The sequence below is a fragment of the Varanus komodoensis genome, unplaced genomic scaffold (genome assembly GCF_004798865.1).
Source record: "Varanus komodoensis strain SLA01 unplaced genomic scaffold, ASM479886v1 scaffold18_3, whole genome shotgun sequence".
NCBI classification, from domain to species: domain Eukaryota; kingdom Metazoa; phylum Chordata; class Lepidosauria; order Squamata; family Varanidae; genus Varanus; species Varanus komodoensis.
Window position 1 is genome coordinate 5514328 of NW_025335549.1, and position 72089 is coordinate 5586416.

Consider the following 72089-nt stretch of genomic DNA (forward strand, 5'->3'; position numbering starts at 1 on the left):
CTCCTCCTCTCAAGCTCTTCCTTCATGGGGGATCCTTCCACAGGCAAAGGGTCACCTTTGAGAAGGTCCTTCTCCCTATTGCCACCTTCCATGCCTTCCTTCGATATTGATTGTAATATACAGGTAAGCTTGGAGGTCACAACTAAGGAATACATACGTATAAATGAAAGGAGTGGACATAATAGTATATTAAGGAATACAGCATAGAAAGTGGGTGCACATTAGGGGACAAATGAGAAGAAAAATGGTTGTAGTTGTGCTCATGTTAGAAACCATGTGCAAAAATATATTCCTTAGGAGACATTTATACAGATTTTACTGCAGACTTCTCAATTCCCCTTTTTCTCTAAACCACAAAGGAATAGAAAACAAACCAAAAGCAGGAAAGTTGAGGAGCAACAGGAAGAGGAAGAGGAGTCTCTATTTTTAACTCTTCTGCAAAGTCCCTCTCTTTCTCAGCCACCATCCCTTTCTTTCAAATTCCACACTCTAATTACTCCAGGGAAAGGGATCTCATGGAAAGGATATATCCTGCTATTTGTATGCATTCCTATCGAGTCTAGATACAGAAAATATCTTTTTCCTTCTCTTGCCAGCCTTTCTTTATGAATGCAAATTATTCAGCAGAAGTTCTACAGTAATCTTGCCAAAGGAGACACAGAACAAAACTTATCCCCAGGATCATGGCTTATCCCCGCACAAAAGCAGGCTGCCTGAGCTCCATGTCAGAGATGATATGTTCATCCTTCCTGACATTGAACATGGTAACTGTTATATGGAAAATTAAGTTGCTTGGTTAATTCAGAATGCTGGAATCCAGGTTGGTCCCTGTGGATCAGCTTTGTGAAATGAAGCCACTGCAATCTTGTAAATGCAGATTTGCTAAATGGTGGGAAAGGCAGGCCTGTAGCTTCGGTGTTTCTGTGTGTGAGACACAGGAAGGAGGTTTCTTTTCTTTCATCTCAGGCATCCAGTCAGGGCTGGTGCCAAGGGTAGGTGTGCTTGGACAAAGAGCAAGGGCCCACTTGAGCAAAAATGGTTCAATGAGCACAAGTGGGGCACATAATATGGACCTTCTTCAATGCTGTGTTGCATTGTGGAGTGCTCTGTTTTGGGGTCGCTTCCAGCCTCAATATCCCAATCTTCCTCCCAAACAGCCAATCAATATTCCATCACCACTGAGTATGCTCAGTCTTCATTGGTCTGTGGTTGTGTGTGTGTGTGTGTGCGCGTCTGTATGTATGGGAGGGAAAGGATAGAATGATGGCCTCTAGGATTTTTCCAAGCCCCCTTTCTCTTTCTGCAGTCCCCACAGTAGGTTTCCCTGAGTTGGCTGATGCTTTCTTCTTGTTTCTCAGAAACCCCTTTTGATCCCAAACTCTCACCAGAGAGGTTTGCACTTAGAAGTAGGGACAACATTGTGAACAAAAGCAGAGTGGCACATTTCTCCTCCCTCCTTCATATTGCAAGGTTTTTTGAGCAACAGGGTGCTAAAAGCAGAACTTATGTGGGAAACAGCAAGGGTGAGAAGTTTCTACAATGATCCCCACTGTTAAGCTCCAATCTTGGCCCCTAAGGAATGAACAGCAGCAAGCCACAAAGCCTAGCTCCTTGCCCTTTGGTTCTAAAGCTGTATTGTGTTGCCCCTGTGCAGCCAGCAGCAAGGGCTGTGTGTTAGGTGCAGAAATGACCTCAAAAATTCACCTGCAATGTTTACTCTGTGGAAAATCAGATCAATATCATGAAACAAGATGAAGGAGATAGAATTCATGCAGCTGTTTGTGTCACCTTACCCTGGAGCCCCCAGAAATATTATGTGCATATCTGTGTGAACCGATTGTGTAGCACTTTCTCTGCTAAAATTTGGATTGACCGAATATTTTATCACTCTGTCTTGCTCAATTAAAATTTAATATTTACCTTTGTATTGATGAATTATACATACCACAAGGTCATGATCTTCAGGAAAGGAAGGAAAAATCATTTTTCCAAGCTACAATAAAGTCATGCATGTGTTATAGAAAGTTTTTTTCTCTTTCTCCCTGCTCCTATAGCAGAAAAAGCAGATACAGCAATAGACAACCTTCCCAGAGGATTTGTTATGAAGACATTATCTTGCTTTCAGCACTAAGTTAAGACTTTTTTTATCTAGTATCTGCTTTTAGATTGGATTATTGTTTTGATGCTGGTTTATTATTTTATTGGTTGTTGTTATTGGTTATATTGCATTTATTTTCCTCCTGTTGCTATTTATATGGTTGTATTTATATTGCCTTTTAATTCTACATTTTTGGGTTTGTTTGTCTTCCCCTCACCTCCACTAGAATATTCCAAGTCACCATTTGACCTCAGAGAAGAGGTTGATACAGATATTCCAGTTCCTGCTGCCACTGTCTATGTGTGTGCTCTGAGCATGGAGTCATAGCCCTGAGTTGGGTCTCCAAATAATCTGAAGGTCCTCTAGACATGGCACTGGACCGATAAGCTGATGCAGTATATGCCATCTTCCTATGTGGCTCCTATCCCAGGCCCCCAATGAACATGTGCAAACACCCTAAGAGAGGTCTGCTCTATGTCTTGCCATCAGAACTATCCCATTCGGTCATGAGAGGTGGGATCTTTTCTGCACTGACCCTGAGATGGTGGAAGCCCTTGTCAAAGACAGTGCATCTGGTTGACTGCTGCTTGCATTTTTCACCAAGAGGGGATTTTGCATGTTTTCTGCTGTGGTCATGAATGATGTTTCAATATACAGCAACAGGCGATGTTCACTGAAAGCTGTAAGTGAATGTTTAATCTAACCTCATATTAAATGTAATTCAATAATATTAAATGTTAATGTCATTTTCTAATGCTTCTGTGGAAGCTTTTGTGCTTTGGACACATCATGAGAAGACAAGGCTCAATGGAGAAGACAATCATGCTAGGAAAAGGCAGAAGAAAAGGAAGACCAACTGTGAGATGGATTGATTGAGATATTGTTGTTTTGAGAAGCCTGTGGGACCTCATTGTTCAATAGGACCAGGTGCTATGGAAGTTTATAAACCCTTCTTCCGCCTTCACTTTTCCTGTCTACCAGGAAGGGAGCTTGTGCATAACTACAGCCCCTGAAACAGAGGGGAAGTGGAAGCATATGAAATTCATGGCATGGAATGTCCTTCTTTGGTCTTTCACCTGGAACTAGGAAGGTGCAAAGTATCCAAATAATGTTTGAGGGTAAAGGAAGAATTCAGTGAGAGGTGTGGGAGAAGCCAGGAGGAACCAGGAGATGTTTTAACCTGCAGCCTCTCCAGTATCTTTTCCTCCCCATATGAAATGCTCCAGCTGGATCAGAAAAAGCCCATCAAGTGAAATATGAAGAGCATGAGCATGAGGAGTAAAGATCACCTCTGCCATTCCACCTGCACTGCATAAGATGACCATAAACGCCTGGATTTGGAGGCTTATGGACATTGCAATAGGACTGCTTTCTAAAAAGAAAAGCAGAGAAAATCTCCACGTCTATATCTAGCATCTACCTAGAAAGATAAGGAGAACAAGACAGATAGAAGTTAGGTAGACAGGAAATAAATGTGGCTTACAATTTCATTCGGTTTAAATTTTAATGCAAAGTCACGCAATATTGTAACTCTTGGGTCTGCACAGAAACTGAAAAGTGTTGATCTGGAAATATTGCTGGATTTTGCGATGTAGTTCATTTTTAAAAAATGTGCACAAATTGTATAGAACAGGGCAAATACACTAAATCTGTGCATTTAGATAACTGTACATGGAACTACATATATGCGGACTGTGGTTTAATGAATGTGTCTTTATCTGCAAGGTGATGATGATTCTCAAAGTGATGCATAAAAGGGACAGAATAGCTCCAGTGCAGGAAAAATGGCATACTTAGCAGAAATGTACTGAGGAAATATATTCATCCCTTTTCAGACCCAATAAATGTAAATACTTACGAATGCTGGAGAAAGAGAATGAGAAAGGTCATCTATATCCAGAAGGATCTGGACAGGCTGTGGAAGTAGACAGGGCCAACAGGATGGCAGTCAATGTGGATAAGTGCAAGGTCTTCCACTTGGGACACAGGAATAGGGTTAGGTACAGGATGGGGGACAAGTGACTGGAGAGCAGCACTTGTGAAAGGAATCTCGGGGTACTGGTTGACAGCAGGCTGAACATGAGCTGGCAGTGTGAAGCGGTGGTTAAGAAGGCAAATGCCACCCTTGAATGTATAGCCAGAAGTATGACTTCCAGATCTAGGGAGGTATTGATACCACTCTACATGACACTGGTGAGCCCACAGCTGGAGTGCTGCATCCAGTTCTGGGTTCCACATTATACGAGAGAAATAGCTAGGTTAGAATTGGTTCAGCACAGGGTCACAAGAGTGGTAGCCAGGTTGGGAGGGTTGATTGAGGAAGATTGAAGGAACTGGGTCTTTTCAACCTGGAGGAGACACTGACGGGATCTTTTAGCAACTTATAATTATGTGAGGCATGTCATGTGGAGGGGGAGTGTGACCTATTCTTCCCTGCAGTGGAGGGCAGATGTGTTCCAATGCATTCCAATGTGAAAAAGTTCAAGGAAGCAGGCTTCAGGTTGGATGTCAGGAAGTACTTCCTGATGGTTAGCCCCCTAGGATATGGAATAGACTTCCAAGGGAGATGGTTGAAGCCCCATTAGTGAGGTATTCAAGGAAAGATTGGACAACCACATTGCATGGATGGAGCTGACTGGAACCAGGGGTCAGACTAGATGGCCCTGGAGGACCCTTCTGACTCACTTTTCCCCCCTATGTTTCTATGAAAGATCAGACTACATGTGGAAAAAGAAGAAAATGGCTTCCATCAGCCTCAACAATTATGAAAGATCCTTACAAACCATCAAATGAAAGAAATATAAACCTTCACATGGATTGGCTTGTGCCAAAGGGTCTTTATACTTGCTGAAACTGAAGTTTCTCCAGTGTTGGAAGGTTTATTTCTCAAGCAGAACTCCCCACAACGATACTTATCTTTTTTGCTGAAAAGAAATCCAGGGAGAACTCACACTAGCCAACACAGAAAGTATCTGGCAGCCAAACCCATTTGGTGTCTCAATTAATTGAGGTCATTAGAGCACTGTTATGCTACATACTTTGGCTTTGTTTGTTCAACATGCTCCAGTACTCATTCTAGTCTCCGTATAATTTCTGCTATCGGAGTTTCTGGATCCGGAAGCCAGCCCAATAACCTTTCCCAGTATTTGATGAAGAGGCTGCAGGTGTCATTGACTTGCATTCCCTTTATGCTGAAATTGGAAACCAGAGCACCTTTTTGCACACCTGCTTGACAGCATTAAGCACTGCTCTTCTTTCACCTCTCGCTCAGGTAAAGGAATGGAATTGCTGACACATTCTGGAAGTTTTGGTGCTTTATTATGGATGGCACTGAAGGGCTTGTTAGAGTCTTTGGCCTTAGCTTGGAACTGGATAAATGGTGCCTTTCTGCATCATTACCATTCTCACTTCCAGAGCATAGTTACCAGAGCATGGGTAGCTATCTTCAGGTTGGTACAATTCTTTAGGGTTCAGAAAAAAATTCAGCTGCCTCACTGAATTCTTAGTGAAGTGTCAGAATTCAGCCCATAATTTCCTGCACTCCCAATAACGCTGATAACTCTTGGGAGCTAGGCATGATGGCAACAGGACCATAGAAACAGAGGAGATAGTGTACCAGGTGGGGTTGCCCACAGCATGCCAGATAGTTACACTCTTCGGTCAAAATCAATTTGCACATCTCTAGACAAGACATTCAGAAGTAAAAATGACAAAATTGAAGCTGTCATGCTTCAGGCACATCATAAGAAGGAAAGACTCACTGGATAAGACAGTAATGCTAGGGAAAATTTGGTTTACAATAACTGAGTAGGACTGCCAAAGAGGACCATTGTGGGGGACGTTCATTCATATGGTCACCATAAGTTGGAGGTGGCTTTGCAGCATTTAACAACAGACATGTCAGGTCCTCTGAAGTTGCTTGTGTCTTGATCCATGGCAGCTAACAATACAACCGTCTACCAGAGAGGACCAACACCCTCACAGATTAAGTTCTGATTGAGAATCTCTGCCTCCCATTTTAACTTTCAGTATGAAATTCACCACTGTTGAAGCTGCATTTCCATGTTTCAATGCAAGTCATCCTGAATTAGGGAAAGTGACATAAAGTTGGTCCTACAGATCTCTCAAAAACTAGAGGAAAAGGAAAGGAAATTTTCATGGAACTTCTAGGTTGCTCTACACTTCCACTAGTAGTTTGAAAATGGCTTCTTACCTAATTCTGTAGACATGAGCTGATTATTTTATCTAGCTCATTGGCTGGGGAATACTGTTCGTGAGACACACCTTCAGTATGATTGATATGCTTTTCTTAGCTCCTTCATTCAGAACATGGGAAGTTCATTACTTATTTACAGAGAGGTTTATTTCTCAGTTGTCCTAAATGGTCTCTCTGTGAGTGCTGGGCCATAGGTGACAGCAAGGAGGAGCAGAACATCAGGTCCAGGGCACAAGCTCGAGCTGAGTCTGGAGCTCACTAAAGGGCAGAGGCTTGCGGCAAGTCAGCAGGTCTGGGTCAAAGGCATGGATGGAAGCAGTCCAAGTCTGCCACACACACACACACAGTCAGTGCACAAATGCTTCCTGATGTCTAGCTGGAATTTGACTTTCTGTAACTTGAGCCTGTTATTGTGTGTCCTGCACTACGGGGTGATCAAGGAGAGTTCCTATTGTTCTTTGTGACAGCCTTTCAAGTCCTTGTAGAGTGCCCTCTTATCTCTCATAGTCTTCTCGATGCTAAGCTTGCTCAGTTGTTTCCATCTCTCCTCATAGGGCTTCGTTTCCAGTCACTGGATCCAACTCCTTTCCCTTCTTGGAACCTTTCCAGCTTGCCTGCTCGTGGGCATCCCTGACATCTCATGTCAAAACACTAAGACAGAGAAGGAAAAAAAAGTGTGGGGGATATATAGTGCTAAGGAACAGCACATTGAAACAGCTTGCATGTTTGCAACTCTGTATGGCTGGGTCAGATTATCCCATAGCAGTTTGTTCAGACATAGGCTGATTCCATCCATTTTCCACAGCAATCTGAGAAAAATGCAGGAAAACTAACCTTACTTATAGTGTATATTTTCCTCCAAAATATGCATTTTAGTACACATTTGATCCTTAAATATGCATTGATTTATACATTTGGACATTAGATATGTATTTCATGTGCATTTTGATACTATTTTTAATCTAAGAACTTCAGAAAAGTGTGTACTGGGACAGATAGCTGTTCTCATGCAGCTATTAGTCTGGGACATCCGGCAAATCAAGTCTGATCTCTTACTTCACATTATGATCAAAAGGAATCCTAACTTGCACATTCTTTCTGCCTCTGTCCTTCTCCTAATTTCTCACAATTTGATAGTTCAGTCTGAGTCCTGATTATTCCCATGTCATGACAAAGTTAAGAAATAAGGACGAAAGATATTCTTTGTCCTCTTTAGGATCATGAAAAATCAATAACAACTGATTGTCACACTCTGTTGTGCCACCACTAAGCTGTGTGTCTTTATCTTTGTGTAGATTTTATCAGACTTATGTATTCATTATTGGAATTACAGGTCAAGATGCAGCAGTGATTTTATTTTTTAAAGTGCAGATATTTTCCATTTGAAAGAGACATTTTCAAGGTTATATGTTCTTATATTTTTGCTACTGTTACCATCAAATCTTCATCTGTACAATTCATACAAATGGTCCTCTTTAATCTGTTTAAAAACAACAATCCAAAGCTCAAGTGCCTATATAAGGTCCACTTCAAATTCTTTGTACAAACTAGTAAACAAATCCATATTATAATGCTTACCACACTTATTCTTACTGAAGTTGTAAAACTTTAATCCAAGGGCTGGTGTGTGGTATGGTAATAGTTTTAGTTGTATATAATCCTTCTATCCAAAGTGCATTTACACCACAATACTATCTATGCCTAGTCATATGGAGTGGAAAGGAAAAACTGGACTAGATAGACTATTAGGTGGATCCAAAATTTGCTGCTAAATCTGACACAAAGCATGCTCATGAATAACACCTTCTCAAACTGAATGGTGGTAACTAGAGGGGTGTCTGGCGTATCAGGTGGACTCGGAGTCCAGAAGTACCTTTTTCCAGCTATGATGGATTTTCCATCTCCGCCCTTACCTAGACAAGAAGAACCTGAAGATAGCTACCCATGTTCTGGTAACTTCCAAAATAGATTATTATAATGTGCTGTATGTGAGACTGCCCTTGAAAACAGTCTGGCCATTGCAACTGGTACAAAACTGGGCTCCTCAGTTGGTGACTGGCATTCCTAGAGTGGCCCATATAACACAAGTTCTGACATTGGTCACCACTTCTGACCTGGGCCCAATTCCGGGTGCTTGTATTGACATATAAAACCCTAAAGGACTTGGGACCCAGCTATCTGAAGGACCATCTACTCGCATAAATACCTACCTGCCCCCTAAGATCATTGCAGGAGACCCTTCTGTGTAAGCCACCCTGCAGGGAAGTGAGAAGTGTGTAAATAGGCAAAGGGCCTTTTCTACTGCTTCTCCCCATCTTTGGAACTCCCTCCCTAGGAAAATTCGTCTAGTACCATCTTTATTTTTTTCTGGTGGAAGGCAAAGGCATACCTTAAAAAAATACTTACCCCTGTGAATGCTGGTGCCCTTTTTATATTATTGTTATATTGACGTTTAAATCTTTTAATTATTTTAATAGGTTTTAACATGTCATATATATATGTGTGTGTGTGTGTGTGTGTGTGTGTGTTTAATATGTGGTTGTAAGCTGCCTAGGAAGGCCTTTTGGCAGTTATAGGTGGCATATAAATATGTGCATAAATAAATAAACCACCCAACCAAACCTGTAAAATTACAACATAAATAGTGAACATTTCCTGGTAACCGATTCTTCTCTCATTTGAGAATGCTGCATTGGCTGTGTTCCCATGATTTGCAAACAGGAATGAGATCCTCATTCAGGTGATTTCACAGAAATATTGCCATGAAAGACTAACCCTGGCCAATGGTCCCCTTCTCTCCATCCATCCCTTTCAAGCCCAGGTTGCAGCCACGCTCTGCATGCAGGAAGAGGCATCGATGATTCCATTTCTATGGGCAACAATGTAGCAAACGAGCTGGTCGGATTACTTATTTATTTTTTCAAAAGTTCTGGCAAAACAGATAAAAGTAAATAATTTCCCCCCCGCCCCAAACTGTGTTATTCTTGCAACACTTCCAAGTGTTTGATCTGCACAATTTTGTCATACTGAAGTAATGAGGGTGTCTGCAAATCAGCCATTTTGCTACATGAGACAGGTGTAAAAATGAGCTCTTGGATTTTGTCACTTTTCCATCTATAATGTATGCTACAGTCTTTCCCCTTACATCTAAGAGCAGATTAATTTTAAAAGTGTTCCTTCGAATACAGCATTCAGTACACATGCGGATGATATTGGTCTCTAACTTCCCCTGTCTCTAAGCAGTTTTCAGGAAGGCAAACACCAGCTTCCTTCACCTGGACTGATCTGGAAACTGCCCCCAGGAACCTGAGTCACTTACTTAAACTGATGTCTCTTTCAGCTGAACCTGAGACAAAGCTGAAATGGCTGGTGCAGCAATTAAAAGGGAAGAAGGTTCTCTGGTCACCTAAAGCTGCCACTGCATCAGGTAAAAGACAGCCAAGAAGTCCGGAAAAGCTGCTTGCCACAGTCCAGTTGCTTGTCCCTTGTCTGTGATCTTCTTGTGTCCTACTTCTTCATATACTTCCATTACTAGTGCAGAGGCTATGGATCCAAAAACATACATTATTTTAAATTTAATTCTAGCAGATGAATCTCCCCTCTTCTCTCTGTTTACTCTCAGGTAGGTCCATACTTGATTCAGATTTGAACTTTAGTATGAGGAGTGGGATTTTGAGAAGTAGAAGGTGACTGTCATGTCACCCCTGCCTACTAGAGGGACAAAATGAAAACCACACCTAGAGGCTAGGTATCTGAGCCACTGTCACCAGGCACTCTGCACAGGGAAAAGTGAGAATTACTGTGTGGCCAAGATCTGGGTTCTGCCTATGCAGCTTCTCGGTTGCTGGAACAACACCTCTTCCTACCCCACGGCTAGTGCTCAGGGCTGGCACCTTGGCTGAATGGCTCCTTTGCTGGTTCTGGTCACTGTGCCTTTCAGATGCTTTTCCTGGACCAGCTTTGTCAGTAGAATGGGGAATTAAACCACATCACTTGTGGAAATAAGATACCATCATAGGACCAAACAAGGCTAGTTGAGGAACACTAGAAAACAGATAAAATGGCATGTATCCTCCAGTGCATCTTGCTTAAACTATCTGATCTCTGCCAATCTGTACACACTCAGAGTGTCACATACAAACACAATGCATTTTGTCTAGACTTTAAACTCTGCAACTAAGTTCCATCCAATTATTGACTGATCTTTCTTCTTGAAACTCAAGTGGGGTGATAGGAGGGGGCATATAGAAGCCCTGCCATTTAATCTGAACAGAATTTTTAAAAGTGGAGGAAGAGAGACTATATATATAGAAAGAAAAAAAGCAATGTAATTAAATTCAAATTATCCAGTTTCACACCAACTAATATGATGAAGCTGAATTGTTTCTTAATCTGCTTTGAAGGTCTGTAATTTATATTGATATTCATATTACTATTGGAGGGGGGACTGTACATGTGAAAGGTCACGATCCTTTGCCTGTTTAGAGAGGGAGAGTCTTAACTTAAAAGTCTTATTCCTCCAAGCACTAAGAAACTGTGTGTGTGTGTGAGCGCGCGCATAGTGCATAACCTAGCACTATTGCCTTGAGCTATCAGGAAGACTGCAGTACCAGGTATTCTGTGCAAACCACACTCTATTTTGGGAGACATCTGGATGTTTGCATTTTCAAGTCTTGGAACACCAGGTGCTCTGGTTTAGTGTAGAAGCTCTCCATCACGACACCATGACTGTCTTACACAGTTTCCCCCTATCCTCAGAACACTGACTAGCACTATCACTGCCGTGAGAGCTGCAACAATAATCAGTTTAACTAGTACACTAATCAGCAAACGGCATGAGCCTTGCCATCCTACTGGTGGCAAGCTAATCTTGCCATTGGCTTCTGCAGACGCTGCTGATACATGGCCTGCTTCTCTCCAGGGACCTGGTATATAAGGGACTCATGCTATTTGTGAGAGAAGCCTGCATGCCAGGGTATGTTTCATCCCCCTCCCCATCTTCCATGTTGTTCTTCCTTCTCTTCTGTGAACACGTATTCTATTGTGGCACACTGGGCCTCAAGGTAAAAGAACTCAACCCAGGTCTCTTGGCTGTCCATATGCCTGCAGGAAAGGACACAGAGATAACAGCTGGAGTTCTTTTCGGGAGTGACTTAGAAGAAGATGAGGATGATAGGGTGCTCTGTATGTGCCTACTTCTCATCACTGTTGTCTACTTATTTACTCTATCTCCCCAGGCTTAATCTGCACAAGTATTAACGGGGAAAGGACAGAGAAGTAGGAGATGCTGCTTGAAAGATTATAAGAAAAGCCACACTGGCTCAGAGCAGAAGGACCATCTAGTCCACTGTTCTCCCTATGAAGTGGCCAACCAGAGGCCCATACCCACTGCAACTACACCCTCCTGCCTAAGTGAGTTTAGGGTCACTACCTCTGATACTGGAGATGCTACATAGCCAACATGTGACCGTATGAATGGAAGTCCTCCAAAATGTCCGATCCATGGCATCCCTGCTTATCCAAGTGCCAACATGATTAGTAGCCAAGAATAACCATGTTTTCCATGAAATTGCCTAACCTCCTTTGGAAGCTGTCCAAGATGGCAGCCATCTCTTCATTCCTCTCCTCACTTTTGGCACTGTGCAAGTCCTCTTAGTGGGCAACTAAGCAGGCAGCTGAAGTGAGAAACAGCAAACAGGACCCATAGATTCTAAGAGTTTGCAACCAGTCCCCTGCCGGCTATGGACTTAGGCAGGGCCCAACAATGTCAGCCTATATTGCCATGAATATTAGGCAGCTTCAAGCTTTAAGCATTGTGTACAAACAGCCATAAGTAGAAAATATCAGCATGCAAACTGGTGAACAAAATGCACCTGAAATAAAAGTACCATTCAGTATTATAGTTTCACAGATGCTGTTGCATCACCTACACAGAACAATTAATGGCAGAAGAGGTTCTGCTATCTTCCCAGGGGAACAAATTGTTCTTGTTACACATGATAGAAATTAATGCCCATGGTGGTTTGACAGGATTAACAACCAGAGAGAAGAAGGAAAAATGCTTTATCCCAGTTCAATGGCCAATAAAGCTTCAGCCAGCTCAGCAGAATGAGAAAGGTGAAATGAAGGCTACTGATTCAGTTGTGGCATGTTTTATGTAACCAGGTGTCTTTGCAGAAAAAGTTGGGATTTTCCTTCCACAAAGCTTCTTTACTAAATTACCAACGTTCTCCATTACCTGCCACTAAGTAATCCTCTAATCCCATTCTTTAACAACAGATTTGTTCACCTTTTCACCCATCACAGGCCATGCACAGTCACATAGAATGTGATCAGCATGAACTCCATCCCCCAAATCCACAACCCCTTTGTAGGCCATTTTCAGTGCCCTTAATGGAATGGGAGACCTCTTTTTTCTAACAAAATATATGATCATACTCATTTCTTTTATTTTGCATTCTCTGTGACCATAAACATTTTATAGATAGACTAAGGATGCAGTCCAGCTGAGATGCCTGTAAGTCTAAAAACTCTGAGACTTGCCGGCATCCTATGCATTGCAGAATGAGTGGCCTCCCCACTCTTTCCAGTGGTCATTTACCCAGGACACCTTGAGGGGCAAGGAAAGTGATAGAAGCAGCTTCAGGAAATCTTACATTTCCAGACTGTTCCACTCACACCCCAAACTGACACCTGAAAGTCCTCTCTGAAGATGACTTTATCTCAGGGAGCAGCCACCACGGTCCTTCCCATGCTGACTGCAAGGCAGTTAGGGAGGAGGATCCAGTCTCCAATCCTCATCCCTGTATTTGGAGCACTATTTCCAACCTTTGAGCTGGAAGGCTATGTCTTCTCCAGACTATAACTAGTGGACATTGGATCGTTACTTAATTTAAAGTTTTATTTTTCCTTTTCTGAATGAGCAATTATGCTTTTAAGCCAAAAGCCCAGATTATTTTGGGGTTGCGGGGTGAGGAAGAGCAACAGGATAAATCAGATGGTGCGGCAGAATGTGTTAGTGTGTTGTAGAACTTCCAGCTTTCTGAATTTGTCTTTTGGAAGTAATAGGCTGTCACTGCACAATGCATCTGGAAGCTTTTCTTTGCCATCAATTGGCATAGGCAGCTCTTTCTATATCAAAATCACATTCATCTTGTGTTTGCCAGTCTAATGTCCTATTTATTATCTGGGCTTCAATAGATTGCAGGAAGGCCTGGTCAGTTTTAGGAAAGGTTGATCAGTGTCCTTTGCTCCTTTTGCTGAATTTGATTGGGTTTTTAACTTTCTCCTTTGTATTGATACCTAGGCTTTTGGGAATGAAAGAGACAGTTCTTCCTGGCAGACATTTCAGGACTGGGATGACACTGAATCTTCGGATGTGGATGGAGAGGTTTGCAGACATAGAAAAGTCAGAGGAGGAAGCGTTTATCTCAAGGCTGTCCCCTCCAGGCAGACCTTGGAAACAATTGTCTAGAAATGCAAGGAGGGGTCCTGGAGGAGGAGCCGCGGCAACCTGGTCCGATCTTTGATCACATGATGCAACACTGGGAGAGAAGGGCTAGCTAACTAGATGCTGCTTGCAGCTTGCAGGGCATTCAGGCTCGCCAGTCTCCAGAGGGGCACTCCCAGAGGGGTGGGTCTGGGGTTACTCAAAGGAAGAGTTCTTGGAAACAGTATCTAGTTCAACAAACCACTCCGTGCATGCTCAGAGACTGTTCCTTTGCTATCTGTAGCTTGCTGGATTTATACTGGGAAAAAAGAGCTTTTATCAAAAAAACCCGGTCTATAGTTTGATAGAGAGAAGAAGCAATCTAGCTCCTGACACAAGCATGCACTATAGAGTTGTGGGAAGAGAGAAAGGGTATAAAATAGTTATTTACATATACTTTAGGCCTATAAAATCATCCAGCACCCCACTGTCCCTGGGATCCATGTTCCTGATTACCTTGGTGCTTTGTCCCATTCATCAGCTGTCTCTCCCACCCTCCTGAAATGCAGCAAACCTAGAGAGTGCCCATCACAGCAGTAGGCACACATTCATCTGGCTCTCAGATTAGAAATTCTAGGATGAGGCACTACAGAAGCACATGATGTTTTAGAGATAAACCTGGGCCAGCAACTCATTGTTCAAATGCTCTCTGGTTTGTTCTGACAGGGTTCCTAGTTGGGTCCAGGCAAGGTTACTAGATGTCAGGAACTAGGGTTCCCTCTGGGAATGCCCTTCTGGAAGCAGGCAAACCTCCTAGCCATGCACAGCCCCTCTTCTTGGTTAGCCCTTCTTCTGCAAGACCACAGCATGGGGTCAAGGATCATACCAGGCTTCTCTCTCTCCTGTGGTTCCTCCACCATGCCTTGTCCTGGCATGTGCAGACCCTGCCTGCAGGTTTTCAGGGTCAGCCTGAGCACTTGGAGAAGGTGGCCTTGAGATAAGCTCTTCTGCTTCTGTTGTCCCTATGTCTAGAGGTCTCCTGACCCTCCTCATCCAAAGAGTTGGTGTTGTCCTGACCCTGAAATTCAAGCCAGGAACAACGGCCTCTTTCATTCCCAATGCTAGATGTGTCAGACAGGTACATGCAGAAAAAAAAAGCCTCATTACTACAATTCATGTAATCTCCTTAATTTGGGGCTGCATCTGGATATTCAGGCCCTCCAACATCCTCCCGCGCCCAACCACCTTGAGGCTGAACTCATCTCTAGCTGGCTGGAGTTTTGGGATTTTGCTTATTAGGGAACCGTCATGCATGCCGGTCTGCTTGAACATTTGGCCTTTGTACCAACACATCATGATTACTTCAAGTGTTAGCTGAGTGACTGTGCTTTGAAAGGTTTTATAAAAAACAGGGGGAAAAATCTCTTCAGCAAACCTTGATAGAATGTGAATACAATGATGATGTGTTAACATTCTTGTTGTAACGAAGAGTGGGAAGGAAGGTCACGGTACTTTGTGAATCATTTCAGCTCCTCATAATCAACATAGCAACAAAGCTGCATTCATTTTGAAGGTAGAAGCTTTTTTCCCTGTCATCTTTTTTATGCCTTCCCTGATTTGCCTGACTTAACTACCATGGCTTTGCCTGACCTGTGTCTAATCAAAAGGCAGCTTCTGAATGCGAGCAGAAGTACACAAGTTAAAATCATCTGCACACTGCATGAGTTTTCAAGACATGACAACCCATCACGGAAAGCTTGCCATGATGATTTGTTTCATCCAAACCTCGAAGGTTTCTTTTAGGCAATTTGGCTTTTGGGGGTAAGTCACACAGAGAACACGAGGCTTGTTGCAGCTCACAATGGGTTGTACTGCCACCCGAATGTGGGAGACTGATTTTTCCATTGGCCACAGAGCTGCTCAGCAAGAGCAGCCAACTAGACGAAGCCACTCAAGTTTTGCACACACCAAATATTGCCCTTCTGCTGAATTCAAGACAGCGCTCTGGAAGGACTCCCGCATGGTTGTTGTCTCTGCATTTTTTACATTTTCATCATCCTAAAATTGAACACTGCAGGTCATTTTTAGAAAACCTGCTTTTTCCTGATCTTTCACAAGTGCACACACGTGATCATCTAATTTGTACATTGGAAAGGTGGCATTGCCTAGTACCTAATTTATGCACAATTGCAAAGAGATGGGGAGAAATAACACAAAGAGGGAGGAAGGACAAACAAGGACTTATTTAGCACAAATAAAGAGTGCTTGAAATAGGAGGGGCAAAACCTACCCCTTGAAAATGTGATTCTTTTATTTTCAAGCATTCCCAGTGTTCATCTTTTCAAAGCTTCCCTGATATAATACCTATCTTTTTATTGTTTGATGTATTTATTAGGTATTATTATATTGTAAGCTGCCCAGAGATTATTTGTATTGGGCGGGATGAAAATACCCTAATACAGAAATAAAGAAATTTTAAAAAACTCCCAACCCACTTTTGAGATACTTTTTCAGAACAGTTAGTGTTGGTGCACAATTTTTCCATGATTTACTTCACAGAAATTACTTTTTCATACTTTGGATACAAATCTGCATACTTTTTCTGAATTTCTTTTTACAGCTTTTAATTAACCTCCATGCTCCCCCCTTTTCATGGGTCTTTTTTAAGAGCACTCATTATTATGGAGGGGTTGTGAGTTATATCAAGGAAGTGTTGAAAAAGTAGAAATGCTGATAACAATCAGTTCAATGCTTAAACTTGAAATGATTACTTAGCTTGGGGGAGATATTCTCCCCCATCACCTTTCGATGTACCTCCTTTCACTGCTTTGCCTAGCTTGCCATTGCTCTTTAGTTGACAACTTGACTTCCTAGCAAGTGTGCACAAATAGCCCTCTGCAGCCTTACTGTTTCAATCTGCTACTTACTCTACTTTATAGCTCCCACTGAAACAGACCAGGAAATTGACCAGTCAGGACTACACATATCAGATACCCAGAAGAGTACAGTTTTGAAAGAATGGCATATGCTGATAGTGATGGTATGCTAAAACAGTGGTGCTATTTTCAGGGTCAAAAAGAATGAAATGAAACAAAACAACCCAGTTGCATTCTCGAGGGTATGAAGTGCCCACCAGTCCAGGTGTGAACAAAAGAGATAGTGACCATAGTGGGAAAGGGAGATGAGGAATATTCAGCTGTGAAGGACTTTGGGATATGTGCCACAGGCAGTGGGAGAACACCCAATCATAAATCCATTCCCCTGACTGGCACAACAAGGCTTGTTCAGCAAACAACACCCCACCATGGTTTATTTGCAGGCTGGTTTGGCGGAATTCATGACGGATGTATGCCCAATGTCTTGTAACAGCCCTCCCCATCCCCATCCTTCGGAAGCATTTGGACTGTAGTTCCCAGAATACCTGTTCAGCAGGGCCGCTGATGGGATATACTTGGTGTAGTGGTCCAAATGTGTCTGGAAGGCACAAGGTTGAGGAAGGCTTCCTTATACCAAAGATGGTTCTGTCACATTTTTTATATAGCAGTTCCAACAGTGCAACGGGAGTTGGGGGGTCAGACTAGATGGCCTGGGAGGTCCCTTCTCACTTACTCTGTTTCTATGTAGATATTCAGGCATATACAAGGCAGGGAGGATGACGGGCATGTACCAGGATATAGGTGTTAGGCATCTACAGTGAGGATACCAGGACCAGGCGTGCTAGAGAGGAATGAAGGTGTAAACAGAATGCAGGAAGACCAGGAGCAAAGGCAAAGCTCAGATTGGCATGGAGGTTGGATACCAGCAACACAAAGCAGGGCCAGAGGTGAAGGCCAAGTCCAAGTCCAGATGGAAAGCTAAAGTCAGATACAAGCAAGGTGGAACAGGGTCAGGAACAAAGGCAAGGTCAGGGAAGACAAAGATCAGGTACTTAATGAAACTGCAGCAGCTCACAGACAAGGGCAAGTCAGGAGCCCACCAGAGTCTTCTGTCTAGGGCCATTTTGATGGTCACAAGATGCTGAATTAGATGACCTGTTGGTTTGAACTAGGGGTGTGTGAGGGTCCATTTGGGAGTGGGCATCCATTGGATTTTCTGGGCTCAGCTCCCAGGCTCTGGTCCACTTGGTACGACTGTGAGTCCCAGTACCTGGCAAGTACCTGGCTTTTTTGTTTTCTATTTTTGTTTTTATAAAATTTTATGGAATTGTTATTGTTTTACTGGTTTTAATTGTATGTTTGTAAGCCGTCCTGAGATGCCGAGGCATGTGCTGACGGCATATAAAAGTTTTAAATAAATAAATAAAGTGTGCCCACCATTTGCACACCAGGAATTGAACCCCACATGAATGCTGCACAAGGGGTGTCACTTTCCCATGTCATGTGCAGTATACTTTATGCTGGTGCTTGTGACATGGAAGAAGGTGGCCAAGGCACTGTTGCTCCATGAGCACTTGTGACCTTCCTTTCTGTTTGGCTCACCTTCTAAGTTCGAAGGTCCATGAACGCTAGAGGGATGGATTTTGTTTTTCCAACCCTAATCTAAACCAGCATTTTTTCTTTAACATTCTCTCTCTCATACTTTCTCTCTCTCTGGCTAAGAGAGCGAGAGAAGAATCTATGTGTGTGGACTTTACAAAGACATGCAAGAATCAGACCTTTGATGGATAGAATGTGAAACCTCCTTTGGATGGGAGAGACATTCTTTAAATAAGTGAATACAGAGCCATTGGTTCCATTCACAACCATCGGAAACTGGTTCTTCATCAGGATGATTTTCTACTACCATACTTTAGCACATTGGTTTGAGGAACAAATTCCCCTTTATATTTATTGCTTCATTTTTGTGCTTTTGTTTATCCATAGCATAGAACTCCTGGAATTAAAAGCATTGTTTATGCCTCTTTTTTCACAGAGATTTTGCTAATGTGTTGCATCTTGTGTGTGTGTTTTTTCTTTTTTTGATGTACAGATACCAGGGTTTCTCCCCACTTTGTATTAAATATAAACAAAATAAATAAAGCCATTAGAATTGCAGAACTCACTTTATTGCTTTAGTTCAGGCATCTTGCACTTTAGAATTCTGCACGTTTGACATTAAGCCTTAGTATATGGCTCTTTGAGGCTTTAATTATTGTTTCTTGCTGTTTTTCTCCTCTCCCTGCCTTTTCTTTTGTTCTGTTGAGATTGTGAAAACTACCAGGCTTTGCAAACTCTCTCCTTCCTTGCATGAACGCATAATCTGTCTCATACTGCTTTCTGCTAGCGATATACATGGTTCCTTTTGTCTGTCTGTCTGTCTATCTGTCCCAACCCTGTCTGTGTGCATCTTCTGTTATCATAGAATCATAGAATAGTAGAATTGGAAGCAGCCATGAAGGCCATCAAGTCCAACCCCCTGCTGTTGTACGACACCAGTTTGCACCATCCCACTCAGATGGCTGTCCAGTTTCTTTTTGAATGTCTCTAGTGTGCCAGCCTTTGAGGTATTTATAGAGCAATAACATGTCCTCCCTCAGTCTTCCCTTCTCAAGCTGAACATGTCGAGTTCTCTCAGTCTATCCTCAAAGGGCGGTGTTTACAAACAGATGACTTTCTAAAACGAGTTTTAGTTAAATTAAATGGAATGTTCTTCTCATACATTCATGTCTGCAGTTGTGTTTCCAAAACTGCTACAATACTTATTTCTGCTGCATTGTCAACAGTCCATTATGGTTACAGACATACTAATGAATAGATCTGCCTTGGAAGGTTTGATACAGGGAAGACTTCCAGAAAATGTACGCAGCTGTCACAATTGGACACATTATTTAATCTGTTACTGGGCTTTCCTTTGGAAAGCTAAGGTGGCATACAGCATCCTCCTCCTGCATTTTATCTGCCCAACAACCCTGTTAGAGTTAGGCTTAGAGTTAGGGACTGGTAAAGTGAATGAGTGGGAACTAAAACCCAAGGGTCCTGACCCAAGGGCCCAACACTCTAACCATTTCACCACACTGGATTTCCTTTGCTCACATTGTACTAGTCCATCTAAATGAAACCATTCTTGGTGGCAACCCAGAGCATGGACTGTGCCATGATGCAGTCGTATAGCCTCTAAAGTGTGAATTGTACTCTCCTGCCAGGGGCAGCCCCAGATCTCCTGCTTCCCAGAACAGAAAGGAGGAGAGAGGTGTGTCACTGCATCTCTCAGCCTACTAATTCCCTGTAGTTTCACACTATATGGAGTGCTAAACATCATGTTGGTTAGAAAATTCACCCCTTCATGACTGAAATGGTTGCTGCAAGCTTCAACCATATCAAGATGAATTTAATACCAATTTAAATTAATCAAATATAACTGTTGGTATTAAACCAGAGGTGTGTTTCCAGGAGTCAAAGTTCCGCAGTCTCGGTGCTATGGCATGGAAAGATAGACTGATGGACTGACAGACTGACAAATGTCCTAGCTTACTATTATGCATACATCTTTATTCCTTCCATCCAGCCTGGAATGGCTGTGGGCAGGGTTGAGGATACCTCTGCCAGGCCAGTGCCAGGAAGTGGCCCCAGGAGCTGCATAACCCTACCCTGGAAGATAAAATCCATTAACATGTAAGCTTGGATTCCCCCTCCACATTCACATGCACTTCAGCCTGAAGCCAAACTCCTGTAAAAGGAAAGTAAACTTCATATTGTCTTTCACCCTTCCCATTGCAGTACTGTAGTTTACAGCATAATTAGGCTTACCTACAGATTAAAAGGGGATATAGGTGGTGCAGTGGGTTAAACTGTTGAGCCGCTGGGCTGTTGATCAAAAGGTCAGCAGTTCAAATCTGTGTGAAGAGGTGAGCACCCACTGGTCTGTCCCAACTTCTGCCTAGCAATTCAAAAGCATGCTAATGTGAGTAAATACATAGGTACAACTTTGGTGGAAAAGGTAACAGCTTCCATGAGCCTCAGAATTTTGCCATGCCAGCCACATGACCACGGAAGCAGCTTTGGACAATGCTGGCTCTTCATCTTACCAATGAAGATGTAAGCTGTTGTGCCTGTTTTTTGTTTTACCATTGTAGGCTTGTCCTGATATCTCAGTTGTGGTATATTGCCCTGGCTTGTCCTGGGGACAGAGGTCACAAGACTTAAGAGCTCAGTTTTTCCATACAGGATGGCGTTCAATGTGGATAAGTGCAAGATCTTGCACTTGGGGCATAGGAATGGGTGTCATAAGTACAGGTTGGGGACAAGTGGAACAGCACTTGTGAAAGGGATCTTGGGGTGCTGGTTGACTGCAGGCTAAACATGAGTTAGCAGTGTGACGTGGTGGTCAAGAGGGCAAATGCCGCCCTTGGTTGCATAGCCAGAAGTGTGGCTTCTAGATCGAGAGAGGTATTACTACCACTCTGTACGACTCTGGTGTGCCCGCAACTGAAGTATTGCATTCAGTTCTAGGCTCCACATTACAGGCAGGATACAGCCAGGTTAGAGTCAGTGCAGGGCCACAAGGATGCTGGCCAGATTGCAGGGAAAGCCGTATGAGGGAACTGGGTCTTTTCAGCCTGAGAAGAGGAGACTCTGAGGGGATCTGTTGGTGACATATAGGTATGTGAGGGGGTGCCACATGGAGGTGGGTAGAGACCTGTTCTCCCCTGCAGAGGAAGGCAGGGCACACTCCAACAGAGCCAAGCTCTAGGAACCAAGGTTCAATTTGGATGCCAGCAAGTACTTACGGACAGTTAGGACTCCAAGGGTATGGAATGGGCTTCCACAGGAGGTGATTGAAGCCCCATTGGTGAGGGTGTTCAAGGACAGGCTAGACATGCACATTGTAGGCATTTACTGCATGGAGCCAGTTGGAGCCAGGGTCAGACTAGATGACCTGGTAGACCCCTTCTGACTCGCTCAGTTTCTATGTTTTGATGTACAAAAACACCATAGAGTCCCATAGAAAGAACAGCAATCAAAGGGAACATTATAGACATCTGATCTCTACTACCCACAGCATCCTAGCAACACACACACAATATGATTGAGTGCTGTGCATATGTCACCTAAAACTCTGTATCTTCATACAAAAATAGATAAATATTTAAAAATGAAAAACACTCAGCAAACATGTGGCTGTTTCAAAGAGGCATATGCTCAAGTCCTTAAGAATTTGAGCGGAATACTCAAGAATTGAAAAGAAATGATAAACCAGAAAGTGGTTATTCTGTTAAAATGTTCATTCCTCAGAAAGCATTCTATATTCAATAATATTTCAAGGGCTGCACATGAAACACAAAGAAAGCAAATAAGTAAGCACAGAAGAAGAAAAGGAGAATTGCACAAAAAGTATGTGTTTTAATGTTTAAATAAATGGGGGGTAATGAATTGGCTAGGTGGTATCAGGGATGGAGGAACAATCAGGAGGGGAAAGCAGAAGATCCTACCTCACAAGAGTCTTTATTCCCATACATTTGTGTATATTTAACCATAGAAAAATAGGGGGAAAGGATAAAAATGTGCATCTTCTCCTTAGTGTGAAAATAGACATTGGTGGGGGTGTGTCTGTGTTTTGGAAATCTGGTTGGGATTTGAAGTTTCACCCCAAAATGTGCACTTCAGAATCCCAAAGCACTCAGATTAAGCACACTGAATAAGAACAACTGGATTTACAAATTTTCAGAAGTATAAATTTGCACAATTACATACGAACAGTGCAAAACTCAGTTCAATCAATGAGTGGATGATGGAAAGAAAGGGACCTGATAATCCATGAAATGCAGACAGAATGGATTGAACTAAATCCATAAATCCCCAAATACAGCTGACACACATTTTGCAATCTTGTCTATGTTTGTTTATAATGCCATTGATCCTAGTTTGCATCTTCTGCCACCCCCACCCCATATAAAACCCCAGTGGTATTAAATATATTCCAACACAGATATATGGATTGCTTGTTGTATGAGCATTCTAAGAAGCACTTAGCATATTTTGGGCTATTAAAGTGTCTGAAACAGAACTATTAATTATGTATTCATTTTATACGGGTACTAGAAGGAATTTGCATTTGAACCTAAAAATAATAATAGTATTTTTTAACAAAAATGCAATAACATTCAGACAAATAATTCTTAAAGGACACTAATGAGCAGTGGGAGATGGAGTGGGAAAGCTATAGATGCATCCCATTATTTAGTAGGATAATTAAGGACACAGTTCTACCATGACATTTTATTACAGAAATAGATAAGATCCCATCTTATTGCAAGCAGGTGTTGTAATGAAGCAAAACAAGATCACTTTTCACGAGGTTATTCTGGCCTGGAGAACATTGCCAATTTACCTCATTCCACCTATAGCAACTTCAACTGGCAAGTCAATGCAAAAAAGAAAAAGAAAGCAGAAGCATTTGTTCCTAGTCAGTGTGCTTAATCAGACTGCTTTGGGGTTCTGAAATGCACATTTTGGGATGAAACTTAAAATCCCAACCAGATTTCCAAGGAACCTACATGAGCATAGGGAGAGAAAAAACTGTCCAAACGTCAGAGAGATGCTGGTTCTTATTCAATGCATTGTTATGATTCCCTTCCTTCTAGGAGTTCAGGGCAATGTGCCCTCCCTACAGTTACTTTATCCTAAAAACATCTGTGCAAAAGGGTAGAGCTGGGTGCCCTCCCCAATTTCCAGACTATCTGCAGCCAGAGAAATTGGAGGAAATCTCTCACCAGAGCTCCAACGAGCTGTTCCGGCATTTGTTAGGGCTGGGCTGGCCTAGATTCAATGACAGGCATGGATGGCCAGCTGCCAGATCAAAAGTCCACTGAGAAGAGCTCTCAGAGCTTTCCTTGTTTTCATCAGCTGAAAACTGATGCTTTGGTCCAGACAACTGGTTCCTGGCTGAGGCAATGGACTGAATGAGAACTATCAAACTGAATCGAGAACAGAGTAATATGCTGTTAACAGGTGGTTCCTCCTCTGAAGGAGGGTGTTCAACTTCTATGGAATGGAGTTGCACTCAGGTCTTTCTTTGATGCATTTTTGTCAATTGAAGCTCAGGTGGCTGCAGTGGCAGAGAGTGCCATCCATCAGCCCCAGCTGGTGGCCCATCTATGTTCCAGTGTGAACAAGCATTGTCTGGTTTCAATAACTGATGCTCTGGCAATCTCTAAAGTCAATTACGTCAATGCACTCTTCATGGGACTGCCCTTGAAGACAGTTTGGAAGCTGCAACTTACACAGAAGGCAGTAGTCTGACTAATAACTGGGATGTGTAATGTATAAGGACAGTTTTGCATGGCTTGCACTGGCTGCCTGTATGCTTCCAAGTGCAATTCATAGTTTAATTTTGTGCTTTGTGAAGAAGTACTGGCCCAAAATCCCCCAGTGAATTTGCATGGCCAAGTAGGGATTGAAACCTGGGTCTACCTAAAAGAAGAGAGAGTGCAAGAATTATGTAATTCCAGTGGATTTAGAAGAGGAGGAGCTAAATATATTTTCTATTTATGGACCTTCTGAAGAAAGATGTGGAATTATGACACAGTGTTGTTCCTAGTGAAGCATTGTAGAAACAGGTGACAGATCACTGAAGGAGCTCCATGCTGCCTGAAATGGTGGGAATACTTTGACAAAAACAAACAAACAAGTGTGTATGTGTAAGTTGCTGCTTTTACTGGGACCCACGCAATGTTGCAGCTCATGCTCCTCCAAGAAAATAAATTAGTGTTATTTTATTTATGAAACTTATATTCTGCATTTTTGCCCTGTATGACTCTTTAAGCAGATTACAGCAAAGCAAAGGAAAATTACACCAAAATAAATGAAAATTCTCTCCCACTTTCACTTCGTTCTGGGGATGTGATGCAATGGATCTGTATAATTGCTTTCCCTTTAGGTTCTTGCTGCTTTTATTTGATTGATGTATCATTAACATTGATCTATGACCTTATTTGTTAAAAAGCCATCAAGCATGATCATGTAAAACAATGAATCCTTAAAACAATAAAATGAACAGTAAAAATGGTAGAACAGTAAAACACTAAGTACATAGTTTTAAAGGCTAAATTTAAAAGGTTGGTCTTCAGGCCCTTTCTAAAAGACAAAAAATAGGGCTCAGTAATAGCATTTCATAGTGTTTGAGTGATAATGAAGACTTCACACATGCCTGTAAAAGCCCATCTCTGCTAATAATGGTGCCCCAAAGATGAAGGCAAAAACTTGGGCAGTTCTTTCCCTCGGAACTTATCATCAGCCAGGAAAGTGGAAATAATCCAAAATGACTAAATACATTTCACATGGCATGACCACTGTTGTTTTGAATTTGCCTTCTTTATTATTTTCCCAGCTTCCCGCATCCTATTTTTACATCTGCATCTTTTTGTATTCTAGAGAAGCAGATGGGAAGCCTTCTGGAAGTTCTCCAAGCTCTGTTGCTTTTTAAATAAATGCTCTTTGCAGCAAAATATCAACATTAAAAAATCCCTATTTCGATGACATTAACACTTGTTTAGAAACAAAACCCACAAAAAGACTCCAAACCTAGGGTTTGATCACACCTTTTGCTGTTATGACAATATTAGACCAAGGATCCTCAGCTGCTTAAAAACCCAAAGCTATTACACCTGAAGGAGGAATTCTACTATTTATTTGCAGCTAATGTTTTGCTTCACACTTTATTGCCCACTAACTGTCTTTCCTCTGTATCCATTAAACCTGTTGTGAGCCATTGAGAAAATACCAATTTTTGTCAGTGGGGAATAACGTAATCAGGAATTTTACACTTATTAGATTGCTTCCTATCCTGGGTGGTCATTCATTCTTAATAGCCCTTATTATAGTCCCAAGTAGCAATAATGACTTGCTACTAATAAAGTTCCTAATGACACTATCCAAATTACATAGCTCTGCTACTGCTATAAATTTGCTGGGAAAGCATTAGCTATTTAAAACTTCAAAACAAGCTGCAGAAGTTCTGTGATTCCCCCCCCCCCCCTTCTTCTCCCTCCCCTATTGGGTTAGATGGTTCTTCTGCAAATGAATTCAAGTTTCTTGACACATCTGGAGGGAACTTAGAAACATCAGGGGTCTCTCCTTGCAAATTACAGAACTTGATTTGCTATGCAAATTGCACTTAATTGAGCTAGTCGCTAAACTATTTAACCCTCATCTTCTTAATGCTTGTTTGAATTCTACCTCTTTGATAACATTAAAAAATAACACAAAATAAAGGAATGGGGTATAAGAATTCCAGTACATTTGGCTTCGTAACTTTATTTTAATTATACAAGTGGAATATGGAGTTCCTGACCGTCTATCATGGACACCACGTTCGTACGATTAGAAGCAGCTCCTGTGCTGAACTATGTTAAAGCTGCAGAACATCGGGCACAGGGATCAAATCTGGCCTTCCTGGGGTACAATATGAGTTTCTATGGTTTCCTAGTTGGCTATGCCATCTTCTCTTGCCTTCACCCTCTTTCCCCAAAAACAAAACATGTAGTGCCTTCCCTTAAGAGCCTAAGAAGATTAAAAAAAAATCTAAGAAGGTACATGCTGGATCAGCGAAAGAACAATTGAATAATAGAATCATATAGTTGGAAGGGGCCTTGAAGGTAATTGAGTCCAACCCACCTCCTCAGTGTAGGCCTCAGGTCACCCATCCACATTTCAGCCTGGACCAATCCTACTTGTCTTCCAAGATTAGGCAGGTTCAGAGTCCCTCTAGACCAGCATGCTATTTGCACAGCAGCCAACCAGTTGTCCACAAGCAGGACATGAGTGCAATGGCATCTTCCAATCCATGTACCCCAGCAGCAAGTCTACATAGACATTACTGCCTCTGGTACTGAAGCTAACACATGGCCATCAGAACTAGTAGCCATGGGTACCCTTCTCCTCCATGCAGTTATTCCATTACTTTTTGAAGCCTTCTTGAGGGACCATCACCATGACACCTTCTGCAAGTGAATCCTACAGTTTAAGTGCATGTTGTGGGAAGAAGTGCTTCCTATTAATGTCCCATGTTTCCCACCAAACAGCATCAGGAATGATCCTGCTAAGTTCTAATATGATGGCAGAGGGGAGGAATTGACTCTGCACTCATTTTCTCCATGCCAATTTTTGCATTATTTACTTTTTTCCCCATTATAAAAGGTTGAAATACTTCTCCTAAGGCTTTGATCCTGCCAGTAAAAGCAATAATATGTTGAGATGTTGAGTATCTGCCCCTTGACTTTTGGCCTCACCTATTACTGGAATCAAGCATCTGAAAGTCCTTGTAAAAGAGCAGTCCCTGCAAGTGTTTCATGGGCAGCTGGTGAGTTTCCCACAGCCAGCAGTTTGGCTACTGTATGTGCAGAGTGATGGATTAGATGGACCTTGGTGCAATCCAGCAGGGCCCTTCTTATATTTGTATGTTCTTAATATCAGGGCAAAAGAAAGGAAAAGGAAAATAAAACTGAGAAAAACCAATGCCAATAGGTTCATTCCTCCCTAGTCCCCTGGAACTTGGCTGCTTTAATTTGTGTGTGTTTCGGGATCCATACCCAGCCACTACCTACTGTCTGGCTTTTGTGGCACTGTGTTGATTTGCTTAAAGTGACTTATAAAGACAATATGTTGAAGATGTTAGGACCCCGAGGGTATGGAATGGACTGGAGGGTATGGAATGTGGGTGTTCAAAGATAGGCTAGACGTGCCCATGGTGGGCATGTCATGAGCAGAGCTGGCTGGAGTCAGAGGTCTGACTAGATGGCCCAGGAGACCCCTTCTGACTCGCTCTGTTTCTATGTTTCTAAGATGTGTAGTGCCAGGTTCAGTATTTTGGAGTTGGAAGGTGACAGAAATGCCAGGGTTCTTTTCTAATGCTCCTATTTCCACCATCACCTTTAGAAGTTGCCTTTAAAGACCAACTTCATAACTAGAAATGAGTTTTTGAGAGAAAGTCATTTTCTTGATTTAAAAAAAAATAACCCAAGGGCACAGATAATATTTAGATCTTCCAGATACTCTGCTGGGTCATTAAATAGTTTAATTAGCAGACAGGTTTGCTGAGGGCATGCATGGATGAGGCTAAGCCTAATGGTTGGAAGGAGTAAATCTTCATCATTATCTGTGTCTATCTGAAACATGAAGAAGTGAACACAATAAACTCATTAGGAACGTGTTTCACATGACAAAAAGGCATTGCTTTCTATCAGGTTATAGATTGACAATTGCAGTTTGTGACAACTGATACATCACAGCGACTCCTGGGAAGCATACACTTTAGAGCTTTTATATTTTGCCACAATTTATGTGGCCTCTGACATTTCACAGGTGAAAATGCTTGTATTGCTTCCAAGGATTCTCACATTAATAATCACTGCCCAGGTCACCTATTCCAAGCTGCTGAAGGCTCAGTTCTCACCGTTGCAGGTCCTATCCATAGCTAAGGAGGGGAGGCAGCCTACTACCTTCCAGATGTTTTGGATTAGAACTCCCAGAATTACTGACCGTTGTCTGTGCTGAATGTCCCTAACTTTTGGGAGCTCTTGGCCAAGACTCTGCGACAGTTTGGCTTCGACTGATTTGCAAACCATAAAATATATGATCTGGCCAGGGCAACTTCTTCTTCCTTCTCTTTCCTCCTCCTATATTCTTTATTTACTTATTTTATACTGTTAATTTTAATTTTATATTATTGTATCTCAGTGTATTTTTTGTATTTTTTATTTATTGGTAATTTATTATGTTCTATTGTATTTCAATGTATCTTATTGTGTTGTAAGCCGCCCCAAGGCTTCGGCAAGGGGCGGCATAGAAATGTTATAATAATAATAATAATAATAATAATAATAATAATAATAATAATAATAAACCAAGAGGGCAGTTTGGCATAGGTTTATTTTAAATAAAAAATCAAAGCAAAGTGAAACATCATTTCAGTGTCTTTAGGGCAGGTTGTCAAAGGTTCTAAGTAGGGATGTGTGAGGAGTCTGTTCTGTGTGGAAAATCCACTGGATTCTTTAGTTTCCAGCATCCTAGACTTCACAGCTGTGCAGAGTCTGGGTTCCAGGCAAGCAAGTCCAGGGTTCAGGGAGTGCTCACCAGGAATCAAGTCTCACATGCTGCATAAGCAGTGCCATTTTTCCATGTTTGATGCTGCTAGCAGCAGCAAGTAGGGAAGAAACTTGAGCTCAGGAAATGAAGGCTGGGGAAGTTTGCCATTGATGCAACTGGGATCAGTGGGCATCAGTGACTCCTTTTTGGCTCAGCTTGCTTTGCAGGGCCAGGCTGAGTGTAAGAGGAGGTCCATGGATTCTGGAGGGATACATTTTGAAATGGCTCATTCTGATTCTCCAGGTGAGGCTGGAAAATAGTCCTGACTCCAGAATTCTCCAGAAATACTTCTGGAGAGAACTGTTCCCATTTCTTCCAGTTGAAAATACTGAAGAAGGTGGACCAATGACTTGCTATGATAAAAGGCATATTCCTTTGTTCCAAATACTGGCTGGATTTCCTGTGCTCCAGGGCAATACCTTCTGCATTCTCCCAAGCAGCCTTCCCCTAGCCATTTTCAAGAATGCATGCATTGAAAATTAACCTAAAGTAAGAGTATAAATAACCCTGAGACCATTTAGTGTTATTAGTGCAAAGATGGCTTTCTGTTCTTTGCATAAGAGGAAAAATATGCAGTATTGTCATAATGCATTCCAACTGGCAACTCCAAGGAGGCGACTGATTTTTTGTGACTGAAATGTTATTTCTTACTTAGCAGGAGGAGAAAGATACCAGTGGTTCCTGGCCAGGGTGGCTATATTTCTGTTTTCTGGATTTATTTTTGCCATACATTTTTGTAAACTCTCTCTCTTTCTCTCCCCCTTGCCTTGCTTTCTTGTCTAGGCTGTCTTTTATGACGGAACCTACCTATCTTGATCCCAGGAAGGTAGTGTTAGAAATGTCCTCCATCCAGCCACTTGTCCCTCCAAGTTCAGAGGCAGAATCCCTTGAACACCAGCCACTGGAAAGCACCAGGAAAAGGGGGAAAGAGCCCCAAATAATAAATGTGAACTTCCCAAAGGTGTCTGCTTGACCCTGTCCAAATAGGGCCCTATATTACATACTTTTTGGTCAGATCTAACAGATCTCCTGCTCTTTTGTTGCTAAGGAGGAAGGGGAACTTCACAGCTGTGTAACCTTTGACAGCTTCACTTATGCTAGGATCTCCCTGGCAGACTTACTACTAGAAGGCGTGTGTGCGAATTTCAATCAGATTCCACTTAAAAGTAATTTCTAAGAACATATGAATGGCAAAGATATTGCAAGTTTGAAAGAGTTACCAAAAGAATGAATAAGAATAACAGTAATGTACACAAAGCAAAGCTAAGAATTAAAAACATACAGTTTCCTAAAATGTGTACAATCTGCGAATACGCATGGGTTTTTATAAGGGGAAAAAAACCACTCAAGAATTACTAACCAGTACAGGATCAAGCTTGAATGAAATTTGTAATGGAAATGGGAAAGCTGCAGTACATTTTCTCATTCACACATCCAAAAGTGCCTTTGTGAGAGCCATTATACTAATCTTTTTCCTGCAACTCAGACCTATTTGCATGACTAGCAACCAGTTGACTCATACCAAATCAAAGGGTAATACTACAATAAACTGTGGGCATCCTACAGAGCGCAACAGCATTTGCATGTCTGTTTTACTAGTAATTATAATTAAGTTCATACATACTAGATGGATATGAAGAGGATTTGGATTTTTCATAGGAGCTGGAATTTGTTGCTGTTGCTGTATGTTTTATTTTTGGTGCATGGAAGGGAGTTACCTCTTTAAAGTTTCACATATGGGTGGTTTCTTGATTTATTCTAAAGAGAGCTGACTTAGTTGTCATGAAAAAGGAGGTGAATGCTTCAAAAAATACCCAACTGTATCTATAACCTGATTATTTCATCCAAGCAAGGCTCTTCTAGAGAGGCGTCACACTGGCAAATTTATTAGGATAAACACAATAGCAAAGGCATGCTGACCCCAGACTGACTTTTCACAGTTTCCATTGATTGCATAAATGGATTTGAAATATTTGATTTCGAAGCAAAATACCCATTTAGTAATCAAGCTGTCATTTGTTGTCCATGCAGGAAATGAATCAGTGTCAGATTGACCCTTTGGGAGCCATAAGCAATGACTTAATATGCTGAGATTCAGAAAACCATTCTATTAATATTAAAGAATTCTGATTGCTACCTGCGTGTGTCTGAAGCAAACAGGTAGGAAGAGAACAAACTGAAAAGTGTCATAGAGCAGATGGGGAGAAGGGATGCATGGCCCCCATTAGTTCTGTTGGGAAGATACTTTCTGTAGGCTCTTTTCTCTTCCAACTACCATGTGGCTATTAAGGTGGGATAAAAAGCCAATAAATAAATAAGTGAGGCATAGGCAGATACAAGACCTTTTGTTGCTGTTTTCCAAATTCCACCTCAAAGCTCATTCCATTTTGTGTCCATATCAGATTACAAGTCTTTTTTTCTTTTTGCATGAAAATCTATGCATATATTCATGCAGATTCTTCCAAATGTATGCATCAGTTGTGTGCAGGCTTGAAATTCACATATTCTTCTCTCATTCATTGTGGTTTATTTGTACATGCTGACAATCGACTGCAAGGCCTTCTCTTTCTGAAGGAAGTTTGACTACAGGCTGCATTTGAGTTCATGAGCAGTTCATGATGAGCGGCCCAGTTACTAATGAGCAAGACTGGAAAGTTAAGAGTTGTTGGAGAAATCCACCATGGATCCAAATGGGTTCAGATTTCTATGAACTTGGCCCAGAAATTAACAGCCCCTTAGCTTTTCTGAAATCATGTGAATTCCACAGACCATGTTTTAAAAATAATGATTTATGCAAATTTGGTGTTGAAAAAAATGAAAATACCACAAATGCACACTTTTCTCCATAGTCTAAAATGTGAAAATGCACAGTTTGGACAATCCCTGCAGTTTGGGAGAACTGTGCATTTTTGGAAGTGTGAATTTCCACAAATTAGTTCAATCACATTCGCACAGGATCAGAGTTCACCAGTGGGCAAACAAAAAAACAAAAAGCACCGATGGTCTACAAGACTAAGTCTGTATACACCTACTGGGAAAGTGCTATTTCACTTATACTGGTGGGTTACCCACAACTGGCTACTCAGCATGTATACAGAATGTTGGATGCTTCTCTCTCTCTCTTCCTTGCTCTCTCTCTCAATAAAATACTGATAGAAATGACCCGAAATAAATTTTCCATGCGTCCCTAGTGAAAAGTATTCTTCAGAACACACTGGTTCTGTTATGCAACTAATAATTGTATCTTGCAGGTACAGCCATCACATGCTCTAGAGATGTCCTGTGGCTGAGGGGTCATATTAGAGATGTGAGATTAGAGATGAGAAAGTGGTGGTTTGGTATTTGCTACAGTGTGATGAAAATGTATTGTTACCCCCTCTTGAATGTTTAGAAATGGCAAAATGCATAGTGCTAGTGTGTCCAGTAGAAGCATTTCAGATTATTTTATTTATTTAAAACATTTTTATGCCACCCCCATTGCAGCAAAGCCTCGGGGCAGCTCACGCCCTGCAACTATTTTGTACTGCTCCTGCAACTATGAAAAAGGGAATGCAATTGACACTCTGACAAAGCCTTTATTCAGAAGCAGCCTATCTCCAAATGCAGCAGCTCAGGAGAAGATGAAAGGAAAGCATACAAAAAGATGGCACAAGTAATTAAAATAGCAAGGCAGGTATCACCTGCAGTGATAACAGACTGGTTTGGTAGCCATGTCAGCCAAGGAGCATCAAAATCAGTTTCACAAAGTTCTTTGGCAGATGAAAGTGAAGACTTGAAAGTGAGCCCTGCAAAATTTCCAAATAAAGGTGATGAATCATTGTAGTTCAGTGACAGTAGCAACAGCGGAAAGAGTGATGGAAGAAAAAGGCATGGTGTTAGCAGCCGCTTTTTAGCACAGGGAATGAGCACACTTCTTTCACAAAAGGAAGAGGTCAAGTTTAGGTGCTTTAAAGATTAGGAGATGGGACATTATGCACTGCAGCAGGGAGAAGGGGCAGGTAAAAGGAGGCAAAGGAAAAAGGGAAAAATTACAAGGCACAAATACCGCCATTGAACTAAAAGAGAATGGCAACTAAAAAGTAGAGATGAGTAAATTTCCTTCCACTCCTTCCCATTTCATTTTTTGGGGAGCAGTTCTGCCTTTGGTGGCCACCTGTCCTGCTTTACAAAGAACAGTATTCCATTTGAAGTTTTCTTTATTTGAAAGGCTGCACATTCACTTTGAAGAGAAAGCACCTTAAGAATGTTGTCTTTATTTAAGTTTACATAGAAGCATCAAACATCCAAACAAATAAACAAAGCTTCCCTATATCCCAGAGGAAGTGGGAAGGTTTTTCCCATTTCTTTCTGGTACATCACAGTGTGCAAACAAGAGTTCCTGAGGGATACTACGTGTGCATGTAAGGCTAGCATCAGGGTTTGGAGTGGTTGTTGGGCATCTATCGAGAACATGCCCTTGCACACTGTACACCCTGAGAACCTCTCAGTGGTTCCTCCTCGCTGCTTCCTATTGCCCCCAACTTTCTGTGACTCCTCTCACCCCAAGGAAGACTGCAAGAAAAGGGTGATGCTAGTAACACTAAGGAGCAGCTACCAGGATCACATGGGTCCGCGCACACTGGCAAACATGAAGTCCAAGCAATGGCAATGTAAGGAACCACCTAGAGAAGCAGGTCTGAACTTAATCACCCCTCCAAATCTGACTTTGCATGTACATAAATGGAGGAGGAGGTGGCAGTGGTGGCGCTGCTATGTATACCAATGCTAGGAGCATGGGAAACAAGAAGGATTTGCTTGGGAATAGATGGGTATGACCTGATGGGGATTACAGAAACTTGGTGGGATGAAAAGCAGGAGTGGAATGTTAACATAGCAGGGTATGCCCTTTTTAGGAAGGAAGGGAAGGGAAAGAGGGGAGGGGGTGTAGTGCTATATGTTAAGGAAGGGATAGGGTGCAATGAGATAGGGGGCAAGGTAGAAGGGGATCCGGTAGAGGCTGATAGTGGGGTATGTGATTGCCCACCATGTCAACCTGAGACCCTGGACAATGCTCTGATAGACCAGTTTGGAAGGGTATCTCAGGGGGTGGGCATAGTCATAATGGGAGACTTTAACTTTCCTTATATTAGTTGGGAGGTGCACCTCAGTGACAGAAGCTGGGTCCCATCGCTTCCTAGAAGAAATGGAGGGAGGGTTTTTTCCCCAGAGGGTCTGAGAGGCAACAGTGGGGGAAACATCCTAGACATGGTTCTGACCAGCAGGGAGGATCTGGTGGAAGATGTGCAGATTAGGGGAACTCCTGATGCGAGTGACCACTCCATTCTATCCTTGGATGCAGGGATGAGTGGTAGGTCAAGCACTAGGGCATTGGGACTTCTTGAGGGCCAACTTCAGTCAAGGAAGGCCAGGCTGGGAAAAGTCTTCTGGGAGAGGGTACTGGAAGGCAAAGGAGTTCAGCAAGGGTGGATGGCTCTAAAAAGGGAAGTCTTGGAGGCACAAGCCTTAACTAGGAAGAGATATGGATAGGGTATCTAAGTGAGCCTAAAAGTCATCCACGTTCTAATCCTATGCATGTTTAGATAGAAAAATGGTCCAACAATTCCTATCATTACCTAGCTTAGAATGCTAGACTCACTGGGGGAATGCAGAGATCTCTTGCAAGGGTGTTGGTTTGTTTATTGTTATTTTGCTCTAACCTAAACATGCATAGAATTGTGACCTTAGATAACTGCTCCTTTGGTACGCCATGACCGATTTTCTAAATGGCAATTTCTTCTGCTCTGGACTGCAGACAGCTCTTAGATCTTTGTTCTCTGATAAGTTGGGATGTTGATGAACATTCCTCATCATTGTCAGCCAGTCAGTTTTTAGAATTCAATCTCCCACATGAACAATGCTTTTAGATGCTATTTCTTAGCTGTCCTTTCAATAAAAGTAATCCACACAGATGTTTTATTAAAAGTGATTTTCAGCTTCAATGCCAAATTCTTTGATCAAAGCAAACTGTGCAGTGGATTCTAAATTTCTCACCATCACCTTTATTTATTTATTTATTTATTTATTTATTTATTATTTATTTATTTATTTTAAACAGCGACCACCTTGTATGCTTGTCAATATTTTTCAATGCTGATTTTGATCAAAATGGTTTGTTTAGTTTTCAAAATTCCTCCACTGCTAGAATACAATTTACATTAAAAACAGTAACAGTTGATCTCATCCTATCCCTTCCCAGTACTCCCAAACTTGCTTTTGTGTAAAAAAAAAGTCTGCTCCATTACAACAAAACTGAAGAGCGCACCCCCAGGAATTCCTTCCATGTTGCTACATTCTGTATTGATTATTAATTTCCGGTATGAGAGTTTTAGGCTTGAGAATATGCTTGAATGATTAATTGCTTATGATGTTATGCTTTACAAGTCACTCTGAACAACTTGCAAAGCAGAAAAAGTTGGGTGTACTGTATCTTGGTTCTAGTCACATTGGAGATGGCTATCCCTGTCAAATGTAGCCAGCATAAATACGTGAGAACTTCATTTAGGTTTTTAGGTTTGTTTTAAAGACGCATTTACCAACGTCTTCCAAGTTCTTCATATTCAGGAGGCAAAGATTTCAATATTTTGAAAAAGTGGGTACAGCACAAAGCCAAACAGAGAGTCCTACCCACCCAGACAGGTTTTGTTTGTTTTCTTTCTGGGCCAAAGAAACTTTGTTAGGCATCTGATGAGTCATCATGCATTGGTGTGTTTCAGATCTGGCTGGGTGCATATTTCAAGAGCAATTGTAATGATTCATGTTCTCACTTTATAATACTTAAGTGATGGAGTGACGGAAAGGGCAGAGCTGTTATTTGCAAATGTATCTAATGTTTCTAATGCATTGGGGGGCGGGGTTCAATATTACATTTCTTGCCTTAGAGAATTTGAGGAAACTCCAAAGACTTTTTTCAGAATAAATGAATGCATTTGATGGTTATCGTGTTCTTTCTTGTTAATGTCCTTGTAACAAATGTTACATATTTATTCTTGTTCATGCTTTTAGAGTCTATTTAACTTTTGAATGAAGGGAGAATATTTAGAGGAGCAGTCAGAGATGACAGAATATTGTTAAAAAGCTATCATATCTTCAGACCCATCTGGTGCTTCTGTGGCAGCAATGTGTTACAAGCTAATAAAATTACTATAAGAGATTGGAAAGTCAGCACTGGGAAATAATTTTCTTTCCTTCTTTCCTTTCCTTTTCTTTTCCCCCTTTAAAAATCTGTTTCACATTTGTTTTATAGTAAGGAAAATTAAATTGCCCCGTGTCATCAGAACCACAATTTTATGCTACACATTTCATGATGGTCTCAGTTTCAGGGCCATCCAATTTTGATTCGACAAAAATCCTTTGCTTCCCCATTTCTGAAAATATTAAAGAAGGAGACATTCCAGAAATGTGGATAATCAGTGTGCTGTCATGGTTGAGAGTGCAGGATGGGAACTCAGGTAAGTCAGTCATAGTCACCCAAACTACTTCACAAGGTTGCTGTTGTGAAGGTAAGATTGAAAGGAGAATTATGCAAACCCCTTTGAATTCCTTGAACAGAAAAAGAAAAAAGGGGGAAATAAAATAAATAAATGTAAGAGAATGCCCTCAAAATGGATTTATAGGGTGCTTATTCAGTCTGTCAGTCTTTCCTTTTTTGTAGGGATAGGGTGATGCTCGAATTACAGGTGATGGGAGGAGATCCAAAAGGACAAGCCCAGTGCAACACAGGCACATTACCTTAACCTTATCCTAACCTTTGCCAGGTAGGTAGGCTGACATTGGCTTACAAATCTCTGAATATGTCATGCACATGTGATCTGACAAGCCTCAGGGTACACAAGAGAGGCTAACTGTTTTGGCAGGACTGACAGCTCAGAATCTGAGGATGAGGTGTGTGCAAGGCAGGCTGCCTCTTCTGGTGGGACTGAGAACTCAGACTCTGATTGTGAGATGATTGCTGAAACAGTCCCGGCTGCAGTCCAAGGCCGTGCATACCCACCTGGGGGTAGGGGAGATTAGTTCGAGGGCAGTCGAGAGGCCCAGTCAACCTGCCTGTGAGAATGGGGAAGAACAGCAGCTTCTCAAGGGAGGAGATTTAGGGGTGGTGATGGGGAGCCCCAACCCCCTAAGACGTTCATAGTCACAGTAATAGGGTGAACCAATTGGGGTCTCTGAGGGAGAAGTGCAGGGATGCCCAATTCCACAGCACTCCACCTCTGAGATAGATGCAGAAGGATTCATATGGAAAGCTTTGGGTGAAGAATGTTAGAGTGGGTTAAAATTTCACTTTACAGAAACATAGAAACAAAGTGAGTCAGAAGGGACCAGCTGGACCATCTATCACACAGAGAATTGCATGTAAAATACCTGGCCAAAAACTGCTGATAAGACAACTACTGCTAGGAGGGAAAAGCACTGCTGGGAGGGATAAGAGAAGCATGAGTTCCAAAATTATACTGTACCCCACATCCAAACAGATGAACTCAGACATCAAAACAAGCCATGCTTTAAACAGACTGGACTTTGCAAGCCAACAAGAAACTATTGTGGTTTGTTTGTAAGGATGGTTTTGGGCACAACAACAAGCCAGAGTTCAACAACCATGAACTTACCATGAATAAATCCACTATGGGGAATTGACTGTACAGGATATTGGAAGGTACCTTGTACCAGGTCAGAACATCAGTCCATCTTGCTCTGCACTGTCAACATTGACTGGACATGGCTCTCCAGGTGTTCAGGCAGGTGTTATTCCAGCCCAGCTTAGAGATGCCAAGGATTGAAGCTTGCACTTCCCCGCACTGAAGCATTTCTTGCTACTTCATCCATATTATATCATCAAGGGAAAATGCAGGGGGACCTCATTTAGCCATCCCAGAACAAGCTCTTTTTCTCATTCTCACTCTGTATAGTGGTAGCACATGCCAGATGCAGCATGCTCAGCTGTCTTGCAGATGAATCACACTTAAGGAATAGAAATCATTTCATTTCAGTTATGTCATTAACTGAGGTGAACTTGAAACCCAGCAGTTAAGCTGAAATGACAGGGAAGAATTTCCCTGCATCTTAATTGTGGAAGCCAGGAGTGTTTGATGGTGTTGTTGGGGGTATTAGCAACATCATGACCAGAAAAGACGGCTTTTGTTTTCACAGGGTGGAGGGCTATAGGTTTCAATGGAGCAAATGCATCTTAATGCATGTGTGCATGAATCACTCTCGGCTCCCCGTTGCCTCAATCATTGCCATAGAGGCTCGGTGCACTGCGTGGGGTTACTCCCTGCTGTCAGGCGACCGCATTGCCTTTCTTAATCTTAAATGGCCACCTGAGCTTCATGTGATGGACATTTTATCTCATTGCTGATTCAGTCCTTGCCCTTTTCAGAAGTACTGTTGTCAGATTTACCCAGAATTGCTGCATGAATCAGGATTTCAGATGGAAAGTTATGTTTGGCATTTGGCACTAATTCCTTTCCCCTCCTCATATTCTGTATGTTTTCTCATCCATGTGAGATGTGTAGAATTGCAGCAAAAGGGGAAGAAGACTTGCCCCTTCAGCATGAAGAAGCTATTTCATGTAAATTAATTTTTCCGGTAGGGTTGGGCAGACTTTTGGGCTCTTGGTTCATGTTGTTTCTTTTATTAGTTCAGAGTTAGGTGCAAAGCAGTAACTCATAATGTTGGACATTGTCATGTGCTGGTCTTTCCTCCACCAACTTCTTCCAACTCAGGGCAAAGGTTTTCTAAATAACCTCTCTCTGTCTCTCTCTTTCTAATCATCATCATCATCTTCCTTTTCAAACATTTTGTATTGTTAAACTGTCCTGAGACTTGGGTAATGGGATGGCCTACAAAAGTTTTAAATAAATAAATAAATAAATAATCAGATCATCTATCAATGTAAGCTGACCAGTCAGGCTCTACAAAAGAAGAGTATTGCAGAGTCAATCATCATAGATATTAGCAAAATAGAATATTGGCTTTGGGGCAACGCAGATTAGTGATACAAAGTAGATCCAGACTGAATACCTGCCCTCCTTTCCAAACCCAAAGGAGCTCTCTCCACTTCCAGGGTGGTTCTGGCTGCTGATGGGCTACTTGTTAGAATAGCTGGTGCTTCTCAGTTGGGTCTGCCTTTTGTACCTGATGACATAGAATCAGACTGTTGATGATTGGTCTGTCACCCCATCTTTAAACACTCAAACAGGTTGCCTATGGAAATTGTTCCATGGGAACCACAATTATTCTAATCCATTTCCTGGCTTATCTCTGTGTGGGTTGACCTTGGCATTCCAGCTAAGCATTCTAATAGTGCCTCTTCTTCGACTTCTGCTTCAATACCATGTAAGAAGAGGGCACAACACCTACAGGCATACTGTTACAAGTAAGGAACAGGGTGTGTTTGAGCACATCCCTACTCCAGAAATTTGTTTCTGAAACCTGAAAGGACTACATAGGCTTTCCACACAGACAATCCAGTACTGGTGCCTGCCTAGGCTTACTTGGTTTCAGAAGTAATTTCTCTCTCTCTGTGTATGAGTGGGTGGGAATAGGATGATGGTGTTCACTGTTGCTATTATTAAACAACTGAGAAACAAAAACTAATGCTATCTGCTGTGAATATTCCTAAGCTCTACCATCAAATCAATTGCAGAGAACTGCATGCAGTGCAACAATGATGAGCTTCCAGCCCCTTCACTGGTTGCCCTCCTGTAGAGCCAGAGAATGTGCTGTAAGACTCCATTCCTGCTACAGAGACTTAGAATTAGAGGGATGGCTTGTTTCCAAGCTCAATGTGTTAATTTTAAATCACTGAAGCACTTCATTGTTGGATTTTGTTTTGGCAGAAAAAATCATAATAAATAAACAGGGGACTTGGAAATGCAGACACCATGAAAATCTTGGGTTATGTGTCACCAACCCCTGCACTACATCCTAATTTCTCTCTTTGCAGGAGAAAGAGTTTGTACCTCAGCACACATCTCTCCTACAGTAGAGCTGGAACAACCAGGTGGGCCCCCAATATATACTGTTGGATTGCTCATCTGGCTTCCAGAAGACCTTTCACTGAGACTATATTGATAAGGAATGCTCTATTTTGGGTGAAGGGTCTACTCTGAAGCAACAAAACCCGACAGTGGATACCAATGAACCAGCTCCAGCTCCAAATGGTGAATCAGTGTCCACTCAAAAAACTCCCAGTCTCCTTCAGAGTCTTGTGGAATTAATAGTTCTCACAGAGATATTTGGTACCAATAATGCATGCAGAATTCTTATTCCAGTATTCCAGTGTTTAGCATGGGATTCTAGTGTTCCTATCTGCATTTGGACAGTAGGGGAAGGGTAACAGAAAACTGTCACCCAATGGTGGCGTTATCATCATCACCTGAATGATTTTTTCCTGATAGTTTGGTCCTTGATGAAAAGCAGATAGGGGAGGAAAGAAAAGCATATGTTAGAATCCTATTCTGATTACTCAGAAGTAAGACTTTCCAATGCAGAAGGAGCATATCTGTTTATTCATGCATATATAGCCAACTATCGGTGCGCGTGGGTGTGTTTCTGATTCTTTCCATAAGCTAGAAACACCATGGGACTATTGTGTAAGCAGAAGTGCTCTGGTAGTGCATGGAACTGACCCTGGTGAATAAAGAGTTTATAGTCATAAGAGGGCCCATCTGCCTCATAAAGGAAGGCCTTATTGTTTATGGCTGTCCCTGTCAAGATGGCAGATTATAGTCAAGAGACTATGTGCCTCCACAGTTTTATAATCAAATAAAAGTTGATGCCTTTCACACTGTGTCTATTCTGAGTGGAAACCAGATGATATTTCTGAACCTCTGTTTTAGCAGGCTCCTAAGCACCAATTGTGACAGGGGAGAGATGTGTAAACATCGAGGGAACATCTCGAATAGTATTATTTTTAGCATGGTCCTGTTTCACCTTAGATATGCTTCTCAAAGAAAGGGTGGGAGGGAACAAACCACAGAGCATCTGGCATACACTGATATGCCAGAGAAAATATTGGTGAAACGGAAGGCCAGAAAACCTTTACGTTACCATGGGAGGTGGCAAAGGACAGCTGTTGATGTTGTTCCTGCCAGGTAGAAGAGTGGACAAAAAAGAGGGGAAAGGAAACTTCAGTCTGTGAGTAAGCCATTCCCAAAGACAAATCCTGTGTCTCTGGAAATATTTATTAGATGTTTATACAGTAACACCTGATCACCGAAGCTGTGTGAGTGGTTCACAAACAGGAATCGGGGATGGAAATGCAGTAGCTAAAAACTAAAATCCTACAAATGTTAATTAGAATTGTGTTACTGAGATTCCTTCCTAAGTTCCAAGAGCCAGTTCACATCCTATGTTTTCTTACTCCATTTTAAATTGAAATTTGCTTAACTGGACTTACTACCTCCTAAGTTAGAATGCTGCCTTTGTTTGTAAGTCTGTGGACTTGCAGGCCATTTCGGGAAAAACAACTTTTGGATGAAATTGCACATGAATGCATTAGTGCAAATGTGCATTTCTGAACAAGAACGAAATTCGTATACATCTTCAACATTCAATGAGATTATTGCTGAAGGAAAGATGCCTTACAGGCCATGAAACTCATAGCCTGAATTCCAAAACCTCCATGCAGCTCTTGATGTAAGTAAGCACAATTGGTTGCACTACAAGTTACTGATCACTGGGCACTTCAGTTGCACTTAGCATCCAGTAACCTGGCTTTGTGACACTTGAGCCAACATGAGATATCCTTAATTATGAAATATCCTTAATTAGTTATGAAATATCCTTAATTCTGAAATATCCTTAATTTTGTTTAATTCTTAAACAAAAGCTTCCATACCATTCCATGTATTATGGCAGGAATGGCTGCTTGCCTTTCAGGCATTTTTTAAATTTTGAAGGCATTTTCCTTCCACACACACACACACACAGAATGGGTTCTTATTATTGTCTGATATTTTTATTGTTTTGTGTAAAATAGAACTGTTTTAGAAAAGAATGTATGGGGTTCTACCCAACCATACATGGCAGGTATATCCATTTATGTATTACATATATTGTTTTAAAGGTATGCATTCAATTTAGCCACCAAACCAGTATAGGAGGAAGTAACTTTTCTTTTGGCCTTTATGTAGTTAATATTTGTTATATAAATATAAGCTGCATCACCTGCATCAATGCCATCAAAGTCAATATATCCTATTTCAGGGGGTGGAATGTTCAGAATGAGGAGGTGCGTTTGCTTTTCCATGGAGGGCACACCTTGTCCGCCCCAAAATGTTTTGTGCCTCCTTCGTACCATCTTCCATTTTGACATCTGCCACCAAATGAGGATGATTGTACTTCCATATGATGTTTCTGTATAAAGCTATGTGCCACATTTTTAAAAAGTCACATGTATAAAAAGGTCAAAATTTCCACTCAAGGTATAATAATTGCTCATCCTCCTTCTCTCTGCTTTAATACTGAATTTAGCATCCTCTGTCATGACACTTTGTTCTAAAGTGGGAAGAAATGCATGCTGCCAGTATTTGAAAATATCTAATTAGTTTTATTTCATTCCAAATAAAACTGTTTCACAAAATAGCCAGAGTGCACCTTTGGAGATCAAGAGATCTAAGAGAATTATGTATCACTGCTCCATCATTTAGAAATGAATCTGGTCCCACCTTTGTCATTTAGCATAGAAAAACAGGAGATGAAAGATTTGTCCACTGCATGAAAATTCAGTGCTTTGATGTTTCTGCTGGGTCGGTAAAGTCTTGCCATTGTGTAGCTGACACTAAGCATGAAACACCAATGTTTGAAGAACAAAAGGTCCACCAGGTGAGGTCTCATGACTCAAGTAAAATTGACCTTAAACATTGCTGCTCACATATTTTACCTTTAGGTTGAGATATCTAAGATATCTTACAGAATTGTCCGCTATCTCTGGGCCATGACTAAACTTATAAGTTTCACATACGGAAATTCTCTCCAAATATCTTCAGCGATACTTCCTCCATCTGCATTTTCATATTTTGCTAAGGCTGCAACCTTAATGTTCTGAGTAGGGTCCATTGCACTCAACAGAATTTACTGCTGAATGGGCATGTGTATGACTGTTCTGCATAAAAACTGTCTGTACATTTTAAATGCAAATGAAGTATGAACACAACTATATGACCGGTATTAATATGTCGCGAGTGGACCTGGTTGCAGCCGGGGGTCAGACTAGATAGCCCAGGAACCCTCTTTGACTCACTTTGTTTCTGTGTTTCTATGTTTCTATATGGATTAGGAAACAAGCACACTTGTGGTAGATACAGGATTGGTTATAGTTTGCCCTCCATTTTCTGTGTGAAGGCCCTAATTATCCAGTTGTTTTTTCTTTCTAATAATGATTGGTGAGATCCATCTAGATTCCCTCAGATTTGTTGACGGTGATGTGAACTAGCGATATATACATATATATTGTTAAATCCATTCTGGCTGAGTTTGTCTGGCATCTTTTGTTCCATCATATAATTGACAGAACCGGAATCATCTCTGGCACCCTGTAACCTACTTACCGGGCACATCAAGGAAAAAAGTAGGTGCATCAGGTGGGAGTTGGACTCCAGGGTTGCAGCAGTTGAATCAGTGGAACTGTCCAGAGCATAGACTAGTCCAGTTTTATTGGATGAGTTTCAGTCAGTTTGGAGAGGTTTCTGCAGCCACTGCTGCACTGGAACTTTGCCCCTCCTGGCCTGTAAAAGCCAGTAAGGAAGGGATAACTGGCTGGGCCATGGAGGTCATCAATGCTTCTTTGCAAGAGGGAAAGGTCCCATGCTGCCTTGAAGCGGCAGTGGTGAAGCCACTTGTCAAGAAACCCTTCCCTGACCCTGAAAATGTGAACAACTACAGTAGCAAATATTTCTTTTCTGGGCAAGTTTCGTGTGTGTACATCCTGGCAAGATTCCCAGGAACACAGAAGAAGCTGACCATTTTTGCTGGACTGACAGCTCAGATTTTGAGAATGAGATGCACAAAAGGGAAGTTGGCCTCTTCCAGCAGGGCTGACAGCTTGGGCTCTAATAACAATATGGTTTTTGAAACAGATTCAGCTCCAGCTGCAGTCTAAGGGTTAGGGTTTGGGAAGTGGTACCCACCAGTGGGCCAGAGGGAGGAAACCAGGCATGCCTGTTTGCTCCTTTCTCCAGAGAAAGATTCATAAGCAAAGCTTTGGGTGAAGGCGGGACAGAGAGGACTCTGCTGAGTCTATTACTGCTGGGAGGCAGACATCACAACAGCAGAGTTCTAGGAAGGGTGGTTGCCAATCAGCTCCAGGCACTCTTGGGTGAGACTGATTTTCTGGACCCATTTCGATTGGGGCTCAGGCCTGGTTTTGGAATGGAAATAGCCTTAGTCACCCTGTATGATGACCTAGGCCTGGGTTGAGATGATGGGCTGCGACCCTGTTGAGACTGCTGGACCTCATGACAGCTTCCTGCTGGAGGACCTGGCTGAGGTGGGATTGCGGGGCATTGCATTGTAGTGGTTCTGCTCCTACTTGGAGGGTGTCTCCAGAAGGTGGTGCTTGGGGTTCAGCCCCGTGAATTTGTTCTGTCTGTTCTGTCACCTGTGCTGTTTAACATCTGCAGGAAACCACTGGGTGGGGTCCTCTGGAGTTTTGGAGTGTGTTGACATCAGTAGCTGATAACATGCAGTGGTATTCCTTCTTTTCATCATTGGTGAGTGAGGTTCTGGGTGTCTGGCGATGATAATGGAGTGGATGATGGCTAACAAATTGAAACTCAGGTCAGACAAGACTGAGATGCCTATTGGTGAATGATTCCTTCGATCAGGGGGAGGGGGGTCCTACCTATTCTAGATGGAGTCACACATACCCTGAAGGAGAAGGTTCATGGCTTGATCCATATTTATCATTTGAGACTCTGGTGGCTTCGGTCGCTTGGGGTACTTTGGTAACTCTGGCCGTTCACCCACTTGTGCACAGCCTTGACACAAGTGGCCTGACTTCAGTGATCAGTGCTCTGGTAATCTCTAGATTATATTACTGTGACACACTCTCCATGGGGCTGCCCTTGAACACATTTCTGAAACTACAGTTGGTGCAGAAAGTGGCAGCCAGATTAATGTGGAACTCAGATGTCTGACCAGTTCTGGTCCTCCTGCATTGGCTGCCTGTAAGCTTCCAGTCCCCTTTCAAGGTGCTGGTTAGAACTTATAGAGAGCCCTACACTGCTTGGGACAGCAACCCTGATCTACCCGGACCGCAGCTCTGATCTACTGGGACACTATGCTTAACCTCAGGGGCCTTCCTTCAGGTGCCAACCTCAAGGGGCTCAGAAGGTGGCAACCAGGGAAGGGGGTTTTTCTCTGATGTCCCCCATCATCTTTGGAATAACCTCCCTGCTATGGACTGTGTGGCAGCAAATTTGCCATCATTTTGGTGCCAGGTTCAGACCACCCTCTTTGCAGAGGTCTTTGAAGAACTTCCTGGTCATTCAGGGGCCTGATACAACTGTCCATGTACCTTTCTTTTATTCTTGGCCAGGTCTTTTTTATTATCTTTTTATTGTCTTTTAATGTTGTATACTATTTTAAATTAATTCTGAATGCTTTTTCTATCATAGTTTATTGCTTTATACCTTGGAGAGATAGCTTTGGCTCTGTGCAGTACAGAAATAAAAATACTAATATTAATAAAAATAATAATAACAACAACACTAATTTTAGATGTATGCACTCTCTCTAGTCTCAAGCTTAACAGTGCATTTACTGTGCCAGTGGTGATGGCTGCATTCACTTAAACAAAAACTGTTGTAATTAACTGTCTGACATTTTTAACTATACAGAATGCTGGACAAATGGCGTGCAAGGGATGGCAACGAAAATGGTCTAAATCTCCTTCCCTCACCTTTAAGGCTTCATGAAATATCTGCAGACTTGAGAAGCTTGGCATTTCATCAGCAGGTGACCTGCACCCATGCAATGACCCAGAGCTCAAGCAGGGCCATGCTCTGAATTAAAATAATTTATCAAAGGAAGGGAATAAAGAACAGGATATGAAACAGAAATATGGCTTTTAACAGCAGGATTTTGATGCTTCAGCCTTCTATTTTGGCTGCAAACTGTCAGGTTTGAGACCTTAACCCTCAGCATGAATGTACGCAACTGTCCTCCTCCTCCTCCTCCTCCTCCTCCTCCTCCTCCTCCTCCTCTTCTTCTTCCTCCTCTTCTTCTTCTTCCTCTTCTTCCTCCTCCTCCTTCTTAAAGGTGCACTCTGCGTTCCCTGGTTTTGATAGACTCCAGCTATTTCAATGAGAAAGAACATTATTCTTTAAAAAGTCTTGGTTTGTCTGAATAACCTTTCCCCACTTCTATTTAGCTTCTTACTGGTATTTTCTTTCACCTGAATTTTTCCAGGCCTGCCAAGGACTGTACAGAAGTTTGCCCCCTGCCCAAAACATTCAGAGACACGCAAGGCAAGAAGCAAGACTGAGCTGGAAGTTGCTGCCTCAGGGCTCCTGCAGAGACTTGAAACGAAAGGTTCTGCTGGTTTCCATCCATACCTTCCTTTTCCACTTTGTCTGTGAGGGTTCATTAGAAAAGGGCTTCCCTGCTTCCAGTGGACTTGAGAAGAAACACAGCTAGCGGGAGACCAGATTTTGGATTACATGGTTTTCCAGTGGGCTGCTCAATGTAGAAGGTGGAAGAACTTGTGTTCTACACATTCTGTCCATGGTGCTGCCCAACAGATTGGGGTGTGCATGCATGTGCAGTGTCTATACGATGGAAAGAGGGCATGAAGCAGAATTGTAAGCAAATGTTAGATTGCAATATTTTTATGTTTTCAAGAGCTCCTAGGTTCTGCCCCAATGCAATTGACTCATAAATATCAAAGGTAATTGTGCTGGAATGAGTTCTTGCACATCAGCAAAAAGGAGGAAATGTAATTCATGAATAAGAGGATCTATACCAGGAATATAAGTTTTAAAATGAATATTGTTTATTTATATTTATTAGATTTATATCCTGCTTTTTCCTTACAAGAAGCTCACAGTGGTTTACAGTGGTTTACTCTTTCTCCTCCTGTTCTCATTCCTCACAACAACAATCCTGTGAACTTGGGCTGTAGGTCAATGTGTAGGTCAACAACCCCCATAAGTTGTACTGAGCATCTGTAAGTGGTTGACAGTCATCTGACTGGCTCACATGGACAACATCAAGTCCCCTGTGGCTCTTTCTTATGGTTCTTTATATTTAAACCAAACATGGATCGGACAGCAACTTCTGAATAAGCTGGACCTTCAAATTTAAAGAGAAAAACACTGTATTCTGAGAACCCTTCTAATGTGGACCTTCTGAGAGAGAGCGGCCAGTGATTTGGTACAGTATCAGACCTAAACATGTAAGCATGGTAGCTCTTTACTAGCAAATAGGGTCTACTTGTTGTTGCTAGACACCAGCACCTTTTTCTATTTTAAGAATCAAAATACAGTGGATATTTTACCCAGAAACCTTCTGCTGCCTTAAAACAGAAAGAGAGCAAGTCAGAAGGGGTTTCCATCTAGTCTGATCCCTGGCTCCAGCCAGCTCTGCTCATGACATGCCCACCATGTGTATGTCCAGCCTATCCTTGAGCATCCTCACTGATGGGGCATCAACCACCTCCCATGGAAGCCCATTCTATACCCTTCCATACCATACAAAGAAAATGATCACTAAAGATGTTTCACATAATGAATGATGTTATTAATAGTCAAATTCAAGGGAAAGGAGAACACTGGCCTACATTTGCCTGTGTATTTCTCAGTGGTTCAGTCAAAAGTTAATTTATTAGCTCTTGTTTATGATTTAGGATTAGCTATGAGAGAGTGTTTAGCCTTCCCAGCATTGATGGTTGGGTCAACAAGACGTGTTCCCTGTATGATTAAAGCAGTGCCCTTTATTCTTGTTTAGAGCACATAAACTGAGTGGCATTCTGGCAATGCAGAAGTGGCAGCTTGCCAATTATATAAGAAGGTTTTTTAGGAAAAGGCCAGCCCCAGGCTAATAAGTACTTAGTTATTTTAATCTCTCCAATGGAAACTAAAAGCAAAGGGGGATTTAAACTCATGCCTAGCTGCCAGGTAAAGTACAGTAAGCAATTAAATAGCCCCAAATTTCACTTAAAGTTGTGTTTCGGATGTGTCAAAGCAAACAAAAAAAGCAAAACAGTTCCTTATTTTAAGGGTGTGAGAAAATCTAACTTTTGTTCAGTTTTTTAAAATCAGGATTTACCCAATTCACACTTTGTGTATTTATGCAGCTTGCACTTCCATTTCTGAGATTGCTATATGTTTCTTCCAAGAGCATGCATAGAATTGAAAAATGTAGATTAAAAGCTGAGTTTTGAAAAATGTGCACAAACATGCTTTGATTAATTAATCGGAGAAAAAAGCACACATTTTAAAGTTATGCACATTTGTTGAAACCATTTGCAAAAATATACACAAAATATGTATGGATTTTCATGCAGGAGAAGAAGCTTGCGTTCCACTTCAGAGAACTTTGCCAAGCTCAAATTTGGGTCATTCACTAAGAATTTGAAGATTCTTTCTGTTTTACTTATGTTCATGCAGATGTTCTTTTTCTGGGTGGTAAATGGTGTCAATGAATACATAAATCCAGTCAAGAATGGAATTTCACCTTCAGTGAGTTTCAGAAGAACACATTTCTAATGCTCTTTATAAAACCTTAAAATAGCGGGATCAGAGGGGGTCCAAAGTGCCATTTAGTCTAACCCGCCTCCCCCTGGTGCAGGATGGCAGTTACACCATCCCACTCAGATAACTGTCTAATTCCTTCTTGAATGTCTGCAGTGGAAGAGCCCGCAACCTCTCTTGGCTGGTTCCACTTTTGTACTGCTCCTGCAGTCAGGAATTCTTCCCCGAGTCTAGCCTTCACCCAGTGTGTTTTAGTTTAAGTTCCTTGTTCTGTGTCCTACATTCTGGGATGATTTATTCCAAATACACACAGACACTGCACATAAGATGGGTGAGACAGGGTGTAAGCACTCAAATGGATGACCTGAATTGGATGAATCTGTCATTTTTGGTTACTCACACATTTTATTCATTTTTTTCTTCACTCAATGCAGATAACTTTGTGAATTTTGGTAATTTATTTGCATGCACAGACCTATCCCTATATACTAAATCTAGAAAAATGGAAATGGCCTTCTAGATCGATGGGTATAAGACATGGCAGCTGTGGAGATCACCATGACTTTGTATTGTATGTTTGCAAGCCTCCAGATTCAAGCATCTGGCAGAGGTGGTGATAGGACCATGAGTGGAAACACAAAACAGGCCCAGAGATGAAATGGAAAACATGTCAATGTGGTCCCAGATAGGTGCATGCATTTTATTTCTTACTGGACCATTCCATGAGCTAAATAACCCTCCACTTGTTGCTTTTCTTTTATTGTCTCTCTAGACACTAATCCTGGCTTTGATATAAGCTATATTTGCATTTTGAGCTAAAACTTCATCTGGGCACAACAGATCTGGCAAATGTACCCTCTAAAGACATAAGGAACACCCATAGGTTTACAAATTAACAACAGAGGTCAGATTCTCCCAGTCAGTACACTGTATTTTATGCAGCTTCCTCTCTTTTCATTCTTTTTACAGACAATCATTTTCTTGATGGCGCAAGGCAGTGGTGGGGCTATTCTAGATATTTTACAACTTTACTTCCAAGTCATTATGACACACAGGGGGAAAAGCTGAAGAGGACTATAATGATACATCTTTGTGGCTTTGTAATATTAGACAATCATCTATCTATCTGAATCAGCAATGAAAGAAAGGGCTACGCAAAACTCCTGACTCTAATGCTGAAATTCTAATCATCCCACTCTCCATTTGATTCTCTTTCATGGGCTTCCCCATTAGAGTTGATATTTCTAACAGTTTGATTCCCCAGCAAACAACCACAGTTCCATGAGTTGAGCTTCCTTAAGATGATGCAGATGGACTAACTTGGCCAAGTGCACCATCGTATTCCCCAATACAACCACAAAAATGTAAAAAAAAAGTTGTAAAGAAGTTAATAACTTCACGCAAAGAGAAATATATTCTCTAAACTAAAATCTATGTATTAAAAGCAGCATATTTCCCACTGTATAGGGTTTACCTATTCAAATTGATTATAACCCAGTGACAAAGAACACTTCATAAAAACATCTACTGGGCTCCATATTTATTAAAACATTCAAATGCACTTGTGATTTTCTGGAATGCTATTAATTTAACTAATAAAAGAATATTACTAGCCCTTCTTGCATTGAATATACTTCTTTACATTTCTGGTAACAAAGACCATTTAAGAAATATGTATGCATTCAATATTGTCTCATTCTCCCCTCCCCACTTACTAAATTTGGTATAAAATTAAGATGTCATATAAAATGATCTATAATACATTAATATTAGTAGAGTATCATATTGCTGGGAAGAGTTTCCTACACACTTAAACTCTATAACTGGCCTGACTCATTCTCTAGTCTTGAATCCCTTTTCTGGCTAGAAGATGGGAATATTATTATCCAGTGAGCCATTGTATGTCACTATGAGACCTTACTGGGCAGAAGATGTGACCAGATTCAAGGGGCACCCACCCTTCCTTATGTAGTCATCATGTCCATGAATCCAGCAATGCATAATTAGACAACAGAAATATAGACATTTTCTTAGAGCAAATGATATTAACCCCAAGATTTTATCAGCCAGCTTCCATAACACTTCTGAAGACACCAACATGTTATGAGACAACAGTCCTCCCTGACACAATTTGACTGGTCTGGTCCGCCCTTGTCTTGTTATTCTGCTTCACTGAACTTGATTCTGCTGCATTGGACTTACTGTTCCATCCCTTTCGTGTGTAAAATGTTGGGTTCAGCTAGAAAGGCTAAACACAATTAGGGGAAGGGGGATATTGCTCTGCTTTGTGCACAGAATCAACAGTCACTATTTTTATCTATAAAGACCTTGTCTAATTTCAAAGGAATCCTAGAATAGTAGAATTGAAAGGGGCTTTCCCATCACTGAACAGTGATTCCAGCATTACACAGAGTTTCATGTTAACCCATCCAACAATTCTGGCCTACCATGTTGACCCATTTAATAAAAGATGAGGATCTTTTGGTGGCACAATTATCTACACAGGGTTACATTTCAATTTTTTTTTTTTTTTTGGAAAAAAAAGGGTTTATAGAATTTGCCAGACATCAGAGACAAAGTAGAAGGATTAGACAATTACAAGTTTAATATGTGTGTTGCTAATAAGACTAATAAATAAATAAACTGCCCAAACTAAATACGAGATGATGCAGAAGCATTTGAGGACATGTGAGAAATGAGAAGGTCATAAAACTAATTGCATCATTGTAATATCAGATCGCCTAGCCCAATTATGTCTGCCACATTAAAAATTATGACCATCAGCAGCTAAGGGTTAGAACATTCAAGTAACATAGCCTAAGGTATTGGATATGTTTCACTTGGTTATATTTTCCCTTCTGAAGGTCTCGCAATGCTATAAAGTTGACAGTAATCATAAATAAAATAAGACAGGAAAATGGTCAATGTAACTCTCCTTTAGCTTAATTTTTCTCATTAATCTACCTTATTCGTTGTGGCATGCACTCATTTGAGATGCTGAAGGTCTAATAGCCTCGTTTCTTTTACCATCATCCATATTTAGGACTGTCAATCAATGACAATTATCTCTTAAGGAACATATACCTTTGGGTTATGGGACTAAATAAATATATAAATATATAATCAGTAAATATAATGATGGGCAAGCCTGGTGAGAAAGGAACAAACAAATCCCTCATTAGAGTCTTGATTACAAACTAGTTGGGTCTCTTTTCAGTGTGATCCTGCTGGTAAGTTTTCTTTACTCAACATCTTCAGCCATAATCAGTTGGAAAGTTGGGCATCTTTAATCAGGAAAGTCAAATCCATGAAAAAAGAAAGGATCCAGGATTTTGCCATCTATCACTCTTTCTTCTGGAACCACAGATACATTTGATATTGCCAAATGTTTTTCTGGAACCATAGATAGATTTAATGTTCATACAAACATGCATGCATACACTCACACACAAACAATTCACTATGAAAGAAAAGATTTTGCATAAGAAGTTCACCCCCACTCCCACAGCATTCTAATTTTTGAAGGCAAAAGTGGGGACAAATCCTGTTTCACTTACTTCCTAAATTGTTGTTGTTGGTCGTGATGTCATGCCCAACCCATCGCAACCCCATGGACAACATTCCTCCAGGCCTTCCTGTCCTCCACCATCCCCCAGAGTCCACTTAAGCTCACACTAACTGCTTCAGTGACTCCATCTAGCCATCTCAACCTCTGCCGTCCCATTCTCCTTTTGCCGTTAATCATTCCCAGCATTAGGGTCTTCTCCAGTGAGTTCCTTCTCATTAAGTGGCCAAAGTATTTCAGTTTCAGTATCTGGCCTTCTAAAGAGCAGTCAGGGTTGATCGCCTCTAGGACTGACTGGTTTGATTGCCTTGTGCTCCAAGGGACTCGCAGGAGTTGCCTCCAGCACCACAATTCAAAGGCCTCAATTCTTCGGCACTCAGCCTTCCTTATGGTCCAGCTTTCACAGCCATACATTGCAACTGGGAAAACCATAGCCTTGACTGTACACACTTTTGTCGGCAGGGTGATGTCTCTGCTTTTTAGTATGCTGTCTAGATTTGCCAAAGTTTTCCTTCCCAGGAGCGTCTTTTAATTTCTTGTCCCCATCTGCGGTGATCTTGGAGCCCAGGAAAATAAAATCTGTCACCACCTCAATTTCTTCCCCATCTATTTGCCAGGAAGTGAGAGGACCAGATTCCATGTTCTTAGTTTTCTATATTAATGCCACTCAAAATGATCATTTTGCAAAACTCCCAAACACAAGATTCAGGATTCATAATTTACAGTTATTTGATGACTCCAGGATCTGATCTCAAAATGAATAGTATGCCCAAAGCATGAAAGGTGGCAGGCCAACCTGATGAATTAGGGAAGCAGTCACTGAACTGTACTTTGAGTTGCCAAAATTGCTCTTGGACAATGTGGGCTTCAAGTTTTTTATTAACAAGGTCCAACATGAGCCCTATCTGTTGAAAAGGACCAACTTGGGAGAGCACTGTTCCTTGCTGCTCTCATTGAAGTTTGTGTCTACAGTAGGACTTTTGGAAAAACCTGCAATATGATAATTTGCTTTCCAGCAACAAATTTCTCCAAATTTCTTGGATTCCATCTCATGGATTCTCCAGCAGTCCAGATTTTCTAGGGTTCCCATGGCACTTTTTAATTATTTGTGATTTTTTAATTATTTGTGCAGTTTTGTGGGAATGTAGCAGCAGAAAAATGTGCAAAGTAATTTTTTTTTAAATGATAAAAATGTGCAAATTCCTCCATAGAGTACAGCATGAAAATCCATGATATAGTATGTGTATTTGTGCAATCTGGCAGTATATGCATTCATGCACTATCCAAATCTGTAAATCAGTAGGTGGCAGAGCAAGGGACATCTGAAAGTGGTAGTTTGTTCACGGATACCTAATCAACACAAAATGTAGAGTGCATCCCATAATTTTATGTTTCATTTGCAAAGGCATACGATCTCTTGGTGACTGGTGGAGGAGTCTCCTTTTCCCCAGAAAGTCATCATTTAAACAATCCTAACCCATGGAATTCACTGCTTTCCAAATGAAGAAAATAAATAATGAAAACTTGTCCAAATATTGCAACAAAACTTTGTTTAAGAGATTGCCTTTAGCAAGGATTGGTGGAGGCATTGTTTGTTTCAAATGAGGTAGAAACAATAGAGAAGTGAATAAATTTTTAAAGCATTGTCCAATTTATTTGCTGTTTTTTGAATAGACTGTGGCATAAGTTTAGTCATTCCAAGTGTGTGCATACATGTGCATGCTTTAAAATGAAGGATGTAAAAACCAGCCAAACTAAAGCTTGCTGATGTTCTCTGAATTTTAATTTGAAGCTCTTTGTGACTCAAACCCTATCAATTCCTTAAGCTTCTTTTTCTGCATGAAAATTCAGTTGTATTTTCATGCATATTTTTCCAAATCTTTGCATCAATTATGTTCATCCTTCAAATGTATTCATTCTTCCCACATTGATTACGGTGCATCATGTTCATTTGTCAAATATATTCATGGTGTTGAAGGAATATTTTTCAGTCTGCAAATCACATTACAACTTTGGAAATGTTTGGATTTCATCTGAGTATATGTGGAGCTGTAAACCATACCCTGAACCGAGATGAATTTCTCATACATCTTTCTATAAAATCATTTGACACTGCAGCTCCAGTTCTAATCTAGGTGAATTCCGGCCTTAAAATACTCTTCAGTCAAGGAGGTGGCAAAGTTAATATAAGTGAATCTCACATTGCAGAATTTACACCAAAGTAGATCTATAACATCTATGCCAGGCTGCTGACGGGGACTGGGTTATGTTCACATGACTCCAGTTCTCCATCAGCTTCACTGGCTTCCCATTGAAGTCAGGGCCCAATTCAAGGTGTTGGTGATGACCTATAAAGCCCTTAACGGCTTGGGTCCTGGTTACCGGAAGGAGCGCTTACGTACATACATGCCCGCCCACCCCTTGAGATCAGCGGGAGAGGCCCTTCTCCGGGAACCCTCCGTGAAGGAAATTAGGAGGGTAAGTACTCAGAGGAGGGCTTTCTCTGCGGTGGCGCCCAATCTATGGAATGCGCTCCCCAGAGAGGTCCGCCTGGCACTGTCGTTATTTGTTTTTTGGCACCAGGTGAAGACCTTTTTATTCAAACGTTATTTTAATTGTTAATATTATTTATTTATTTTATTCTTTGGCCAGAGCAACTTAATTTATACTGTTAAATTATATTGTTTTATAGGATGTTATTTATTTATGTTTGTGAGCCGCCCCGAGGCTTCGGCGAATGGGGCGGCATAGAAGTTCCCTAAATGAATGAATGAATGAATGAATGAATAATAAAAATAACACACCCCTTCCATGATAGTAGGGCTTGAACAAAATCCACTCCAATCATTTTATCATTTTATTTCTGGAAATCAAAATTCATGAGGTGCATTAACTATTCCAATAATCTATTGATGTGGCTTATGTTTGTGTGCTTCCAACACAGGTCAAGTTGTAAAATGTTCCATTCTTTCTTTTTCTCACTTCCCAAGAAACCTCATTTAGGGAAGAAGGCATGAATGCTCTCTGTGATAGAAGGCACAGAGATTGGTTTTCACTGGATAAAACTAACCTCAACTGAATGGGGTGTTTTGCTTTTTTTTAAAAGAGATTAGAGAACAATTACTATTTCTTCAAAAGTAGTTTTCATGATACTAACATTTGGCTTGAAATCTTACCTTTCCTGGTTATAATGTCTTTCAATATTTCTATTATTTTAAGTTAAAATCACACTACTTGTGTAACGCCGATGGCACAGTTCAGGTTGTGGAGAATTTTACCACACAGAGACAATGGAAATGGCTCAAGGTAGTAAAATGACTTCCCTCTGCCTCTTGTATTTTGTTTAAAATCATTGAAACAAGATATTATCTGGAAAAAAGTTTAGGCAAGATATTTGCTGTGAATAAAATAGCTCCCCCATTGAACCATAAAACAAAGCCATAGGTTTTAGATGTTTTACTGCTTAAAAATGGGAGCGGGAATGGTCAAACTCCATGTTCAAACATATAGGTCAAAAACACATTAAAGAGGAATTTAAATACTTAACTGTAACTTTTCCCAACAATTTAAACAAATTATCCATGGCAGTCCTCCTTATCTGAAGCAAGAGCTTGTCGGGGTGGCCACATACCTTATATCACTTGAATGGTGTTTCTCTCAAGGTAAACCTCCTTGGCTTCCATGCATTTTGATTACATTTCAATATCTTATCCTTTCTAATCTCGTTTTGCCTCAGAATTAGCTTCTGTGAACTGTGCACTCATTCCTTGTGCTATCTCAATGGTATGCCTATCTCATAGTTATCTCTCAGAAATATGAGAAGAAAGGTCCTGATAACAAAAGATATCAAGAGCTGACTTCTTTGATATCAAGAGCTAAACAATTGTTCCTTTCAGGTGGGGAGGCAAGACCTTTGTAATCTTGTGTGCTTTGTGCATTGCAACAAAATTCACAAATGATAATGATGTAGTTATGATTGTCTTGCAATGTTTCCCTTTCCCCAGTCAGTCAGATACAGAACTGTAAGTTTCTAGGACAACTAAGTCTCAGGGTGGGTTCTCATGACATGAGAAACCATGGTAAAGTATGATCGAAACCCAAGTTCCAGAGTTCCTATATGGTGGGTTCAGTTTCCTGAAAGCACAGAGATAATCACTGGTTTGTTCTAAGCTTTCCAAGCTTCATCACAGCTTCTCTAGCTTCCCATACTCAGGATTGCCATTTTGCCAGTGCTGCAATAGAAGCACGATAGAGTCCCTTGGTAAAAGTGTCTGTGGAAGCAGCTACATCTAGCCTTCTGTCTCTACTGCCCTCAGGTTCTGATAATTATGTGCATTGTTTGTTTAATCTAGTTTGCTGAACAATGTGTCTGCCTTCCAGTTTACTTTTGGAAGACAGAAAGACACCATGAAAACACATGAAGGGAGAGGAGGTGGGGATTGATGGAAGAAGTCTTATTTTCATTTAATAAGTGCATGTGTAAGTTCTGGAAAGGCTGGAAGCATGAGAAACATGCACAGACACTTGGGTGGAGTAAAGGGAATCTGGGTCAGGACTGCAGCTAACCAATTAGTAGATTGCTGCTGTGGTCCATAGACAACAAAAGGGAAATTGATAGGCTTACAGGGACTGCCATGATATGTTAAAAGCCAAAGTTCTTGCTGAAGTCAAGATATATTATGCCCACAGCATTTCCACTGTTCATTATGGAGGTGACATGATTGAAATACAGAAAATGTATACAACATGGGCACAGCAACTTGGTGTTGAGGATGTTATTTCTATCCCCCTCACCCCCAGTAGCCAAACTGCTCTGGGCAGTGCCCACCTGGGTACAAGGCAAACATCTCAGCTTTGCTATGCTAACCCAACACTCATAATTGGTGAACTCTGGTTTTGATTCAGTCCATCATCTAGAATTAAACTTGCCAAAAAAAGTTGCCCACTTGACATATGCAAAGCAGTGTTTTGGGCCAAGCAAAGGCCCACAGAGCTGCAGCAACAGGCTGCTTCAGAAATGGTATGAATGAAGAATAGGTCTGGTCTTTCGGTGTAGTCCAGCATTTCTGGGACATGTTCACAGACTGCCTTTTCCAAAAAAAAAAAGAAAGAAAGAAAAGAAAAGAAAGAAATCCTGCCTGTTACAATTTGTTTTCTTTGTAACAGGCAGGATTTCTTTCTTTTCTTTCTTTTTGTTTTCTTTTCTATAACCCAAAACATGTCCAAGATACATAGATCCCCAGAAGAATAGTTTCATGGGGGGTTTTATACCTCCCAAAAAGGCTCCAAACAGGAACAGAAACAGATTAGTTACATATTAGCCCTTTTTAGAAACTAAATTTCTAAGCTAAGTCTATAAAATGCACTGGATTGCAGCTCCCAGCATTCTTGGCCTTCTGGCAGAGACTGAATTTGAAGTCCAAGACATCTGGAGAGTAAGGTGTTAGGAAATGCTGTTCTTGCAGGCATTCTATGAAACTCACCAACATATCTAAAGGCAGATAGGGCTACCACCGTATTGAAACTAAGCAGAGAGAGATGGTGTGAGATTGGAGGGGAGACTACTGGGTCATGTAGCTTCCTGAGTACCACCATGGGAGAAGGTGGGGTGAATGAATGAATGAATGAATGTGAACTGGGACCAGGCCAAACTGAGTAGACCAAGTCCTAACATCCTCTCATAATGCAGGTCTGTCCATAGGTATTCACACATTCAGTGCAACTGCCCATGCAGTGAGGTTTTTGTACATTGGCTGCCATACAATTTACTCCCAGTATACATATGAATGTCCGTGCTCTGCAGGCATTCATACCATGTGGACACATTCTGACATGGGGGTGAGTTTACACACTGTGGCCCCATCCTAAGCCACATGGTGAGCTCATTATTTAGCATAATGTCTGAGTAGGACCCTCGCTCAAGTCAAACACAACTCTTCTTTTGTTGAAGGGAAGCACCCACTAAAATTCTACAAGAGTCACTTCTTATTTTTGAAGTCAGTCATATTTCTCCAAGCAGGAACTAGCATTTTTCCTCCTTGAAAAAGCAACATCAGTGTCAATTATATATTCTCTAAAAAGGAAGGAAATGATAAGTTTGTCTGTGAATAATGTTTGTCATCACTGCTCTGAAAAGTAGAATTGCTGTATACGATAATAGGCTGTAATGACCATTAGATGTGTTGCTGTTATCTTACACCACATTTAACTAAAATGAGACGATATTACTGGACACTCATCATACTTTGCCTCATTAAGCCCTTTTATATAATACTCATTTTACTTCATGATTGATGCAGTAAATGACTAGTCTGTCCATAATATTACTTAAGCAAATTTGGAACCACATTTAATCCTTGCAGTAAGCTGGCTGAATTGATCAGATCTAGAGCATTACAGTGCAGTCCTATTGGACTTGTGTTTACTAGCTAGACGCCTTTGATCCAACAGTTGATCTCAAGGCTGTCTTAAAGCTTGACAGCAAGAGCTGGACAAAGCGGGTGAAGTGATGGAGGCTTTGGCATACATTCTATCATTCTGTGTTGCATTTTATTCTAGACAAGTCTTGGGTCCCATCCAGCTTATCCACCTGACCAGGAAGGGGACAGAAGCTCATTTGACATTCCCTCCCATTCCCAACCCTTCCCTTCCCCTATTTTGTTTACTTGCTGTGTTCCACCATTCATGACCCCATGGACAACATTTCTCCATACTCTTGTGTCCTCCACTGTTCCCTGGAATCACCCAAGCCCACAACCACCTCTCCAGTAACCCTATCTAGTCACCTTCATCTCTGCTGTCCCCTTCTCTTCTGCTATCAACCATTCCCATCATCAGGGCCTTCTCCAGTGAATCTTTTATTCTCATTAGGTGGCCAAACTATTTCAGTTTCATCTTTAGTATGTGACCTTCTAAAGAACAGTCAGGGTTGATTTCCTACAGTTTCTGTGTAGTCCAAGGGACTCTCAGGAGTCTTCTCCAGCACCACAATTCAAAGGTCTCAATTTTTCGGTGCTCAGTTTTCCTCATAGTCCAACTGTCACAGTCATACATTACAACTGGGAAATCCATAGCTTTGACTATACAAACATTTGTCAGTAGAGTGATGTCTCTGCCTTTTAGTATGCTGTCTAGATTTTACATGCCTTTCCTCCCAAGGAGCAAGTGTCTTTTAATTTCTTGGCTGCAGTCACCGTCTGCGGTCATCTTGGAGCCCAGGAAAATAAAATCTGTCACTACCTCCATCTATGCCTGCCTTTTTCATGATGTGCTCTGCATATAAGTGAAATAGGCATGGGGACAATATACAGCTTTGCCCTAGTCCTTTTTAGTTTTGAACCAATCAGTAGTTGCATGTCCAGTTCTCACTGTTTTTCACAGGTTTCTCAAGAAACAAATACTCCCATCTCAAGAAACAAATACTCCCATACTTACAGAGAAGGTATTCACTTCAATTACTTGCCTCAGTTTGTTGTGATCCACACAATCAAAGGGTATAGCGTAGTCAATGAAGCAGAAGTCGATGCTTTTCTGGAACTCCCTAGCTTTCTCCATGATCCAGCGTATGTTGGCAATTTGATCTCTAGTTCCTCTGCCTCTTTGAAACCCTGCCTGTACTTCTGGTAGTTCTCAGTCCACATACTGCTGGAGCCTAGCTTGTAGGATTTTGAGCATAACTTTGCTAGCATGTGAAATGAGCGCAATGGTATGGTAGTTTTAACATTCTTTCGCATTCTCTGATCTTTACCAATCCTGTGGCCACTGTTTAGTCTTCTATATTTGCTGACATGTTGAGTGTAGAACTTTAACTGCATCGACTTTAGGATTTTGAATAGCTCAGCTGCGATACTGGCCTAGTGGTTTTCCATACTTTCTTCAATTTAAGCCTGAATTTTGCAGCAAGAAGCACATGATCTGAGCAACAGCCAGCTCCTGGACTTGTATACAGTTTCTCCATCTTTGGCTGCAGAGCACATAATCAATCTGATTTCTGTGCTGACTATCTGGTGATGTCCATGTGTAGGCTCGTCTTTTGATTTCCTGCTTTACCATTCCAATCCTCTGTTTGCCTTGGATTCAAAATGAGATCATTCTGTCATTTTGGAGGTTGTATCCCAGTACTGCTTTTCCTACTCTTTTATTGACTACGAAGGCTACTCCATTTCTTCCGAGGGATTCTTGTCTGCAGTAGCATATATGATGGTCATCTGAATTAAATTCACCTATTTCTGTCCATTTTAGTTCACTGATCCCCAAGATGTCAATGTTCAGTCTTGTCATCTCATGTTTGACCATGTCCAGCTTACCTTGATTCATAGATCTCACATTCCAGGTTCCTATGCAGTACTCTTCTTTACAGCATTGGACCTTCCTTTCACCACCAGAACATCCACAACTGAGTGTCCTTTTGGCTTTGACCCTATTGCTTCATTTTTTCTGGTGCTACTAGTACTAAGAAGCCCTCTGCTCTTCTCCAGTAGCACATTGGACACCTTCCGACCTGAGGGGCACATCTTCTGGCATCCTATCTTTTAGCCTTTTGATACATCCATGGGGTTTTCATGAGAAGGATACTGGAGTGGTTTGCCATTCCTTCTTTGGTGGATCACCTTATGTCAGAGCTCTCTGCTATGAACTGTCCATCTGGGGTGTCCCTATATGGCATAGCTCATAGTCTCATTGCAATATGAAAGCCCCTTCACCATGGCAAGGCAGTGATCCATGAAGGGGCCCATCCCAAATAAGGGGTCTTAATAAGGTAATATATGATGAGTATCCAGCAATAGTATATTATTTTAGTTAAACAAAGAATTGGGAGAACAGTGTAGACCTCTAATGGTCATTACAGCCCATTATAATGTATATCTTTTCTACTTTTCAGCCCAGTGCTAACAAACACTGTTCATTGTATTTCTTAAAAAACCCTCTATATTATCTCTGCCCCCACTTTTTCCTGAATAATGGATATGTCTCAGTGATGTTGCTTTCATATTTCCTTTTGTGTAATTTGGAAAACTGAAGAGCACCAATGTAGGTTTGTTCAGAACCACAAATCCGTCACGACAGAAAATGTGGACAAATTCAGTGTGTTTCCCTTACTTTTTTTCTCCAAGGAAAACCATTTCTAATCAGGCTTTTGATTATGTATTCTGAGGAGTGTGTTTTCGCTGTGACTGTCAACATTTGAATATAACCCTGAATGTTTACGATATATGGAAGAGAGTAATGAATAAGCTCCTAAAATATGAACACACCATACAGAATTGCAAAATGCAACCTTCGTATTGGTCGCTTTTGGGCATCTTTATACACCATGGTGTATGGTGAACTTTCTCCAGCACATAAAAGGAAGAATTAGGAAGCTTTGCCTTCCCTTTCTGCATAACCACTGTTTCTTGCGCTATCTGAACACAACTATGTAGCTTAACTGAAGTTTGTTTGAAACTAGTCACTTTCAACCTATGAATTATAAATCTGGCTTGTTTCAATGTACCAGAATTATGATTATTCAGAGTCTACCATTCAGACAAAATGCTGAGCTGTGTAAATTGAAGTTAGAAATCCAATATTAAAATCCAATGTTTTTTCTGGAGATAAGGGGAAGAAGAGTGTGATCCCAAGGCTCTCTTTAGTTTCTGCAGTCATGAGAAATCTATTGCAACATTTAAAAACAACCTCTGTGAGTCCGAACCCTTGGGGATATCACAGTACTCCTGAATGGGCAGTCTATGCTTCATGTGTAATGACTGAGCATAAGTAGTATGTTTACAACTTCCCTTCTCTTCCATCTTTTTTCATAAGTCATCAGGCAAAAAAATAACACAACAGAATCAAAGCAATTCCTGAGGATTGTCAAGTCACTCTTTTTTATGAATCAAACAACTGGACTGTTTAGAGGAGAACTACTGAAATTAATAGGTTCTGAGTTACATTAATATTGGGTACAAATCAGTATAACAAACCAGAATCACATGTGGTTGTGTATATCAAGTTGTAATTTGAATGTAAAACTTGGTTTAGATACAATATGAGAGAGAGAGAGAGAGAGAGAGAGAGAGAGAGAGAGAGAGAGAGAGAGAGATGTGCAGGCACAAGATTCATTCCTGATCCAATCAATATGGTTTACCGGATCAAGATCACTATTCATACAGTAAGTTGGGCTATGAGTGTTCAGCTGCAGCAGGAAGATAAAGATGCATGGCCTGGGGATCATCTCTTTTGATGGAATAGATCCACTGAATGCTTGGAATACATCCACTGAAATCAATGGAAAATAAGTACATCAACAAAGTTAACTCCCATTGATTTCAGAGTGCTTCCTCTCAGCTGGCTGGGAGGACCTATATCTTGGACTCTTGGGGAGCAATGTCTCATGGAAAGAACTCCCCGGTAGAGTGGCAGACAAGGAAAAGGGGATAGGATAGCTACTAAAGAGATCTTCAGTATCCAATCATCTTATTTTCTTATAAGCTCAACGACATCATGTTCTTCATCATATAACACCAAGCCTACCAATCTTTAACAGTGCATCTTGATGTGGAACCAAGTGAAAAAGCAATCTATAGGATAGATAAATATGTCAGAAGCTGCTAAGTCAAATCACACATTTTCAAGCTACATATTGTCTATACACAGATAGCCAGTAGTCATCCAAGAACTTGGGCAAAAGAATTCTCAGCCCCATCCTGAGATATCAGTAAACCTGAGATTTTTTGCATACAAAGCTGAGCCACTGAGTGATGGGCTGCAGCCTTGGTGCCTGAGTTTTGGTTATTGACTCAAAACAAATAGGGATATTCTAGGACTGCTCATTATATTTCCTGTCCAACCCGCAATTATATATGCCACACTTTCCATTTACAAATAACTGACTCAGGTTTCCATCAAACATAAGTCTTGCTGGGTTCCTCTGGCTTCCAAAATCCTCTTGATATACTCAAGTACAACAGAGATAAATTGTACATCACTGGAGCTGGTGTCAACTCACAGGGCACTAAAAATACCAGCCAGTTACATGTGCCACAAGGCATTCTTCCAAATAAATCCTATTCATGGTTGTGCTCCTTTCTCACTGTATGTAAACATATTGGCTGTGATTTGTCACCTGGGTGTGTTCAAATAAGGTAGCTCTGGACTAAAACCTTGCTGCGAGAGCAAATAACAGGGCCTGCAAAGTTGTATTCATTTATCTTCCTTTCGTTAGGAAAGCCAACGCATTGGCAAAGCTGCCATGGAATGGGAACTAAATTATTATGAAACCCCCAAGACTTGTGTTATGATGATCATCACCATTGTTCATATTCTGTATCAAAATGTAATGTAATAAAATAAAATGATGCTCATAGAAACATAGAATACGTGCTGAGAAATTCGCACTCACTAAATTAGGGATGTTGCAATTTTTTGCCTGTTTTGATTCTGTGTGTAAAAACATAACTGGGTTTGTATATAATCAGGAAAGCTTATTGCATTTCATTAGAGGGGGTTGTCCATATGCTACCCTAAATTTCTGCACAGATGATGCTGTGTTATACCTCCAAGTAGGTGCATTTTTCCTTATTTCTGGTTCATGCCACATTTTCACCCATAATTGAAGGTGCTAACACTCCCATGTTAATTTATGATGTTGTGTTACATGCAATTAAATGACAATAAATGCCAGGGAATGGAGGGCAGTTTTGACATGATGCCAAAAAGATGACTATGTTGGTGCCAGAAGCATCTCAGTACTGGAACATTTCACGATGAGGGAGAGGCGGTCATCACTGAAATGGCCTCCTCCTTGTTGCCTCTTTTGGGGCCTCCCTTGGAAGTGGCACTTGGAGGAAGTCTCCAGATGCTGAATGGAAGGCCTGAGGCATCTTATGGAGTCATACTGGCAAGAGTAGGGGCAGGAGAGAAGGTAGAAAGGCAGCAAATCCTGGGCCCTTTCCACTCCACCTATCAGAACATCCTACTAGAACCTTCCATCCTCCCTCCCTCCCTCCCTTTTTACACAAATGCATTTATAATCTTGGGAAGAGCTGCTGAGGTTCTTTCCATGGTGGCTGTTAATGTGGCAGGGAGAGAATGAGATGGGTGGAAGTAGAATTAGACATTGTGTTCTGGTGCATGGAGAGATGAGGCCAAGAGCTCCCTGCACTTGATGGAATCTACCAAAGGACTTTCCATGTGTTCAAAGGCCAGGATAGTGCTCTGAAGGCATCACAACATCTTCCGTTTGTTGGGAAAAGCACCAGTGATTATTATCTTGCTGCTGCCTTTCACAAGCATTCTGAGGACTTTTGCTGTGAGAGTGAAACTATTTGCCTTACGGAAACAGATCTACCTACCTATCCCTGGAAGGTGTGGGTGGGCTAGAGCCTATGTTCATAGTGACATTTTGCAGAAGTGCAAGAGAACACTTTTATAAAGACCATGGCAAGAGGTGTTGTGTTCCATTTCAGGGAGAGGCATTGATAAATTGCTTACCCAAGAAATGCGGCGATCTCCAGCCTCTTCATGTAACCAGTAAAGCCACAGAAAAAGCAAGCTTTCTTTCACCTGTTTAGAGTCAATGTATATATTTCTTAATTGTATTCAGTAAACTGCAAATCATTTAGCACACAGGTGGTTTGTCTCCTCCTAGTTTCCTCAGACCTTGTGTCTTCCCTCCAATGGAAAACATTTAAAAGGAAGATATAGCTGTGAAAACGCATCTAAGGTATTGGGCCTTTAGAAACCTAAAAAATAGGAGGCTTCCATCTAGCATTTTCAAATATGTTAAAGCTGCTCAGAACTGTATCTCAGAACCCAGAAAACTACAAGATCTACTGAAGAGCTAAAATTCTGATCTGTGCTTTAGTTTAGGAAACATGGGTCCTATCATTTCATATATTCTTATTTTATATGATTTTTTATTACTTCACTTGAATAAAACATTGTTTTTCAAAGCATCTTTCTTTTTCTTCAATTCAATTCAAGTTTGGAGCTCACTTTAAAACTTAGCACCTTTTTGCGTTAAAACAATGCCCCACATCATTTGTTGCCATGTCAGAAGGTATATAGATTGATACCTTGCCTATATTAAAACGAAAATGAAAATCAAAAATGGGTTCCTATACTAAATGAGGAACTCCTTGCAGACAAGGGACTCTTGTACTTGGCCACAACTGACACAGAATTTTCTGCATCCATTCAAAACACATCATAATTCAATGCTTTGTATTCTGTGCTTTCCTCTAATGCCTACTTTCTCCTCACTCAGAAGAATGGGGTGATTTATAATTTAAAATCTGGTGAGTTATAGCTCCAGAAAAGCCAGAGTACATTGAAATATTATTACTGATGAATCAGTGCAGCGGCTAGAGTTCAGGGTCAGTTAGAATTTCTAGCAGAAACTTTGCTTGACAGCATGTTCTAAGCATGAAATAGAGGCAGGCCTAGTTTTAAACTCAGCATACCCCACCCAGTCTCTTTTCCATAAATCACAAATTATTTAAACAAAGAGAGAAAGAAGCAATTTGTCCAATTCAATCTATACAAAAACTCACAAAAGTTCAGGTAAGGCATATTTTGAACTTTCATTTGTGTGTTGTTTAAGCCATTCAGTTACTAATTACATTATTAAAAATTAATGAACATATCAAATCAGGTGTATTACATTTGGACTTAATTGTAGTATTATGGTTATTTGGTCATGGCTATTTATTATAGAGCCCATATATTGCAGAAGAATAGCCTGCCAGATACAGAATGAATGCTGCTGATTTACTCCAAATTACAGCTTGTAACTCCACTGCAGAATGGAGCATAGAAAGACATGCTTTGACCCTATCTCCAAAACAAATAATAATTTTAAAAAGCAGGCTGGCAATGACTGGGAATTCCCACAATAATTTCCACAAGGAAATGGGGCCTTTTGGTTATATCTACACCTGGAATGATCCCAAGCTCACCTATGAAGAGCCACCTCATCACTGAATCCATCACCACACTCATATTCTGTCCCCTACTCTCCGTCTCTCTCCACTCCCTCTCAAAAGTCTGAGAAAGAAATAGGCCCTTCCTTGGGCCAAATCAAAATGTACCCTTTCCTAGATATGTCCCCCATGCATGTGGTAGAGCGTGTGGCTTTCCTTCCTGCCTACTTGATGTGACCATCTCATCTGCTGGATGCCTTGGCAAAGTTATCATGAATCACAAGATTTCAACCCAGCTTTGGAGCCCACAACATTTTGCAAAATGTGCCTTTTCGAAAGCTAGATTTCCACCAGGTGCCATCAGATTCCTAATTAAAAACATGTAATGTAGGAAATAGAGTAAGTACAGCAGAGCAGATCTGAATCTAGTTATTTATTGGTTCAGAAATGGGAGTCAGGAGGCAAGGCTTTGGAATGATGTGACTGCTGACACAGAAGAGCTTGGAGTATGATGGGAGGTGACATTCTGGAACATTCTCCAGGAAACAAATTATTTTAGATGAATTGGAATTATGGGGGGTGTTTCTGAGATACTGCTCACCAGTGTCTCCCTATACAATGCCAAGAAAAGATCCATGGTTTGATCCAAAAGATCCAAAGTTTGTGATGATTCATAAGCAGGAATAGATATTGTATTCAAAAGGAGGCACACAAGAAGGTACAGAAAGAATTCTGGGCAACTGATAATAAGAACTAAGGATGGATTATGATGATTAAATTACGTTTAATAGTCTCCCTTTCTTCCTTTTGCAATGAACCCAGAGCAGCTTACAAAATTCTCCTCCTTTTCATTTCATCCTCACAACATCAGCCCTGTGAGATAGGTCACACTGAGAGGACTCGGGCAATCTGGGCTGTGGATTGCGTGACTTTGGGCCAGTCACAGGCTCTCATCCTATCCTACTTCACATGGCCGTCATTGTGGGGATAACTCTAAATCCAAGGACACCTTGGCAGCTGTGTGAAGACTGATATCTCCTTAATCTTCATGAGCAGCATTTTATTATAATTTTCAATATTTTATTATTCTTTTTAATTATCAGTCAACTATCAATAGAAGAGACAAGTTCAAACAAGCCAATTGGCAGGAGTTTAGTACAATATACTGAATATTTGCTGACTCCCAGAGGGCTATCCCCAGTTTATTTAGGCAGATGAAAGAATTTTGCCTGTCTATACCTCAGATTTGCAGAACTAGTTACATCCAAGCTATGCTAATGAATAATTATTTTACATTATTCAAACGAAATCCACTGAGCAGAGAAACTATTTTGGGTGGACAGTGACTAATCTCTTTGATCTCAGAAACTAAAAGAGGTAACTGGATAAAACTCATGAAAGAAATAAACATGTCGAGAAGCAGCCAAAAAGCCTGGAGACTTAAAGCCTGAAGTGGCTTAAGAATTGATCCCCAAAAGATTCCATTTGTGCAAATATTATAGCAAAATGAATAGCCCACTGATCCCTTATTGATGGTAAACCCATGCACATTCATAGGAAAAAATGAGCATTTGGAGATGAGTGCCTTCACAAGATCATTCAACATAAGCGAATTGGAAAAAGCTATTTGGAGTAGTAAAAATTATATTCTTAAATATCTAGATGTCACATTGGATCACATGGTGACTTATAGGATACACTGACAAAGTGTTAACTAATATGTTCCAAAGTGAATGGGAACCACAAGCTCAATGCTATTCCAGAGCTGAATATGCTAGCCCAGTTTGCTATAGCTTAGCCCAGGTAAAACTAGTGAATACTGCACTTAATCAAGGCTGCAAAATTATTTCAGTGCCTAGTGCCAACCTGAAGCCAATTGATTACTTACTGGTATTGTACCTAGTAACATTGGGAGAGAGGGTTTCATCAGTAAAAGACTCAAATCATCAACGTCATACATCCACTTTTTGGCTACTAACAGGTACTCACCTGATAAAAATAGAGAAAAACTTTCTTGGAATATGGTGAATTGTGATGAAACAACAGCTAATGCCTGGACTAAATGGTGGAGAGAAAGACCTAACATTCATTAACACCAGCACAAGACAGTTGAGCCCCTGGTCACATGGAGACGTGGGTAACTTGGAAGTCACTCAATAGGCTAAGGGCAGGTGTTGGCAGCTCTAAGATAAACCTAAGCAAATTGGTGGGTTATCCAAACCAAAGCCTAGTTCCTTCAGTTTTGCTCCATTAGAATGCATCCTGCCCCTCACTGCAGGAAAGAACAGGTCACTGTCCTCCTCCACATGACATCCCCTCACATATAAGTTGCTAAAAGTTCCCCTCAGCGTCTCCTCTTCTCCAGGGCGAAATGATCCCTTTCCCTCAATCAGTCCTCATATGTCATCCCTCCCAACATGCCTACCAGTCTTATGACCCTGAGCAGAATTAATTCTAACCTAGCTATCTCTCTCCTATAAGGTGGAGCTCAAACTGGAAGCAGTACTCCAGTTGCGGTTGGACCAGAGTGGTGGAGAGTAGTATCAGCACTTCCCTAGATTTGGAAACCATACTGCTGGCTATACATTCAAGGGTGGCATTTGCCTTCTTAACCACAGCTTCACACTGCCAGCTCATGCTCAGCCTGCTGTCAACAAGTATCCCAAGATCCCTTTCACAAGTGCTGCTCTCCAGCCACTTGTCCCCCATCCTGTACTTGGGACTTCCATTCGGTGTCCCAAGTGCAAGACCTTGCCCTTATCCACATTGAATGCCGTCCTGTTGTCCCTGCCCACTTCCACAGCCTGCTCAGCCTGCTCCTCAGTAGTGGTCACCAACCCCACCTTGGTATCATCCATGAATTTAGTCAGCAGACTGGTTATCCCCTCATCCAGGTCATTGATAAGTGACTTAAATCAGGTGAGATTTACGGAGCAAGTTTTAAGGTGCCTGAATGAAATCTGCTGAGTTTAGTGGGCAGTGGGGAGAGGAGAGTATTCTGTATGCTAATCCAGCCCTTTGTGCCTAGGGTAGAAAGAAGGTGCCCAGAAAAATGGATAGTATAGCAAATTTCAAAAATTATTCCAGACAAATAATTAAGCTTGTATTTGGTACAAATCATTTCAGAGAAAAAACCAGCCTCAACTAATTAAGACAGTGTACAAGGATGTCAACAAGCTATTATAATGGCCAAGGGTTCAATCTAACCAGGAGTACAAGACTATCGAAGGCTGTAATTCAAAATACAGAAATGGAATGCTGAGGAGGTGTATCCCTCAATTACAAGACACTTAATTGAAAAATGAAACAAAAATCTTGAGTGGATGACCTAAGATTCCAGTGATTCATGAGTATGACAAATAATTTGAAACAGAACAATCAACTAAGGGGGCAGTCCCAATGTGGCAAGTACTCATAAGCCTCTAAAATCAGAGGCTTACAAGCATGCAAAGCAAGACATGAAGGGCGGTATCTGTTGTCAGCTCATTATCTAGTTACCATTTTCAGCAGGTTAGATTTCACACTGGAGGTAAAGAAGCTGGGACACTGGCAGGAAATAGTTTCACTCTGCATCCCAGCTTCCTCACATCCCTGTCTCCAAGCATACCCCTTTTCCCCTCCCTTTGAGGACCAGATGTGACTTGGGAAGGCCAGCTGGCACAGATCTTGGTGCTGGGACTACAGAGGAGCTGGATCATATCAGGCTGCCACAGCACTATGCTCTAAAGTGAACTTTGGCTGAATCCAGGAAAGCTATTTTTATGTCCTTCATTAAGAGAGCCACCGCAGTCCAAACCTTCTGCATGCCTGTCCAATACCATGGCCACAATTTCTGTTCATGTTGCACTTACTTAGACAAAATTAGTACCATAATGCTGTAGCATTTATCAATTTGTAGTGTTTTTCCACGTTCTTGAACCAGCATTTATGAACCTGCATTCAGACTGAAGTTTATTATTATCCATTTATAAGCAGCCAACAAAATAGTAAATTATGTATTTGAAAGCCCTGCTGGCTGACATTTTTAAAGTTCACTGGTCATTAAAAAAAAAAATCACACAGTCGAAATATGCTTCTAGCACTCAAGCTCTGAAATCTGATTCCCATTTAGATGTCATTGAGAGGGAAGTGCAATAGGGAATTCATTAATATTTCATAGCCTAAACGTTCCCTACTTTGGCACAACCGTCTTGTTGTCATTTGTCCTACATCGAAAAGAGCAGTGGGTAATTAGATAGGTGTATTAGGCTTGATTTTCTGCTCCGAACACATCCTGCATGGCTAAGTAATGCTTTAATTAAGTGTTTATGTTTTATCCCAACCTGTGTGGAGTGCTTGAGTAACTGGCTGGGGTTAGAGAGTTTACCATATTTATTCTCTCAAGGTTTGTTCTTTCTTTCTTGCTTGCTTTTCTGTGCTGCCCAATAGCCAAAGGTCTCAGGAGGGGTTAACAATTAAAACTGTAAAAATACAACATGATATTTAACTTAGTTCTAGCTGTTCTGATTGATTCAGTACCCTACCATATGAGGTTTGCTGCCTTACTCAGAAGTGCAGATTTCTTGGAGGGCTGGTTCTTTAGATACATTAGAGTGTTGTTTTCTTCATTTCTCCTTAATGGGACTGAAATAAAATTGTCACTCACACGCAAAATTAGCAGGTAAAGCTATGCAAGCTTGCCTGCTCTGCAGCTGTTAAGAATGAGATGCCTTTCTGGTAGGAAGGAAGGAAGCCAGCCAGCCAGCCAGCCAGCCAGCCCTGGACATATAAATCTTTCAAATTTGGTTTCACTCACATTAATTTTACAAAAACTTTTGTTTTGATCTTGAATGTGCAACTTTGGGTAAGTTCTTATGAAACATGAATTAAAGTAGGATTGTCACTCATGTGTTTCACACATGCACAAACATGTTTTGATCTCTGCAGGTATCCCCGTGCTCAGTTGCTATACATCTGATCCATGTCACTGTGGCAATCACCAGGGGACAAACACCCATTTGGAAATCTTTTCTAAAGAACTGGCACGTGGCATGCCCAGCTCCTTGCTTTCTCTAGGAAGACTTTTGAATTAACCTATGCGGAAGAAAAATATCAAGTGGAACACATATGCTACTCTGACCTTCCATTGAAGTTCATGGGAATGACTTGTGAGCACACAAGAGGCACTAATAACTAGCAGGGGGCACCAAAATGCATCTATACCCATGTATATACATTCCTATATAAAATATACATTTCAGACATTCATCTGAACCCTAAAGCATTTGGAGCAAAGATGAGTAGGTATTACTTTCAGTTCTTTTTTGAGTAACATTTTCCCACTTATTTCCTTCCAGAAACAAAGACCCAAATGAAGATTCCAAATGAAGCTCCTTTTGGAGCTTTCATGGGGATTTACAGATTGACAACCACAAAAACACACAAGAACACATGATTGGGAGAATGCATACCTTTAAGATGGACACAATTAATACATATATGCATAAATTCTGGAAAATATGCACAAAACATGCATTGATTTGAACCAGGGGGGAAAAACCTTACACTCTGATGTGTTGGAATGAGCTTAAGGTGGAATGACATAACCCAGATGAACCCCCCCACAACATCACCATGAATGTCCCACAGTCTTTTCTGTTAACATGCTGCCTGTTTTCCTCTACTGTAAAATGGCATACAAATACTTGTTGTGACATAGACTGAGTGCTGGAAGATGTTACATCCTGCTGCTTATAAAACTGTTTGGCAATTATATCATGTTGATCAATAATCATAGTGGATGCAACAATTTTCCACATAAATCACAGAAGTGCAACTCTTCTGCTTATGCTACGAAGACTAGTAATGGAACCTCTGAAAATATCCCTCGTACTACGGTTGGGATACCAGCATGCTAACATTAAATGCCTCCAAGTTTGGGTTTTCTTTCAGAATCTTTGTAAAAGTAGTTAATAACATCAAGGTGGAATCGCAGCCATCTTTTTCATGGGTTTGTATGACTGTTTGACTGTCAGAGACACCCAAGTCCTTTAGCCCAGTATCTCCATGAGATCCTTGCAGCTGGGGATGATAGGATTTGAACTCAGGACCC